The sequence below is a fragment of the Trachurus japonicus genome, chromosome 14, assembly GCF_045865225.1.
Source record: "Trachurus japonicus isolate A0001 chromosome 14, Traja_1.0".
Taxonomy (NCBI): Eukaryota; Metazoa; Chordata; class Actinopteri; order Carangiformes; family Carangidae; genus Trachurus; species Trachurus japonicus.
The window spans coordinates 3,950,374-4,022,462 of record NC_140920.1 but is presented as its reverse complement, the minus strand read 5'-3'; the positions used below and the strand labels follow the sequence as shown (position 1 = coordinate 4,022,462).

The 72,089-nt window shown below is 40.6% G+C and overlaps 2 protein-coding genes across 3 annotated transcripts in view; one reads left to right on the top strand and one right to left on the bottom strand.

The window, feature by feature from the left end:
* Nucleotides 1-9,079, bottom strand: part of tex14 (testis expressed 14, intercellular bridge forming factor) — a 15,287-nt gene extending 6,208 nt beyond the window's left edge. Inside the window, exons 1-13 of the mRNA XM_085798915.1 lie at nt 8,983-9,079; nt 7,711-7,876; nt 7,114-7,228; nt 6,294-6,459; nt 5,509-5,654; nt 4,885-4,963; nt 4,093-4,226; nt 3,550-3,645; nt 2,774-2,897; nt 1,955-2,133; nt 1,680-1,831; nt 663-853; nt 182-296 (exon numbers count right to left, since the gene is read on the bottom strand). Coding sequence (XP_085655041.1) covers nt 182-296; nt 663-853; nt 1,680-1,831; nt 1,955-2,133; nt 2,774-2,897; nt 3,550-3,645; nt 4,093-4,226; nt 4,885-4,963; nt 5,509-5,654; nt 6,294-6,459; nt 7,114-7,228; nt 7,711-7,837 — 1,624 coding nt within the window. The 5' untranslated portion in view covers nt 7,838-7,876; nt 8,983-9,079. The remainder of the gene's footprint in view (nt 1-181; nt 297-662; nt 854-1,679; nt 1,832-1,954; nt 2,134-2,773; nt 2,898-3,549; nt 3,646-4,092; nt 4,227-4,884; nt 4,964-5,508; nt 5,655-6,293; nt 6,460-7,113; nt 7,229-7,710; nt 7,877-8,982) is intronic.
* A 24,420-nt stretch (nt 9,080-33,499) lies between these two features.
* On the top strand, nt 33,500-68,573 carry amot (angiomotin). 2 transcript variants are annotated; one of them, XM_085797125.1, is made up of 13 exons: nt 33,500-33,636; nt 37,196-37,256; nt 39,566-40,637; nt 47,877-48,579; nt 50,572-50,716; nt 53,326-53,418; nt 54,232-54,377; nt 61,517-61,666; nt 62,642-62,838; nt 63,816-63,944; nt 64,947-65,188; nt 66,477-66,749; nt 68,401-68,573. In XM_085797125.1, exons 2-13 carry the CDS (start codon nt 37,196-37,198, stop codon nt 68,535-68,537), a joined length of 3,348 nt encoding a protein of 1,115 aa, XP_085653251.1. In that variant the 5' UTR covers nt 33,500-33,636; the 3' UTR covers nt 68,538-68,573. The 2 variants fall into 2 exon arrangements, with proteins under 2 accessions (XP_085653251.1, XP_085653252.1); XM_085797126.1 differs by lacking the exon at nt 33,500-33,636 and having other exon boundaries at nt 37,062-37,256.
* The last annotated feature ends 3,516 nt before the right edge of the window (nt 68,574-72,089 follow it).

The window sequence follows — 72,089 nt, the reverse complement described above, 5'->3', positions numbered from 1 at the left end:
GTGAAAGCCACTCAACTTTGGTTTGACTGATATCACCTGGTGTAAATAATAATCAAAAATTGTTTTGAATTTTTTTTTAAAACAGAGTTATCTGCTTTTGCAAATGAACTCTTCAATTGCTTTTTTCATTGCACAAAAGAACAATAATCTGTACTGTATGTTTGTGTGTTGTGCTGAGTACCGTTCTGCACTGGCTCCTCCACAGTGTTGCACTGAGTTGTGGTCTTGACCCCCAGCTCCAGATCTTGTTCTGGACAAAGCCCACCACCACTCATCTGCTCCTCAAAGGACAACCTCTGTAGCGCATACATACATACAAACAGGGGGATCATATAACAGCTTATATCCACATAACAGGATGGAAAATCATCTCTGTAGTGCACAAAGTCAATGAAAAGTTGTTGCAGTGCTCACGATTCCCATGTATTTTCTCACAGTTATTTGATTACAATGACAATGTTCTTGTTTTCAATTGTTTTAAAATAAGAACATGAACCAAGACAGGATAAAAGTTGCTTCAATAAAACCAAATAACTTAATAATCTAATTCTTAATTTCAAAATGTGCACTTCAGTATCCTCTAACACTTACCCACGAGCCAAATACTGCACCACCTGAACGTATGACTTTGCAGACACTGAGAGGTATAAATGAAGGCACACCTTAATGTCCTGTTGCACTGTGCAGCAGAGTCTCTGCAGGCTGCAGGTGCGGACCTCGGGGTGCTGCTTCAGGCCCTTCAGGACCACATCATAGTACGGCTGCGGCACTCTGCTGTCTGCTGCCAGGACCCGGCCCGTTTCCATCACCTGTTTGATCCTGTCGGGGCTCAGAGTGCCCCACGGTTCACTGTCTGAAACACATTTAAAACATAATGCATCCAATGTCTAAATAACCGTCACTTTCTACATCCTAGAACTACAGGAGACTTTGAATCAAAACTTTGTAGATGAATAAACAATTTAACGATTAACTACTGTATGTTGGAAATGTCATCAGTGCCTTTGTACTGTTCTGCTTTTCAAATGCTAAGTTCTGCTTTAGTTTTCTATTCCTCAAGTTAAATCAAAACCAGAGCCCACTGAGTAATCAACCTAATCAACATGTAACTTTCAAAACTGTACACTGTCCATTTGATCCTTACTTAAAATAAAGAATGATCTTAACTGATGTCTGCTTAATTTGTTGACTCTCCTAGCTTACACTTAGTTAATACAACTGGCTGGTGAGGAAAGTAATTAAACTTATCAGGCTAAAGTAACCTTTTCTGAAAGGTATGAGTGTCAGGAGGAATAGTAAGTCAGTGGTTCGATTCCTGGCTCCTACTGTATGTCTGCAACCCACACTTGCCCCCAATCTGTGAATGTGTGTGAGTAAGTAGATTTCGAGCGATGTTTCCAGCGCTATGTGTGAATGTGAGTATTGTATTTAGAGGCAAGTTTCGTTGTGTACCGCACAATGACAATAAAGTCTTTGAATTTGATTTAAATTTGACTGACTGACGAGCTGGCTGATGAGTTGTCTAAACACAGCTATACTTAAACAGCTTAGAATTAATTATCTACTTTGGCACAACAAAATTAAATTTTTCAGTGTACTTTGAGATTGTGTGAATAGAAAAAAGGCAAAACTTTATTCCCTGATATGTTTGAAAAGAGAAGCCAGTCTGAGACAAATACCTGTGTAGAGTTCCTGGATCAGAGCACACAGACTGTAGATGTCGGCCTCCTTAGTGCAGGGCCGCTGTTTAATAACCTCTGGAGCAGCCCATCGGTAAAGGCTGGGGGGCAAGGCGATGTTCTTGTGGGTTTGCACACTTGTATTCTCACTACTGGAAACACACACACACACACACAATAATGTAAAAAAAACTCAGATGGAGGAAGAACCACTTGTACCTTCTACATTAAAGCTGCATTGAGCCTGGCGTAGGCGAGGGTGACAGTCTGCCTACCTGGGGACCATGAAGCCTAAACCGGTCAGCTTGGCCACTGTGAGCGTAGTGAGGACCACACTGTGAGAAGACAGCGCCCTCATCACCAGGCCGGCTCTGTGGAGGTACTGCAGACCTTCGCAAACCTGCAGCATCACTGACAGCAGCCATCGGTCCTGCAGCACTGGGAACTCTGTGCGCTGCAGACGGGGATAAGAAGTCAAATCTATCCACAAAATGTAAACCTTCATCCTTCAGTGTCAAGAATTCAAGTACAGTCATAAAATATTTGCTATTGCATTACAGTTAGTTTTTAAGTATTTCTTTGCCACTGAATGCCCCTGTCACACAACTAGGGATGTCACAATTACTTGTTTTCACAATTAATCGCGGTATTAAACGCCACAATTAATTAATCGTAAAGATTCCTAAATACCGCCACTTTCCAAAAAAAGATTATGTCGGAACCGTATTGGCAGATGAATTGGTAGGAATTTAAATGCTAGAGTCAGTGTCATTTGCAATAATAAAAAAAAAATTAAACGTTTGGTATAGATGACAATTAATGACTTATATTTCAAACACTTTAATAATTGGTCATATTTTAATAGATACTTTGTGGAAATAATTAGTAATGTAATTATATTTTGACTATATTTGATTTTACACATTAATAGTGTTTGAAATTAATTGATGCATAATAATCATGATAATTGTAATACCGAGATTATTTCTCTGACGATAATCGCACCTGGAAAATCTGTATTCGTGACATCCCTACGCACAACGGTAAGGTTCATACCACTGAGCCAAAATGTCTCGCCAGTGTGTCTTTGTTACCCTGTTGTGCAGCAGGTTGTGCAGCGTCCCCACAGCAACTCGCTCAAACACCAGGCTGGTCCAGTGGAGGTCGTCGGACAGACTCACTGCCATCAGCTGCAGCAGCCGTGGGTGGAACAGCTGACTATTTACACATTCACACACACACACACACATAGACAAAAACATACAGCAAAAAATATTCATTGACAACCACAGGGGTCATCATTGATTCAGCAACCATGAGAAGCACTAACTGTGCTCCTATTTCTGCCATAGTTGAGGTCATTTCATGTGCTGCTGTGGATGGGCTCAGCCATAAAAATGTATTTTAGCCAATTTAAAAAAAATCAATACAATTTTATTTATATAGCACCTTTCAAAGCAAAAAAATGCTTTACATTTTGATTGAAAAAGTATACAAAAGAAGTGAAATAAGAAGAATGACGTGGAGACTAATACACGAAGATTAAAAACAACAATAAAATATAGCAATAGTAAAAGATAAAAACACAATAAAATATGATAAGTATAAAAAAAACTATTAAAAAATTTGATAAAATAGAATAAAATACAGGATAGAAGTATAGAACAAAATATAAAAACACTCAAAAGACAGAGAAAACAATAAGAGAGATTAAAGTAATAGACTGTAAAACTGTAGAATAGAATAGCCATACAGGAATATCCTAATCTGCTCCTTATATGTATATATGCACCGTCCCATTACAACTCTTTCCCTGTTATTTTATCTATTGTGTCTCACAGCCACGATGTCTGTTTTTACCTGAACCCACCTGCAGTAGTCTTGTTCTATGAGCAGCAGGTCCAGATGAGCTGTGTCGCTCTTCCCCATCGTCTTCACCGTCACCCTGGAGCCTCTCCAGTTGTAGCTGAGACACACAGTGTTTTTATTAAAGAACATGCCTGTACTTTCATTTACCTCTTTTCAATTTCGGGTCACATCAGTCTACACCTGATCCCACTGGGTTCATTTTTTTTATTTTATTTTATTAAGTGTGCAGGTAATCAATCTAATAATTTATCAGTCACTGCTTTGACTTTATGTCTTTCTGCAGAGTCTGATAATAACTCAGTGGACAAGGAAACAACCTTAATAACTTCAGACGACTGACATTTTTCAATTATGGTTTGATAAAAGAGGTGCCATGTAATCTCCACCAAACAGCACCTTTAACACACACACACACACACACACATGGACAACAGACCCATCAGTCATAGTCTGGGAAGCAGCACTAGAAGAAATCCCATGTGTTGACATACTTTTCTGAGCCTCTGGCTGTGGCTCTAGCTGCGGCTGAGTGACTTGGCCTTACTTGGTCATGAAGGTGAAAGAGCCGCAGGTGAAAGAAAGCAGAGGTTCATCCTCGGCCTGGGTCAGATCACTCTCTCCTATCAGTGGAACAGATGCCGGCAAAGCCAGAGCCTGGCAGGAACTGTTTACACACACCTACACGACAAAACATACAAAGGAGAAAACTCAGGCTTCTAGTTTTCCAATGCAGTGCAGCAGTGTTTGCTGTAAATCATGAAGGCAACAGGAGTAGTGTGGATAAATGAAACCAGTGTGTGGTAGATTAACCCAGTGAACAATTTATATAAAAAACAAATAAATGTGAACAAATAGCAGAAATACTCAATTTTTCTTATTATAATGACATTTGATACATAATTTTTAAAAAACAATGAGTAGTGACCAATAATCATGTAAGAAACCCATCCCAGGCAAATTACTGTAAATATTAGTGGCTAAAGCTCCAGAGAAAACAGACCAAATGCCCCATTACATACAATTGTAGCATGATATCTTAAGAACATGTTCCCACACATTAATGGGAAATGAAGTTAAACTTTATTTACATACTTTACTACTTTCCCAAACTGATTCAGGTGTTTTTATTCATTTACTAAGAGAAATGTGATAAACAAGAACAGTTTACAGACAAATGTGAATGAAAGGGAACCCCAGAGAAGCAAGACTGACTAAACATACATACTACTACTAATAATAATAATGGCTTGGATTTATATAGTGCTTTTCATGGAACCAAAATAGCATAGCAATGTGTAAATGTGTAAATGATTGTATACTGTATTCAGTGATGTACCTTTCCAAAGCCCAAACAATGGGCTGTTGTACAGGTTGACCTGCTGTTTGTCTTCTTTTTGAACTGCATGTCAATTCCACTAAAAGGAGTAGAAACACAAAAACATTGCAGTTGATCACATATCAGACAACCATCGACTTGACTATGAATAATGAATCACAAAAAGCTATTCATTCTATTTTTTAGAGTATTCTTTAAAATGTATTATATATTAGATTGAGCGGCTATATTTTTAGTAGAATACAGTACAAAAAGTACAAAATATCTATGAAATGGACAAAACACAATGTGCACTTCATGTTCATGTTTCTAAAAGGTCATTTTCAGCACCACTGAACTGAAGGCTGACATTTTAGCATGAAGAGTTATTAGAGGAAAAGAATGAAGCTGAAAAGCTGTTTCACTCCTGTGACCTCAAGAAAAGCTTTTTCTATTACATATAATGGTCTAATCTTCAGTAGCAGAACAAACAGGAGCACACCCACGTAAATGCACCCCACCAGTTTCAAGGATCTCCATTCAAATTGTGGTGCTTCCTTCATAATGGGCAATTATTTATTATTAATAGAATATACACTGAACAAGAAAAACATATGATCCTGTATAGATGTATGTTCAAAATACCGTGATTTTATGCGATCCAACAAAGAGACGGGGTGCAACAACATGGAGGTTGAGATGTGAGGCGTGCTACTGTATTGCTTCTTCATGGTTGAACTCTGACACAGCCTCTGCATAGAGGACATGCAGCTCTCCAGGAAGTCTTGCATCTAATGAAATAGAAACATAACACTGATTCAGAGATGAGTAGAGCACTGGACAGTCCAGATTTACCTGAATACTGGACCATAATCTACCATGTGTTGTGCAGAACTTTTTTTGTTTTACTTTATCGCAGTCTGTTTCACCGTTTTATAAAAGCCTGACCACTTACTGTATGTGACTTAATGGATGTGTAAGAACAAAACATGGATTAAAGGACAATTCCAGGCAAATTCAACCTGGGGCTAGAGTTTAGTTTTTCAGGTCTAAAAGAATGAATCTGGAGATTTTCTTTTTAATTGCTCCTGTTATGCAGTAGTTCTGTCAGTCCCCGCGATCCTTGGCTATTTACATCCCACAAAACTGCAATTTTTTTTTCTTTACAGACAATGTCAGCTGGCTATTCAAACACACACTGAGGTGTTTGTTTACTTCAAGAAAGCCGGCATGTTTGTAAACGGAGCTGAAATACTAAGTTGCGTGAAATCTTCAGATTCATTCTTTTAGACCTAAAATATTATATTAGGAAACAATAGCCCCAGGTTGAATTTGCCCAGAATTGTCCGTTAACCATTTCAGCAGTCATTTTAACTTTTTTTTAACCCTTTAATTGTAATTTTACACACCACTCCCCCTCAGCAGCTTACCCGGCCGCTGCCCTCCTGTGTTGCAGCTCTGAGCCAGTCAAAGGGAGTCCTGCCGTGCTCATCGTGGAGTCTCAGATCTCCTCCAGCATCCAGCAGGCCGCTCACCACTGAAGTGTTGCAGGAGATTACACCTGCATGAACTGGGGTGCTCCAGTCGTCACAGCGCCTAGAATCAAATTGATTAATTTAATCCTGGACTTGGATTTGCATTTTGAACAGTGCACACCCCTCACCAACCCTGTGCCCTACAGCAGACATAATAAATGCTTTTTCAAATATGTATTTACAAACTTTTATAACATTTGGAAGTAAATTAAAAGTGAATTAAGTATATTCAAACAAAACAAAATTAAGATTTAACTGTGATGTATAATACTTTTTGGCCAAGAGACAAAATGTTATCCCTAACCTGTCCCTTATTCTTTAAAATTTCATTTTAAAAGAAAATACTCAGTGAGTTTTGTCGTAACTAGTGTATCAGTTTGTGAGTTATGGCTAAAAATGTGTTTTCTGAGGTCACAATGGTATTTGACATTTGACCTTTGACCTTGGGCCACCAAATTTTCATCTGTCCCTCCCACTTGCATCCCTTTGTTACATTGCAATACCTTGCACTTGTTTTTAGAGCGTGCTAATTTTGAGGGTTTGGGGTTGAGAAGGATCTGAAGTTAAAATGCTGAAGTCCAGTGAGTTCAGTCTGAGGACACCAGGTTTATGGCTGAAGTCCAAGCCACATCGCTGCACAGCGATGGGCATGGGCAAAGTATTTGTGGTACAGTAGGTACATACAGTAGGTATTAATACAGTGTTACAGACTTACTGGTTGGGGTCGGCTCCATAATGAAGGAGCATCTCTGTCACCTTCACTTGGCCCAACAGAGCAGCACAGAACAGCGGACTCTGACCGAGATGATTCACACAGTTCACATCAACACCTGGAGCAAACCAGAAAACACTGAGATTGTGATCGCGTTTTTGTTCCTCCTTTCTGAATTGAATGCTTTATTGTCATTGTACACAGAGTACAACCACATTTTAAAACAACTTTTTAGTTTGTCTTGTAAGTTTTGGTATTGCTTCATAGCCAACCAGTGTAAAGGAAATGTTGCCAGTTCACCATCAAACTTCATTCCTTTACTTGACAAAAACTGTCGCCTACAGAGGAAACCAACCATTTTTGCATCAGTTTTAAATTATAATCTATTGTCTTAATCTCTTGGTAAGACTGGCAAGTATGCAACTGTCAATGCAAACTTTGGCTATCAAGCAACAAAAAAACACACACAAGTAGTTCCTTTGAGCACTGGGTGCCACATTTAAAAAGTGTAGGAAATTAAACTTAATTTGCATAATACTTAACTCAATGTTTTATTGGTTAAACAGTTGCACTACAACAGTAACTACAGTAGTTGCATACCTTTCTTCAGCAGTTTCTCCAGCTTGGTAAGATTTCCCTCCAAACTGTACTTGTGCAGTTGAGCATGTACGCCTCCTGAGGTAACAACCCCCATATACACAGGGCAGGGGAATGGCAGCGCAGTCATCCTGTTTCATCTGGTCCGCCAACTTGTCAGCAGAGGGCACTGTCAGTAGAGTGAGGTCAAACTTGTTACAGCCCGATTGTCTTAATGGGCACTTACTTACACAAATGCACAAGTGCCACATCTGAGGAATTTCACCCAAGGCAGACGTTTCTCCAATCAGATCTCATATTCAAGAGGGCAAAACACACTATAAGTATGTGACTTTACAAAGTGATAATTGTCGTAGTGTCACTGTTTTTACTCCTCACATTAGTCTACATTGTGCAAAATTTCCCAATGCACACAGCTTGCTTTTCATAATGCAAACTACTCTTTTGGGTTATTTGCTTAAAATGACACATGACACATCGTACTTTTCATCAAGAAAAATTGCAACTCTTCTGACTTGGATATTGCACTTTGCCATATTGCCATTACGATTATGTTTTTGATTAGTTAGCACAATCTGGGAACTGTCAAGTCCTGTGAAAGTAGAAAAGAATGATATGTTTACCAATTATCGAAAGTAAGTTCAGTGATGGAAAGTCACAAAATATTTTCACACAAGAACTGTACAATGTGCAATTTTGGCAGCTGATTATGTATGATACAGCAGAGATGAGGGAAAGAGAGAGTTTGTCACCTCCCTTTGTTAATTGAGTCTTGACTAAACCCAATATAAATGTTTTTTATACTTATTTACACTGTAATATTGCTTTTATGACATTATTTTTGGTTGTCCTCAACCCAAGGATCACAATATAAGTTATTGCATTATAAATGTTAACCCTGGCTTCTCCTATGGCTGCTATACGGTCACCATGGTAACAGCTATAGCAAGCATTAGCATATCAAAATACTAACTTATGGCTTAGTGGTAGCACAGTGTTTTATAATATTTCACCAAATCATATGATATAAAACCCAGAACACAAGTGAGAAAGATAGATAATAATAATATCATAATAATTAATCTAAATAATTTGGCTAACGTTAATTAGCAAAGCCGCTTACAAGATGTTTGTCAGCTAGCTAAGTTAGCATCTTGTAACTTCTAAGAGGGGGAAAACCATGGGGAAAACACCCGGGAAATAAGATTACAAGTGGTCAATACTCTAAGCAAAAGTGTTTCATACATAATACCGAGTAGTAAAATCGAGACTTACCATGTATAATTAAGTAGCAGGTGTGTTAGCTTTTAGCAGCAAACAGTTTTTAGCCGTTTGGAGGTTAGCCGTTCGTCTGTCACTGTCACGTGACCGCCCCCTAGTGGCTGATGTCAGCACCGCTCCACGGCGCACCTGCTGTGAATGAAAATGAAAACTATAAATGTCCATTTTGTATCACTTGTTGGAAAGATTTGGAAAATTTTCTTTTTGCTAAAGCCACAGTTAGGTATCACTTTGATGAGAAAATTATTATTTTTGGCTCCTCCTCTCACAATAATACATTTAACATAATTAATGTCTTCATATTACTAGGGTAAATTCCATAGCTTATTCATAAAGCCAAAATGTCCAATACAACCCCATCATTCCCATTATTTTCAGTTGAATTAAAAATATATTTTGAGCCTGTATTATATGTTGAATCCAACAAAAAAATGTATATCAGCGATTGAATTTTATTCAAATTATATTAAGTAGCCTAATCTTGTCTGCCTTTATAACTTGTTCTCTATCTTTAAGGTCCTTTTTATAATTTATTTCTTTTATTAGACCTATTTATTTATTTACTTATTATTTTATCATCTCTATATTTCTTATATTATTTATCTACTCCATATTATTTGTTTAAATGTTTTGATAATGTTTGCCTTTGTCATGTCTTGGAATGTCTGTCGCTTTGTTTTTTGTTCCTTTTTCAATTGTTGATGTTATTTGGTGATAAATAAATTTATATAAAAATTAAAAAAAAAAAAATGAATGAAAATGAAAACCAGACCCTCTGCTGCTCTGCATGGTGTGGACTGGAGTGGACCACCGTCGGATATGATGATCTCCTCTGACTCACTTCAGCCTGTTACAGCATCAGTGCAGTAGATCTGATCTGAGGACAGCCTGGCAGCTGCAGCAGCTGTTCTCCATCACTGTACCAGAGAGTGTGTAGGTATTAAAGGCCTGTGCTGCAGACTGACTAAACTGCAGACATTTTGAACTCATGTGATTGTTAATGACTTCAGAAATCTAATTGTATGTTTCCAAAATGTAGCTATGTTCTTAGATATTGTTTATTGTAGAGTAGAGCCTAACAATAAGGCAAGGCAAGGCAAGGCAAGGCATCTTTATTTATATAGCGCATTTCATACCAAGGCAACTCAATGTTTTTTTTTTAAAAGAACAGCATAAAAACAAAAAACACAGTTAAAAGCAGGAGCAAAGAAGAATAAAAAAGTAAAATAAAAGAAAGTAGATCAAGTTAAAAGTTCTTAAAAAGAGCTCAGCTATAAATGAAAAGAGAAATGTTTTTAACCTGGATTTAAAAGTGCTCACAGTTGGGGTTGATCTCAGTTCTGCTGGTAGTTTGTTCCAGTTGTGTGCAGCATAACAGCTAAATGCTGCTTCACCAAGTCTGGTTTGAACTCTGTGCTCCACTATTTGACCTGAGTCAGTAGATCTCAGAGCTCTACTGGGTTTGTACTCTACTAACATGTCATTCATGTATTCTGGACCTAAACCATCCAGTGATTTGTAAACCAGTAGCAGAACTTTAAAATCTATTCTGTAGCTGACTGGGAGCCAGTGTAAGGTCTGAAGAACTGGGGTGATGTGATCTGATCTCTTTGTTCTGGTTAAAACTCGAGCTGCAGCTGTTTGATACTTTTTTGGGGGAGTCCTGTCAGAAGACCGTTACAGTAGTCAAGTCTACAGGAGATAACATGGAAAACTTGTCTGAAATAGGCTCTACCTAAACTCAAATTAATCTATAGGCCTATGCTTTTGTAATTCACTGATTGTTCACAGATAATCCCAAAGATGTATTATGCCTATACTCTTTTGATGATTACAAAAGGAGCCTACCCCTACCCCAACATAAGGCAGAGGATGTGAGTTAGTTAACCCCATGTGATAGACATGGTGAGGGCAGATGTTCCTGCTAAACCACTACAGAGGAAATACCACAAAGAGGCATGAGGCATGCTACACCTCTCTGTGGTCTCCTCACTGAATCACTGAGGAATTTCAGTCCTCATGACTCTAATTTCTACACGCTGATGTAGACTGTAGCTGCTGCTATGTGAGCGTCTCCATTTTACTGTAGCCTACACAAATCCAAAACAGTTCTGATTTTTCTTGGGAAAACAGCTTAAAGGGATAGTATCATTTTTTTTAAGTGGGGTTGTATGATCTACAAATAGCCCCTAAGTACTTTAATTGCAATAGAAGACTCTCTGCACTCCTCCCGTTAGCAACGCCAGCCCATAGCCCTGCCCAGAGATTTACAACATACAGTGTTGTGAACAGACCCATAGAAACGGCCTATTTTCGTGGCCTAAAAGAGGTTTTACCTGAAAAAAAATACACAGTTCCATTCTTCGCTCTAATATAATTTTTTCCAGCCCCTCAAAGTGCAGGAAAAACACAGTTTTTATTTGGACCTAACCAACTGCTGATCGGCGGGCGCTAACCCTGGGCGGAGGGATACGTGAGTTGGTTAGGTCCAAATAAAAACTGTGTTTTTCCTGCACTTTGAGGGGCTGGAAAAAATTATATTAGAGCGAAGAATGGAACTGTGTATTTTTTTTCAGGTAAAACCTCTTTTAGGCCGTGAAAATCTCTGGGCACGGCTATGGGCTGGTGTTGCTAACGGGAGGAGTGTAGAGAGTCTTCTACTGCAATTAAAGTACTTTGGGGCTATTTGTAGATCATACAACCCCACTTTTAAAAAAAATGATACTATCCCTTTAAAAAACACACACATATTTATGTATTTCTCCTTGGCCATGACACTTTCTTAAATGTGCTTCAACTGGCAGCAGCAGAATCTGGTAGCTCTGAGTTTTTACTCAACTTTGCTTTATTTTTTGTTGTGTTTTTGTATGTTTTTGTTGTATTTTGTCAAATATGTGGGGAGAGGAGCTTCTTTCATTGAAAACAGAGCAGGTCTGGAGGATGCCACGTTGTTCCAGCTGAGATGAAGAGGTGCTTTTGTGTTTAGCTGCTGGTGCAAAGGTGACGGCCTGGAGGTGAAGGTCGTTTCTGTCGTCAGTCATCAGGGGGAAATGTCAAGTTAACGCTCTGCCCAACAAGAGTGATGATGATGATGAACTGTTGATGACGTTGATGAGGCCTCATAAAGTAGTAGACAATGTTTTCAATCCATGGCAACGGCTGAAGCTCCATGTGAAGTTCTGAATGAAGTCGTTGCTATAGGATACAGACTAAACATCCTGAGAGCATCCTTTTAATAATATCAGGACTTCAATCATATTTCCCTAATGGATTCACTGGGGAGATGCACACTGAAGATGGAGGAGGCCAATCTGAACAACTCCATAATGGACCAGGATAATGTAGAGGTGGATGATTCGTCCTCTCTCTTTTTGCTGCAGGATGGAGAGATATAGAAGATCAGACTTTTTAATTCTTCTGCAAATGGTAGATGAGCTAACAGACAAATTAATTTTGTATTCCTATTCCCTATTATCATTATTTTAATTTCCCTTTTGTTTGAGTCTTTAGTGGTCATACCATCAGCCACTTTTCAATCTCAGCATCACACCTATAGATGGATGAAATCAAAGAGAAGCTGTATGAAGCAGTTCTTAGACAATATATTTGATCCGTATCACTTGGATACACAAAGAATTTTTATTATTATGTGTATATTGGGTAAAATGTGTATTCCACATCAGTTGTCACTTAAAAAATAAAGCCTAATGATACTGTTTTTCTTTATTTTTACCATTAGAAACAAGAGCTTTGAAAGCAAGTAACACAAATGTTGAATTGCCCATCCATTTGCTAATGTTAAGTGTTGTGAAAGCCTGTAATAGAATCATCAAAATGTCAGGAGAATGGTGCAATATATTTCTCATTGAAGAGCCAAAACAACCTCTTTCCACACAAACCTGTAGTCAATATGAATTAAAACAGGAAATCAAAGGAAAAACATTGAAAATTGTGGGTTATCGCACACACACCTGTCACATCTTTCACATCAAGTGACACTAATGGGATTGAGAAGGAAAACAACAGCAATAGAAACAATGTCCCACTACCATCTTGTGGGAAAGTATGGAACTGCAAACAATAACACCAAATGAGGAGATAATAATATATACCCCCGATATTACAGAGCCAGTACCAGGCATCCTGTCCACTCACAGTCCGCCTGGACAACAGTGACATTCATAATGCGAGCTGGATAACCACATTAACAAAATCTAACTGGAATCAGGAGTTATCAAAGCTGGTGCTCAGTCACTGAAACCAGAACGCAGGTTTTGGTTGAAGACACTTTGACTCTTGGATATTTTCAGCTTGATATTCACAAAACACACATGAGCCAGGCCTCATAACAAATATCTCAGAAGTCTTAGGATGAAGAGAAAGTGATTCAGAGGGTTCACCGGTGTCACAGAAATCTGTTACTCGTGCATTACAGCAACCACAAGAATCTCAAACCTGATCCAGTTTTTGGCACAAAGTATCAGTGTGAGTGAGACAACACATTCAAGACCACAGAGCACTGAATAGAGAGTAAGGATAGTTTCACCACCTCAAAGGAAACAACAACACATTTCTTCCTCTACTAAATCCTCACTGGCCATCGTCCCATGTTACAATAGAGCCCTCTGGTGGACAGTTGGACCACCACCTCCCTCTTACTCATCTTTCCAAGTTTAAAGTTGTCAACTGAGTTTTGGGGTGTAGCTCAAATTAATCAAATAGCCTTTATTGTCATTGCAACAGACAAGTGCAACGAAATTTGTGGTGCCACATCCATTCCAGGGCTAAAACAGACTAAAACATGTATACTCACACAAAAATAAAAAAATAAAAAATAAAAAATAAGTCAAGCTGAGCTGCTACACTTCAATGCTCCTGACATGTGCAGGCCTTGAAGATATCCTGGAACTCTTTGTCCAGCTTTGGCCACTATACACACACCTCCTGCAGTGCTTTTCCTCTGGATAGAAGTGTCTCAAACTCTCTAGTTCTGATGACTATAGCGTCGGTGCACCAGTTCCCACACCTGTGAGGACTGGTAACTTCAGGGCCATCCAGGATGAGAACCATCTCTTCTGGTACCTCGAGGTTTGGTTTCTCCGGTAAGGCCAAAGGTCCTCAGGGTGTCTGTCTTGCATCTCCACTGCAGCCCCTCTACTCCACCGCTTTTCTCAGCCAAGCGACATATACCATGACTAATTCTCCAGGCAACCTGCCTCTTATTGCACTGCAGAAGTTCACTGGGTTTGTGGGTTAAAATGGGCCTTTAAAGGGATAGTTCAGCATTTTGGCAAATTGGCCCATTGTCATAATCCCTATAGGTTTGTTACCTTTAATTGTTGGTGCAAGCTATTTTTAGAACAGTGGAGCAGAGCTGCGATCTGCTCAGAGCTACGCTACGGAGGCTAATATGGGATTTCTTGGTTTCCCTCATCAAACTCATCAAATACACAATCCAACAACTCCACAACGCTCTGGTGGACAAGTTGTGACCTGCACATTCACCACGCTATGAGATAATAACACAACGTTACCAGACAGAGTTGTTTTAGAGGTAGGCTAAATGCAGAGACTGCTTGCCGAAAAACTGCCCCTTGACAGGAATGCGCATCAGCGATTTTGCTCCGCCGTTCTAAAAATAACTTGTACTGACAATTAAAGGTAACAAACCTACTCCTAACTATAGGGATTGGTGGCAATGGGCCAATTTGCCAAAATGTTGAAGTATCCCTTTAACAGCTTCACAAGCTTATCAAACACCCTGTGTCCTGGCTCTGCAGGGCTGCCTAGATTCCTGATCTCTTATAAATCTGGCAACCCGCTAAACCAGGAAAAATGGCTTTTTTTTTTTTTGCCAGCCTGCATTGGTTATCACATTAGCTTCAAAATATGGTGGAGAGCTTCAAGTATATAAAACCTCACACCTCGTGCATGAAAGTTGCTGATAACAACTGCAGGTCTAAATGTTACTTTTGGGATGGACCTTAGTGAAACTATACATGCTTTCCCTGTTGGCTGAGCGATGTTTGTGGTTCTCTTTGCCTCATCTGGATCATGAAGTTGTGCTATGTTCACTTCCACCAAAGTGGGACCTCTTTGTTTAGTTTAAGTACCGACTGTGTGATTATCTGTTGGACTGTCAGACTGTTGTTGAGCGTCACTGTGTTATGATCATGGTGGATTTAAGCTACCTTCAACCTCTGCCAACAGGACCTGTCCTGTCCTGAGTAATGAAGGTGGTTGACTTGGCACATTAAGGATGTGGAAGAGATGCCAGATGCCAAAGGATGCATCCAATGTGGAAAACATGCTTGTTCCAACTAGGTAGAAAGCCTGATTATTTCCATTTTTCTTGTCATGTTGGCAGCGAAACTGTACAGCTTTACCTTATTGTGGTGTAGAACATAATGATCTCAGACTGGTAGGCAGTCTTCATGGTTCTACTCAGCATTAAAGGTGCTTTCCATAAGCCATTTTTCAGAAACATGATGGTCAGTGACGCATTTTAACAATATTAATATTCACAAATCCACATTGTGGCTCTAAACTTGCTCTGTTCGGCCAACGATTATAATCCTCTCACGAAAGCCTCCACACAGACTCCATGGTGAAACCTTGCCTGCTATTATAGTGTTCATTCACTTTAGTTACCATGGTCCTGAAATGTGAACGGCCTGACGACCAGTAGTTTTCATGCATCACTCCATCATCCTTGATTAACTTTGTGGCAAAAATGCAAAAATTGGAAAACTTCTATGCAGTGGCCACATGGCTGTAACCCTACGGCTGTAACTCAGTGGTTTTCAAACCTTTTTACAGCAAGGACCCCTAAACTGACACAAATTAGACCACGGACCTCCCCATTGGACAAAATTTTGAAAAAAAAAACCCATCAAAATATTTGTTCTGAGACTGAATACCATTTTTTTCAATGTACGTTCAAATTACTGCCAGTGGCATGCATTTTTGGAAAAATGTCAAGAAATTTCTGGAAACAAATGTAATATTTCTTGAAAAAAATTGGTCAAATTTTGAGAAAAAGTTGTGGACCCCCCCTTGAACCCTCTCAAGGACCTGCAGGAAGGAGGCATGTAATGGGAAGAGGCCATAACCAACATGAATGCTTTTAACTCTGCTTTAATAAATATTTACCGTCCTACAGCAACATGGCAGCTCTCTGGGTTGGAGTATACATAAAAACTAAAGAAACTTGCGGTAAAACTATCTTTTTTTAACCCCCGGCCCTCTCTATGCACCTTGGATGTCTATCCGGTGCCAGAATTCCCATCTCTGCTGATATAATTCTCCCTGATAACGTTGCAATGACATCCTGTTTACATTTTGCCTCCAAGATTATGAGAGGAATTCTTTGTGCAGGAAGATGTCCAGAGACATAAACATTAAGACTCCCTCTAATAGTTCAAGTGCCAGGTGTCCTCATAATACTGGACAGTATTAGTGCACTACTTCTACAAGCAAATCATCAATCAACTTGGGACGTGTGTGTTGTGCGCTGAAATTCCGACATTTCTGACAAGCGCTTGAATGCAGCAGTAATGCAGAGCCCACAAGTCTGTGTGCTGTGCCCGAGCTCACAAAAGCTCTTTGTCATTTTCCCCTTTTTTCCGCTACCTTCATACTCCTGTTTCAACTCTGTCTTTCTCTTTCTCTGACTTCACTACTGAGACACCGGCGACCAAACCGACTCAATAGCTAAACAAATGGATAAAAGTAGCCTATAAAGAGATAGGAAAAGAAGGTAGAAGTAGGAAGCATCTTAAATCAGTGTGTTTTTTAATCTTATTATCCTGCAACTTCACCTTCATTTTTAATTTCTAGGCTTAATTTATGTGCTTTTTTTTTAGCTACTACTTGGTTCCCTGAACTCACCATAGTATCGATTTAGTTGTAGCCTATTTGTCGCCTTCACTGGCTGCTCCGTTAAATCTGCTTTATAATAATTGGGATAGAAAACACACACACACACAGTAGAAAAAGAGCAGGAGGAGGAGGAGGAGGGATTTCCCTGATCCCAAAAGAAAAAAAAAAAACTTTTTCCTCCAGTTGCATTAGTTGGAGGAAGACGGATGAAGGAGGGGGAGGAGGGGGGCATTCCTCTCATACTGCAGATCAGGCAGGGGGGAGCTTCCTGCTGCCACTTCTTCTGTACCGCTTCCCCCCTTCTCTAGCTCCCTCTCTCTTTCTCTCTTTTCTTTTTTTTCCTTTTTTTTTTTTTTACGGCTAAACATGAATTTCGCTGGGGAGGAGGAGGACGCAGCAGCAGCAGAGTTTGAGGCCGCGAACGAGCTCCTTTTCCGGGAGAAAGGTCTGGAAAACGCCGCGAAGCTGCTGGAGAAGACGGAGCGGCGGCAGCAGCGAGTGTAGCTGTTTTGGAGGAAGGAGGAGAAGGAGGAGGTGGAGGAGGAGGAGAAGAAGGAGAAGGAGAAGGAAGGAGGGAGAGTTAAGAGAAAGAAATAACCAGAGGAGATGTTTCGAGGACGGAGAGAGTGAAGGGAAGGAGCTGCACTGAAAGGTAAAAAAAAAAGAAAAGAAAACTGACATGTTGGGTTCATTCTAGTCTGTGGAAGTTGTGGTGGTCAAGCCTTGTGTGTGTGCGGTGTGTTCAAGTACCGCGGTGAAAAGTTGAAACGAGGATTATTATAAAGAAAATGGAAGAATAAACTCTCTTGTGTTTCCCCATAGGAAAGTTACAGACACTTTTTCCCCCCTCCTCTCCCCTGTTGTTTCATGAACGCAGCCTGAGGAAGGAGAAAAGGAAGGTGGTGGTTGGTGGGTTAAAGTTTCAGACAGTGACTGACTGTGATTTAATTTAATCCTCACTCACTCATTCACTCACTCACTCAATCGCCGTCTCGCTCCGGTTCATAGGCTACGTTTTCATTCACTGGCAGCGATAGAACTGTGTGTGAATTAATAATAATAATAATGACCTTGAGTTGAGTGGTTCGGCTAAGTATTTTTTTTTTTTTTTTTGCAAATACCGGTAACCGGAGAGCCGGGATAATGGGACGTGTAGGTGGGTGTATCCTGTGTGTGTTAGCAGTGGTCCTTCTGTTATAGCTGCCTCCAGTTTCCCATGTGGGGCCACATTAGGGGTCCTTGGTGGTGTGGTGTGTGGAGTGGTGGTCCCAGGTGCCCCCCCTTCCCACTCACAGAGACATGGCTCTGTGACTGGTGGTCAGTGGTGGACAGTAACAGAGTAAATTAGATTAGTATTAGTATTAGATTTCTTTGCCTACTTATTACTCATTACTTAATACATTTCCAAGACAAATATTTTTACTTTCACTCGAGTTAATTTCTAGGAAGGCTGAAAAGTACTCGTTACTTTCAGGTCTGCTCTTTTTTTTCTACAATACTACTGAACACAAGCTGTGTTTGTCAAAGAAGGAAACCCTAACCCCTAAAAGCAGCACACCAGTGCAGGTGGTTTCAAAGAGTTAAAGCAGAAGTAAGCGATCCGGTGGTTTTGGCTAACTTCCTGTCAGCAGATGGAGTTAGCAGTCCCCGCCCTCGTCCCTACGTCACCACATTCACGCGCATCCCTTGGCTGCACACACAGAGAGGACCGCCCCTTTATGCCGTTCTCTCTCCTCATTGGATAAAGGTTGTAGGATACAAGGAAAGTTTTCTCCTCGGCTTACAGCAGAGCAGAGTGACTGACAGACCCGTGTTTCAGACCAAACACTCTATACAAGTGATTGCTGTCGGAAGATACAACTATTTAAGACTTATATTAACACAAATATTCCACTTACTTCTGCTTTAAGGACCTTTTAACTCTTGTTTCTGAGAATTAACTCTTTGAAACCAGCTGCACTGATGTGCTGCTTTTAGAGGTTAGGGTTTCCTTCTTTGACAAAACACAGCTTGTGTCCAGTAGTATTGTAGAAAAAAAAGAGCAGACCTGAAAGTAACGAGTACTTTTCAGCCTTCCTAGAAATTAACTCGAGTAAAAGTAAAAATATTTGTCTTGGAAATGTATTCAAGTAAGAGTAATAAGTACCAAAGAAATCTAATACTCAAGTATTAGCTAGATGCATGGCTCTGTGACTGGTGGTCTTGTATACACAGGGTTTTTTTCACTGAGAACCTTCACATGCACACTGTAATCTGCTTATCTGGAGATTTCTATCACAGTTTACACTCTTAACAGTAACATGATTACAGCTGATGGTTGTTATAACAAAGGTTTAGTCTGTGAGCGCTGCTGCATGCCGGTGGCTATATACATACATGCCTCTAGTCTAAAAGGTTTGGGGAAAAAAGGCAACATCCAGGTTTACTTCATCAGGTGACCTTTGACCTCCCATATCTCCCCGAAAAAATACCAGGCCGTTGTTTGTTTACACACACATTCTTGTGTTGTCATTTTAGAGTCGGCAGTTGAGAAAAATCTGTTTTGATACAGTACAGGTACTATAAGTCTCACCTCACACCAGAACATACACTGCAAAAACTCCAAATCTTACCAAGAATATTTGTCTTCAGTGTTTCCCCCAGAAAAATTGTTAGTTAAGGTGGTGTCTGACCTGTCGACGGGGGGGGGGGCGGCGGCGGCGCGGATCTGTTGACGGGGGGGGGGGGGGCGCGAGCGGATCGATCGCTTTCAACGCGCGCTGCTGTTATGTATGCGCGCTTCTCTGTGGTGTGTATGTGTGTGAGACAGTGTTGGGCAAGCTACTTGGAAAATGTAGTGAGCTAAGCTACAAGTTACTCTACATGAAATGAAGCTTCACTACACTGAAGCTACCCACCAGAGAAATGTAGCAAGCTACGCTACAATAAAATGACAAAAGTAGCTTAGCTACATCAAAGCTATTTTTTTTAGAAGTTAAATAAAGTTTTTCATTAATATCGGCCCATTGTGAGTGCTGAAAGATCTATGCAAGTACATTCCAAAAAAACCCGAGTGTCTTTTCAAACAGTGGTTCCTAAACTTTCTTGGTCAGATTTTTTTTTAATTCATCAATTAGGCTACTAGACATTTCAGGCGACCTCATTTGAATCTCAGGCGACCCCACGTGGGGTCCCGACCCCAAGGTTGGGAAACACTGTTTTAAAAGACGTCGGCCACGGACGGAGTGGGCGACATGCTGGGACAAGGAGCTTTCGTTTTAACTGCTGCAGCCTCTCTCCCTCTCGTACTGTTCAGGGTGTTTGGTTTGATTCATTAAAAGGCGCGTTCCTACAGGACCGGTCCCCTCACTCAGCCTCTCAGTGGCCGTGTCTCCGCTGACAGGACGCACCGGGCTCTTGGAGCGACGTGCAACGGTGCGTGCGGTCGCTGTGCAGCGATAAAGTTGTCCAGCTACGGCTCTGATTCACGAACTTAACTATCCCTCCTCCTCTGTCACCTGCTGCGTGCTGCCCCGCTGCAGCAGATGGGCATCAGCAGATACGTACATTACGTCACATGGAAGCGGTGCGTTTAAGGTCTAGAAATCGCTACATTTTTTTTTTTAAGACGTTAGTTTAGGCGGCAGCTCTTTGTTGTTAAGGCGGCCCCCTTAACAGGAAAGCGCTGCGGGAATCCCTGGTCTTATGTCATTTCTAGTCAAAACAAATCTCATTATATGTAAAATCACATAAAAAGTGGCTTGTTTTTAGACACTTTTTACTTCTTTCAAGCATATTTTTACTTGAAATAAGTAGAAAAATCTGATAGTGGGGCAAGTTTTTCTTTCTCATTACAAGCACAAAAAACTTGCTTTCACTGGCAGATTTTTCTACTTATTTCAAGTGAATATTAGTTTGAAACAAGTGAAATTATCTAAAAACAAGTTCATTTTTAGGTGATGAGTCTTATTTTAAGTGAAAAGAGATTAGTTTTGACTAGAAATGAGACATTTTGCCAAGAAACATGACAAATATTCTTGGAAAGATTTTGAGTTTTTGCAGTGTACGGATATGAGTGAAGAAGTAAGACCAGGGTATAAAGTATTAACTTGACAGGAGGACAGTGACAGGACTTTATTTATTGTTCTGCACTGGTATGATGTTTATAACAGAAAATGGTATGTTTACAATAAGGAAAGACGTAATACCATAATATGGAAACAGAAGACCGTCTGTGTGTGCCATGCTGTTATATAGTTTTTTCACCGTGAACAAAAGTGAAAGTTTCAGTCATCCTTCTGTAGCTTTAAAGAAGAACTATGCAAGATTTTTTTTTTACCTTTTATTAAATTTAAATTATTACTCTATTAAACAACGTATTGTAATTGTGATGGAGGCTCTCTGCCGTCCACCTAGCTTCTCCTGGCTGAAGATCAGAGCCTCCGACCCGGTGTCCCAGCTCTCGTCTCGGCGGCACCAGCACACAGACGCGCCCCGTAATCCGTAATCTCTTGCTTATGACCGATAAGACTACACAAATATAGCCTACACTTCGTAACACATGTAACATTATCCACCGTTCCATGAGTTGCCTTCTTGTTGGTTTCATTGAAAACAAATGCACATGGGGAGGGAGGAGGGTTAGCAAAACAGGGGAAAAAGCAGCCGCTGACTTGCATAGTTCCCCTTTAAAGATTTAGTCATTCTCCTATAGCTTTAAAGGCATACCCCAACGTTTTTTTTCGTGTCTTGCCTCACTCCCGAGTCCATGACCAGCAGATAGACACCATCCTTTCGACTGTGCGTGCAGTAACAAGGGAGATAGAGCCGTATCGCCCGTAATTAGCTTAGCTCAAACACTGGAAGTGTATGGGTAGTGTTAGCCTGCCTCCTACCCGAGCTGAAATCAGCAGTCAGAAGCTGATTTCATTTTAGCTCTAAACTCTGTAAATATATCACTTTATCCACATTTCAAACATGTTTAGGTGAGAAAGTAGCCGTTTAGATCAGCAGTGTGTCGTTAATTTGTCTAAATACCAGCTGTTTATAATTTTGTTCGGACGAATTTGGCGCTACTCAAGCTAGCCGTTGTGACCAACGCACTTCCGGTTACTTTCACAAAATAAAACACCTGTTGCCCTTTACATACAGAAAACCATGAGGATAGAATTTGTGCTTTTACTTTGAAATAGGAAGCTAACCTACCCTCGATGTAGCTAGCTTGAACCAAAATAAACCGTCTTTGCTTGAACCCTCCGTTTTGACCGATCTCGTCCCGTTACCGGCATTTGACCGCTCAAGATGCCTTACCGGAGAGTTTTGTCAGCTCTGAGACGAAGATCGGCCCGCCGGTTTCCGTTTAGAGTTGCTGAAGAGTTTCTCTGATGACTTTAGGTGGAGGCAGGCTAACACTACCTATACACTTCCAGTGTTTGAGCTAAGCTAATTACGGGCGATACGGCTCTATCTCCCTTGTTACTGCACGCACAGTCGAAAGGATGGTGTCTATCTGCTGGTCATGGACTCGGGAGTGAGGCAAGACACGAAAAAAAAAATGTTGGCGTATCCCTTTAAAGTGCGTCTCAATGTGTTGTTGTTATTCTTAAGACTTTTCTACTCGTATCGACCGCAACAAGCCACATTCTCTCGTGTGGTGCATGATGTTGCATCAGGGCCAATATGAGGCTCAGCATCTTTGAGGCGACTGGGGGAGCTGGGATGTCCCTCAGTCACAGCTGTCCTGAACGCACCTCACCTCCAACATGTGGTTACTGTTGTAGAAGTTAGAAATGAGCCTTTCATGGTTCACACACGTCACATCACTGCAGACTACTGCCAAAAGTTTACTATAACTTTTCTCCATTGGGGTGAGCTGAGCCAAGACAGGCTGTCATTGGCTGTGTGAGATATTGAATATTATGTTTTTATGTACCACAACTCATAAATATGGATGGGTTGTCGGTTGTCCAGCGTTTATATGGATTTTCTCAGTTGTGGTTCTGGACAAACCCAAAGACTTTTTTTTTTAGAACATCCATCAGTTTCTGGAAATCATGGCACCTCTTTCTTTTTCTCCAGCCAAGGCCAAAACAGCTGAATGGCCGATTTTCCAGAAGAGTGCACATTTGTGAGATCTTCTGGCGTTGGCAAGTTGGAAATTTGGCCAGAAAAACTAATTGCTCATTTATAGCATCAGGGTTGAGGCAGTTTGAGATTGCCTGGTGGTCAGTTGTGCTGCGGCTGCTACCTGGATGTATGATGTTGTTGACCACCACGTCATCTGGATTAGCTGCTCTGTTGCTCTCATGCTGCAGTGAAATGATCTGATTTATGAACTGTGCAGAAACTAATTCCTCAGGTTACTGTGGAAACACACTGACATGTGTTTTTCAAAGTAACAGCGAGACAACAACGCCATCATGAGGTCATACCTGTACCTAAGGGTGTGAACTGAATAAAATTATTGATCTAGACAGACAGATGTAACCATGGGACACATAACTCATGTACATTAGCATAGGACATGTTTTAAAAGGTCTTATTATTAATTTATAGTTAAAAATAAGCCTACTAGGAATGCACCAGAACTCGTGCCGATAACCAATAATAACTGATAACATTTTTGATAGTTTATTTACACACCTGAGGTTAAGAAAGGCTAAGACGTTGTGAATAAAGATGCATTTAACATTATAGCTTCTGCCTCTGGCTCAACCAAATAATATAATCTACATCACTATTGTTGTAATACAACAAAAACTAGAACAGTTATGACTCTTCAACATTACTTCAAATCAACTTAGGAGGTAAACGGACTGAAAATGAGCAAAGTAAAGGCAATGCTGGCTAATTATAATTGGCTGTTGTTGTTATCAGACTTATTTATGTATTTTGGCCGATAATTATCAGCCAATATCGGGCCAATAATTATCTGTACCGATATTTATCATGCATCCCTAAAAATTCCATTCGTTTTCTTTCATTATTTTACACAATTTTGAATATTTTAATCTCAACGAGCTGCATTGTATCACATTAATGATATTTAATGCAGATCTTCTACTCTACGAGATCCACATTCAGGATTTTAAATGGTATAATGACAGTGATGTTGAAATTGGAAGGTGTTTTACTTCATATTCAGGGGATTTATCATAGGTATAGGTATATCAAACTAAGTGACATCTTTGTCACTCAAATAAACTATGCAACGAGACAAAAGAGAAGTCTGACCTGTTGGGAATCGAACTATCTAGTTACTTGCAGAGTTTAGCTTTTGCTATGTAGCGTCTTCTCAGTGTTTATCAGTCTGCTGAAGTTGTTTCCTCTTGCACTTATTCGCCGATCACCTGTCTGAAGTACGTGTGACTTCAGAAAAGTTTGCTCTGTGATTATTTTTTAGTTGCCATCTGTGAGTTTGCAGGACCCCCTTTAAGAGTCTCCCATTTCTATGTAGGAAATATCTGAGTGTGAATGGAAAACCCCCTACAGATTAGAGACAGAGAGAGGCCCACTGGGTTTGACCCAGAGCCTAGAAATTCCTCTCACTGCTCTGCTTCTCTGAGATATAAACACTTCTTGTTCTACTTTTACCACTTTCCTCCAGCTTCTGCCTCTCTCCCTCCTTGTTTTCTTGCCCCCTCCTCCATTTCTCCCCAACTTCCTGTCATCTGCTCCGTGCTCTTTTTATTTTTTTTTTGTTCAAAGTCCCTGGCTTGCTGACTTGACTAAAATCTTGCAGCGAACACAACAGCTTTTCAAACCATCTTCCCCGGTTTTGAAAAGGATCCCTGAACAGATCGCTGAAATGGAAGATTGTGGAACTCAAAGGCTTTTTCAGGCTTGGGGCTTTTGAAGGAAAAGAGCAGAGGAAGTGTGTTACCTCGGGTCACGTTGTGGGTAGATTTCAGTGTAAGGATTGCTTTCATCATGCTGAAATACCACGAGGATAACAAGTCAGGAAAGTGCTCTGCCTAATTCATGGAAATTCAAGGAACGTTACATCACATCCACTTGTGGGTAAGCTGGTTTCCATAATCGCTGTAAAAGAAAAATCCAGTGGAAGGGCTGTTTGGGCTTTCACAGTAACATGTCGCTTTATAAGTGTGTGCGCACTCGACCAGCGTGGACTTGGGGAAACAGGGTGCAGCACCCCTTTAATGAGGAATCATAAAAACTGTTAGCAGAGCGTGTTTACTGTACCTTTTTTCTCCTGGATATATACAAGCTGTCCACACCAGCATGAGTGGGAGTGGGAAGAAAAAGGTTTGACTTTGTCTTTCTTTATCTCTTTTTTCAACATCTACAGTGGCATGTGCTTGCAAAAGTTTGGGCACCCCCTGGTCAAAATGTCTGTTAATGTGAACAGCTAAGCAAGTGGATGATTAGATGATCTCCAAAAGGCTTAAAGTTAAACATGAAACACTCTTTTGCAATATTTTTAAGCATTATCAGTGTATTATTTTAGTTTTCTACACTTTAGTGAGTGAAAAGGGGAAACAAAGCTGCAGGCTGCAGAAGAATGGGAAACCCAGGAGACTTGAGCTCTCAGATAACTTTGACCAAGGTATCAGACAAGATATTTACTGGTTACACACTTTGATAGTTTCCAAAGGAGGGGGGGGCTACTAGGTAGAGGTGGGAATCTTTTACTATCTCACAATTAGATTTGATTCTGATGTTTTGGGGCTACGATTCGATTCAGAATCTATTTTCGATTCAAAACGATTTGATTCCTAATGATTTCTGCTTCAGTCTGTCGGTGTGCAAAGGATCCTCATCATCTACTCCAGTCTGCTTTGCAAGACAGAATGACTGAAGTGTCTTTTTCACATTTATTGAGTTTTAAACATTTATCCATAGATGCTTAGATGGAATTGTTGAAACTGTTGCATAAAAGCAATATCACATAATGCTTAAGTAACAAAATTAAAAGTGCCTCTTTATGTAAAAAAAGTGCAGTTAAACATGCTGCCTTTTAAATTCTAAGGAAATGGAGGCCGACAGCCGGCAGATTTGTTTCATTATTTTATTTTTTTAAATCGATATTGGGACATTTTATATCGATTCTGAATCGTATTAAATGAGAATTGCGATTCTTATGTGAATCCATTTTTTGAAACACCCCTACTACTAGCCACTAACTATGGAGGGTGGCCAAACATTTGCTGCAAGTCCTTGTCCTTTTCTGTCATTTTGAAAATGTAAAAGATGAAAATGTAAAGGGAATGTGTCATCATCTGTAACTTTATGCCTGTTGGAGATCATTTCCTCTTCTTCTTAACTGTTCACATTAACACAAGTTTTGACCAGAGGTGCCCAAACTTTTGCATGACACTGTTCATTCTAGAAACACTTCCTGTCAGATCAGCAGGTTGAAACATTTCTGTGTGAAACAAAAACTTTTTGAGTCGTACTTGACCACTGGCATGAGTGGAAGCTGGTGTGTTCGTATTATTTGTAGAAATCCTTTTGACATATTCAAGTGCTGTTTCCTCTCGACAGTGTCCATGGTTTTAAACATTCAAACACACACACACACACACACACACACACACACACACACACACACACACATAAAAAAAGTACCTTCAAATCGGGGGAAATCCAGCTCGGTGTCCAACAACTGCTTTGAGTTTAACTTTTGACAATAGCTTTTGTGTTTGTGTTCATTTTCCAGAGCAAAGGGGCAGTGCTGTGTGATTATTGGAGTGGATGTATGGATCATTTTTCTTTGGAGTGAATGCAAAAAAAAGATTCTTTTGTAACTCAGAGCTGCAGGAGTTTTTATTTTATTTTATTTTAATCAAGTCAAGTCAGAGCATCAGTTCCTGCTCTTTAGCAAATCAGTATCCAGACATGTAGAGCATCCTCTTTTTCACCACTGCACAGTGGCATGCAAAAGTTTGGGCACCTCTGGTCAAGATGTGAACAGTTAAGAAGAGCAAACGATCTCCAGAAGACATAAAGTTACAGATGACACATTCCTTTTACATTTTAAACAAGATATTTTTTTGTCCACTTTTATCTTTTACATTTTCAAAATGACAGAAAAGGTCAGGAAAAGTGTCTGCAGCAAAGGTTTGGCCACCCTGCATAGTTAGTAGCTAGTAGCCCCCCCTTTTGGAAACTATCACAGTGTGTAAATATCTTGTCTGATACCTTGGTCAAAGTTATCTGATAGCTCAAGTCTCCTGGGCTTCCCATTCTTCTGCAGGCTGCTGCTTTGTTTCCTTTTTTCAATCTAAATCTGTGTAGAAAACTAAAATAATACACTGATATTGCTTAAAATATTGCAAAAGAGTGTTTCATGTTTAACTTTTGGAGATCATTTAATCTTTCACTTGCTTACACTGCAAAAACTCAAAATTTGTCTTATTTCTTGTCAAAATTTCTCATTTCTGGTCAAAACTAATCTCTTTCCACTTAAAATAAACTTGTTTTTAGATAATTTTCACTTGTTTCAAACAAATTTTCGCTTGAAATAAGTAGAAAAATCTGCCAGTGAAAGCAAGCTCTTTGTGCTTGTAATAAGAAAGAAAAACTTGCTCCACTATCAGATTATTTCAAGTGAAAATCTGCTTGAAAGAAGTAAAAAGTGTCTAAAAACAAGCTACTTTTTAATGTGATGAGTCTTATTTTAGGTATAATGAGATTTGTTTTGACTAGAAATGACATTTTGACTAGAAATAAGACAAATATTCTTGGTAAGATTTTGAGTTTTTGCAGTGTAACTGTTCACATTAACAGGCATGCATGCAGCAAGGGGGCCCAGCCTTTTGCCTGCCTCAGTCTGTTAGGTGTCCTGCAGAAACTCAGACGGACGTTAGCCAGCAGCAACATTATCATCATCCGTCCTGGCCGTTAGTGAAAGTCGAAGCTACTACAGCCCCAGACACTAGTGTTTATCTCTTTGACAGTTGGCACTGAGTAAACGTTTGGCGGTTACAGCAGCGCGCAGGTATGAGGGAGGGAGTGGCACTGCTGCGCTGAACCGTTGCCAGATCCACCTGTCTCCTCCCAGGCTGCCCCACCTCGCTCGGAGCGGGGCAGGTTGCTGGAAAGAGAGGTGCGCCACCTCAAACCCGCACAAAGCAGCTCGACGTTTAGTGTGAAGCAGGAGCAGGAGCAGGGACACGGTGAACTGAAACTAGACAAAAAGGGTTGGATTACCTGCATAGTTTTCGCTTGGTTTGATTTTTTTTTTTTAGGAGAAAACAGAGATTTTCTAAAGGAGCCACACACACAGGTAGGAACTTTTTAAAAACATCTTAAAGACTATATTACACTGCAAAAACTCAAAGTCTTTCCAAGAATATTTGTCTTATTTCTTGTCAAAATGTCTAATTTCTAGTCAAAACTAATCTCTTTTCACTTAAAATAAGACTCATCACCTAAAAATGAACTTGTTTTTAGATCATTTTCACCTGTTTCAAACTAATTTTCACTTGAAATAAGTAGAAAAATCTGCTAGTGAAAGCAAGTTTTTTGTGCTTGTCATAAGGAAGAAAAACTTGCCCCACTGTCAGATTTTTCTACTTATTTTAAATGAAAATATGCTTGAAAGAAGTAAAAACTGTCTAAAAACAAGCTCCTTTTTATGTAATGAGTCTTATTTTAAGTATAATGAGATTTGTTTTGACTAGAAATTACATTTTGACTAGAAATAAGACACATATTCTTGGTAAGATTTAGAGTTTTTGCAGTGTAAGAGTGTTTTTTTTCTTTCTTCACTTCTTTCGGCACTTTGAAGCTGGCCTGTGAATAGTAAGGCTACTTTTTTTTCTGGCACAAACTTCATCATCGGCATAAACATTTCAACTTTTAAGGATTTGAAAATGTTTTTTTTTGTTGTTCAAGAGTGTAGCAGGCCAAATGTTGTTAGTTAGTTAATAGTTTCTGGTAAAAGTCTACGATGAAAATGATGAGCAAACAACAGGGCAGCAATTAAATGAGCGATGACCAAAGAATGTGGAGGAGTGGGGGGAAAAAAAGTAATGTCGTCTCTGTGATTCACTCAGCTCCGACTCCTTCTCACTGTCAGATCCCAGTGGATGATGACCGTCACTTTCAATGATTAAACCAGACAAACGTAAAAAATTAAATCCCAAACTTTTAAATTTACATGATATACAGCAGCATTAATTGTGTATTTATTCTTAAACCTGTGTAAAAGTAGGTTTAATATGGTTTCATAGTCATTGCGAAACCCTGCACAGTGCACACACACAACGATGACATTTATTCAAGGATATGAAAATTGCCTGAAGCTTCAAGTCATTCAAATGGCAAACGCGGAGAAACAGGAGAAACGGTGCGACTCCAGCTAAAATATTCAATAATCACCTTCTGTGTGTGAACATGTCTCCTCCTGTTGTTTGCCTGATCCTCTCATTAATGTGCATTCAGTCAGGAGAGAGTTGTTGCACTGTGTAGCATGTGGCTTATGTCTGTAGTTGCAGTAAATGGTACATACACACACGACAAATAATTACAACAAATATTTGCCTTAAATTTGTATGAATAGCAGTTCTTGCACTGCAAAAACTCAAATATCTTACCAAGAATATTTGTCTTATTTCTAGTCAAAATGTCGTTTCTAGTCATTATACTTAAAATAAGAAACATCACATAAAAAATAGCTTGTTTTTAGACACTTTTTACTTCTTTCAAGCATATTTTCACTTGAAATAAGTAGAAAAATCTTATTACAAGCACAAAAAACCTGCTTTCACTGGCAGATTATTCTACTTATTTCAAGTGAATATTTGTTTGAAACAAGTGAAAATGATCTAAAAACAAGTTAATCTTTAGGTGATGAGTCTTAGTTTTGACTAGAAATGAGACATTTTGACAAGAAAAAAGACAAATACTGTATTCTTGGAAAGATTTTGAGTTTTTGCAGTGTGTAGTGAGTGGTACTTTTTTTTTTTAACCGGTTCAGGGCTCCAGACTGCCCCTAAATGGAGGCATTTTGCCCCTAAAATTTGAGACAGAGCAAGTAAATCTTTCATCTACTGCATGTGCAACCAGTAAATTGGCTGTTTTTTTGTTTTATTTTTTACACTGGTGAAACATGGAAGGGGCAACTCAAAGAATCTGGATTCTGCCATTACAGGTGTCAGGCCAACGTGTGTGAGGATCATGAATGAAAAGAAAATGTGAATATTTGCTTTGATTTACGTCATTTACTGCAGTTGTGACAGTATTGTTGTATGTGGGTCTGTGTGTGTGCGTGTGTGCGTGCTTGCAGGTGTTTATATGTCTGTGTGACTATGTTTTTTTCCCATCACGGTTGTGCAATAATACAGTCAAACTTTGCAGGTGTGTAACAATAATTACTGAGAAGTCATAGCTAAGTAAGTAAATGTCTCGTCTTACTATACTGCAAAAACTCAAAATCTTTCCATGAATATTTGTCTTATTTCTTGTCAAAATGTCTCATTTCTAGTCAAAACTAATCTCTTTCCACTTAGAATAAGACTCATCACCTAAAAATGAACTTGTTTTTAGATCATTTTCATATGTTTCAAACGTATTTTCACTTGAGGTTGTAATAAGAAAGACAAACTTGCTCCACTATCAGATTTTTCTACTTATTTCAAGTGAAAATATGCTTGAAAGAAGTAAAAAGTGTCTAAAAACAAGCTACGTTTAATGTGATGAGTCTTATTTTGACTAGAAATGACATTTTGACTAGAAATAAGACAAATATTCTTGGTAAGATTTTTAGTTTTTGCAGTGCAAAGAAGGAATGAGGCATCGTTTGTGTCACAATGTTTCAGTTTTTTTGACTTCCTGGATATCATGAGGAAACAAAATGACAAAGCAGCTGCAGCCAGAAGGAGACAGAAGACAGTAAACAGGGATCTTACAGCCTCTTATAAACTGAACAGTGGGGAAGTATAGATGAGTGTGCGATGTGTCATGTGTGACATTTTGATGCATTCAGACAACAACCCACGCAGCGTTGTCTGTCTACCCGAAGTGATGTGTTGTTGTTGCCCAGGGGAATATGGTCAATGTCAGGTTTAAACATGATGTGTCAAAAAAAAAAACCACCCAAAAAACACAAGGTTTTGTTCTCAGTTCCAAACCCACTAAGTTATTATCCAAAAGTATCAGAGAGTTAGAGTGGGACCTGATTCAATAACATTATGTGGGTGGGTGCATATTTACAAAAAGGCCCTGATAAGCTCATCCAATATAAATGTTGAACCTCTTCACTGCAAACTAAAGGCAGATGTGGAGTACAACATGGCATCATAATGTAAGATTTGAATCAGTTTAAAGTTAATATTCAACCACAAGTAGCGCGTTTTCTTAAAAAAATCTGATGACCAGAGCCGTGAGAACCTCTACCTCAGTTTTTTGTGGAGTTGGATCATCTCATATCCATGTACCGGTATATGACGATGGCAGAAAGACATTATAAAAATCTAACAACTCATATTATTTTGGCACAACTTGGTTCAGATGAAACACCAGTCAAACAGAGCAAATCCAGTTATTAGCCTGTCCCCACTGCAAAAACTCAAAATCTTTCCAAGAATATTTGTCTTATTTCTTGTCAAAATGTCTCATTTCTAGTCAAAACTAATCTCTTTCCACTTAAAATAAAACTCATCACCTAAAAATGAACTTGTTTTTAGATCATTTTCACTTGTTTCAAACTAATTTTCACTTGAAATAAGTAGAAAAATCTGCCAGTGAAAGCAAGTTTTTTGTGCTTGTAATAAGGAAGGAAAACTTGCTCACTGTCAGATTTTTCTACTTATTTCAAATGAAAATATGCTTGAAAGAAGTAAAAAGTGTCTAAAAACAAGCTACTTTTTATGTGATGAGTCTTATTTTAAGTAGAATGAGATTTGTTTTGACTAGAAATGACATTTTGACTAGGAATAAGACAAATATTCTTGGTAAGATTTTGAGTTTTTGCAGTGCCTGAAGATTGTTTTGTGCTGGTTTTGTGCTCTCCAGACCAGAGCTGGTTATCGGTTAGTATCCACGTTGTGTCCGTTCTTCCTGACGCTGTTATAAAGACTCGGGACAGTGTTATAGGTGGAAATTGTCTCTAGGGAGGGAGACGTCAGGACGGCCTTAACTGGCCCCGGATCAGTTGGCATTAGAAAGTACAGTTTCATCTGGTTTGTACCAAACATAATGAAGTGGTTAATGTGGTTTATATGACGACGATCCAATATTAATGTCAGCCTATAGGCATCGCAGTGTGTTCACTTCACATGCTGCTGTGCTTTAGCTGCTGGATAATCAGTCTGCAGGAAACGGAGTAGAGAGAAAGAAACCACAACTCCAACTTCCACACACAGAATATCTGATATCGATACCCGTTTAGAAATGTTGACTAGTGGATCACAGGATTGGCATACACATTTTTGGAAATGACCAACCTTTGAGATAAAATGTGGGAATTCTTACATACTGTATTTCGATCAGGTGATAAAGGTGCTGGTTGGCTAAAGTTTTAAAGATATTTCATGATAAAGATTTATAATCATCCTACATGGGCGAGTATATTTGCCTACAGTAGAGCAATGAAAATGGAACCACATGGAAGTTTGTAAATGTATCTTTAACTTTGAGACTCACTTTTATTACTTTATATTTACATAATTATAACCTAACTGTTATATATCGGAAACTGGAGCAAATTAACACTAAGGTGACCTAATTCAGGTAAAATTGGGCAACTTTTGTTCCCGAGGTTTTCGCCTTGTAGACCAATGTTGTTCACATTTCTTGTGAATCGCTGCCTCATTAAAATCCTGAATGTTTCCAGTTTGATTATTGAAAATATAAAAACACGTGTCGTCATTATGTGTCATTGTTTGTCTTGTTATCCGGTTGTTCTGCTTCACATGTTCATGTTGGGGCACAAACTTACCTGTGTGTGCACATGGTGAATGTTTTCCTCAGGTTTCTATAGCTGTTGCTGCTGAATATAACTTTGTTCACTGCAAAGACTCAAAATCTTACCAAGAATATTTGTCTTATTTCTAGTCAAAATGTAATTTCTAGTCAATGCAAATCTCATTATACTTAAAATAAGACACATCACATTAAAAAGTAGCTTGTTTAAACTTTTTAGACACTTTTTTTTTTTTTTTTTTTTTTACTTATTTCAAGCATATTTTCACTTGAAATAAGTAGAAAAATCTGACAGTGGAGCAAGTTTTTCTTTCTTATTACATGCACAAAAACCTGCTTTCACTGGCAGATTTTTCTACTTATTTTAAGTGAAAATTAGTTTGAAGCAAGTGAAATGATCTAAAAACAAGTACATTTTTAGGTGATGAGTCTAATTTTAAGTGGAAAGAGATTAGTTTTGACTAGAAATTAGACATTTTGACCTGAAATAAGACAAATATTCTTGGAAAGATTTTGAGTTTTTGCAGTGTTGTTATGTAAAAAATGCATTGAATGAATGAATGAATGAATGAATGAATACGTTTCTGAGTGACGTGACGTCGTTCGTTGACCAGAGCTTCTTTCTCTTGCAGCACCCTGAGGATCTGCTGAGTCTGCTGGAAGGTAAAGACCAGCAGCTGCACCCAGACCACCGTCACTTTACACTGGACTACCTCCACCCTCATCAGCAGCGTCATCATCATCATCATCATCATCAGCAGCCCCATCATCTTCCCTCTCGCCCTTACTTCACCCTTGGTCCGACCCGGGCCGAGCCCACTGCTGCAGCTCTGCAACATGCGCAGCTGTTGCCACTGACGACGCCACCACCAGGAGATCACCGTGAGAACAGCCACACAGGTAGGTATGTGTGAGGGGGAAGACGGAGATCTGGGAGAGTGAGCTGGAAACAGATGAGGAGGAGGAGGAGGAGGAGGAGGAGGAGGAATAGTACAGACAGGAAGGAAGGAAAGAGGGGAGTGGGACAGGGCAGAGGAAGGGAGAAGAAAGGAAGTGTTTGGTTATGCCCAGTGGTGGAAAATAACATTAAGTCCTACATTGACTCACACTGCAAAAACTCAAAATCTTTCCAGGAATATTTGTCTAATTTCTAGTCAAAACTAAACTATTTTCAACAAATTTTCACTTGAAATAAGTGAAAGCAAGTTTTTTGTGCTTGTAATAAGAAAGACAAACTTGTTCCACTATCAGATTAAGTGAAAATATGCTTGAAAGAAGTAAAAGGTGTCTAAAAACAAGCTACTTTTTATGAGATGAGTCTTATTTTAAGTATTATGAGATTTGTTTTGGCTGGAAATAAGACAAATATTCTTGGTAAGATTTTGAGTTTTTGCAGTGCAAGTACTGAGTATCTCCATTTTATTCCACTTTAGACTTGTACACTGCAAAAACTCAAAACCTTTCCAAGAATATTTGTCGTATTTCTTGTCAAAATGTCTAATTTCTAGTCAGAACTAATCTCTTTTCCACTTAAAATAAGACTCATCACCTAAAAATTCACTTGTTTTTAGATAATTCACTTATTTCAAACTAATTTTCACTTGAAATAAGTAGAAAAATCTAACAGTGAAAGCAAGTTCAGTTTTGTGCTTGTAATAAGAAAGAAATTCTTGCCCCACTATCAGATTTTTCTACTTATTTCAAGTAAAAATATGCTTGAAAGAAGTAAAAAAGTGTCTGAAAACAAGCTACTTATAAATAAAAGAAGAAATAAGACAAATATTCTTGGTAGGATTTTGAGTTTTTGCAGTGCAGTCCCCTCTCAGAGGAACATATTCTCCTTCTTACCTCATTTATTTCACACATGGTTTCAAGTCACCCTTTATTAGTCATGCCATCTCATCCTGTGTCACCACTTTTAATCTGTGTGTGTTTGCTGTTTTCTTTTTGTCTTCCTCCTCTTGATCTGCTGCTAGATGAATATTTGGATTATGATGAAGTGTAAAGGCAGTGGCAGCTGTATGTATGTGTGTTAGAGAGAGTGAACGTGCAGTTTTACAGTGCTGGGGAGTGGAAAACTGTCAATGTTAGACAGGGACAGAGTGCAATGATGTTTTGGAGCTACAATATGCAACTTTTTAAGTAAAGTAAACAGTAAGGACGTGGCCTTCTTCCTGTATTTACAGTTATCTTACATGAATTTAGTCTCATTTCTGTTTGTGGACAGTTCATTACATGTTGTGTTATCTCAGGCTGCTCATAACAACATCAAACATCAACATTCAAACAAACTAAGACGCATATTGCTGCAGTAAAAATCATTGATGCCTTGATGCCAAGATGTAACGAGCTCAGACAAAGCTCTGGGAAGATTTAAAGCCAAAATGCAAACTGATGATCAGGTTTCAGCACAGACAGAAGAACAAACAGTATACAGAGGAAATACAAGCTATACTGCATTGATTTATTTATGCAGTTATTGTGCTTAAAGGGATACACCAACACTTTTTTTTTTCGTGTCTTGCCTCACTCCCGAGTCCATGACCAGCAGATAGACACCACCCTTTCAACTGTGCGTGCAGTAACAAGGGAGATAGAGCCGTATCGCCCGTAATTAGCTTAGCTCAAACACTGGAAGTGTATGGGTAGTGTTAGCCTGCCTCCTATCTGAGCCGAAATCAGCAGTCAGAAGCTGATTTCATTTTAGCTCTAAACTCTGTAAATATATCACTTTATTGACATTTCAAACATCTTTAGGTGAGAAAGTAGCCGTTTAGATCAGCAGTGTGTCGTTAATTTGTCTAAATACCAGCTGTTTACAATTTTGTTCGGACGAATTCGCCGCTACTCAAGCTAGCCGTTGTGACCAACGCACTTCCGGTTACTTTCACAAAATAAAACACCCGTTGCCCTTTACATACAGAAAACCACGACGATAGAATTTGTGCTTTTACTTTGAAACAGGAAGCTAACCTACCCTCGATGTAGCTAGCTTGAACCAAAATAAACCGTCTTTGCTTGAACCCTCCGTTTTGACCGATCTCGTCCCGTTACCGGCATTTGACCGCTCAAGATGCCTTACCGGAGAGTTTTGTCAGTTCTGAGACGAAGATCGGCCCGCCGGTTTCCGTTTAGAGTTGCTGAAGAGTTTCTCTGATGACTTTAGGTGGAGGCAGGCTAACACTACCCATACACTTCCAGTGTTTGAGCTAAGCTAATTAGCGGTGCGCCAACTCTGCCCGTATCTCCCTCGTTACTGCACGCACAGTCGAAAGGATGGTGTCTATCTGCTTGTCATGGACTCGGGAGTGAGGCAAGACACGAAAAAAAAAATGTTGGTGTATACCTTTAAAATAGTCTTATTGTTTTTTGTTTTATTCTTCTTTATTTCCCACCTGGAGTCAAACCTCTGGACCACCAGACCCGCTTAGCACCAGACCTGAATCACTGAAAAGAGTGTGGCACTGCAATTCAGATGTCAGTAACCAACCAAAAAACAAAAAAAATAGCCCCCCCACCCTAACATGATTAGAAAAAAATAGCAACAAACACATATCAGTTTACATCTTGCTGCATTCAGTTATGCTACAGTCTTTCATGTAATCTGTGGTGTTTCCTGCACAAAGACTCTTTTGTTCCTTTTAATCTAACGCAGTGTCTCCTTCCAGGCGATACAACAAGCGCCCCAGTGAAACAACTGCAAATACTCACATACGAATGATTGAATATGAGCCACTACACGTTAACACAACCAACCAACCACCTGCGTGTGTAATTTTAACTGGAAACTAGAGTCATCGCCTCTCGTGGTTTTGGTGCATCCACCTGACAACATGTCCCGACATGTCCCGACACGTCAAATAAAAACGCCTGATGTGCCCTCATAATGTCACAAAGAAGTCAACCATGACCTTTGACCTGTAGTCAGTCCAAGTGAATTCATATATTCATATCATGTGAAAACATGAGGTCACCTCAACCCCTGACCCAGAACTGAATGACTAACTCAGATAGTTATCGATCCTCACTGATGATGTGTAAAGTCAAAGGTGAGGTGCTTTAATCACATTAAATGCCATTTTATTTTTATTATTTACTTCATAGATAGAGAGGAAAACTAATAATCCAACACACAACGTGATATAACAAAAACAACATCATTAAATTCTAGTTGCATATTGTGTCTTTTAAAACAACAAAGTGTCTTGTGTCTAAAGAAAAGGTTTGTAATCTCGGGTTTCAGCTTCAGTTGACCTGTTTTTCGCTTCATGTTAATGTGAAAGTTTCCGAAGTTTTAAATGAATCTTCTGTGTCTCTAATTTTCCACTTCCCAGCCCATTTATACTCCATAAACACTTTTTTTCTCTTCTCTGTCTTTTCAGCTTGAAGAGTTTTGCTGACAACCACCAAAGCTGACATTTTTCCATTTTGTCTGAAATGATTTTTTATTTACCCACAGATGTTTCGCAAAAAAGCGTCTTCCTCCTTGAGAATGAGAAGAATAACAGAAAGCGCTAGATGTAATAATCTTTTTTCTTTACTCTGTAGAAAAAGGTGTGAAACAGTGGAGTTTACTGTATGAATATCCAGTGTTGTCAGAGGAAACCACATTAATACAAACACCACAAATGCACTGACTTAAAAACATTTAAAAACTGATTTGAATAGAAATCTATTCAAATATGTCAATTTTTTAATACTTGTTTCTTGAAGACTAGAAACAAGGTATTAGAAACTGTTTAAAGTGTAAATCTCTGTCCCAACCAGTCACACATTTGGACGATCCCACATCCCAGCTGGTTTCAGGTTTGACAACACTGGATGTTTAACTGAGCGCACAGGGCTTCTGCCTTTTTACGCTTGTGTGAACGTTTCTAATCAAATTTCTGGGGATAATAGTGAGAGAATATCCAGATCACTGGGTTTCCTTTACTCGTAACTAATGTGTAATCTTCTTTATGGTCATTATCATGTCACTTAGTTGAGGTTTGTCATTATACAGTAGTTGCACCCAGTCGTGTCAGTCAGACTGTCAACTGAGTGACGATGAACTCACTCAGTTGGTTTTCAGGCTGACTTCACATGACTGACATTAATTAGCCCTCATCATGGCAACACAGTTATATACTGATATGAAGATTAATATAGTTTTGATGAATTAATAATATTTAAATTAAATTTCCAGTGTTTGTTTTTTTTTTTTTTAAATCATTGGCAGCTGTACATCTTTGTGTTTGACATTTTGAAGGGTTTTCAATAGAGTGCCGAAGCGGAAGCAGGAAGTAACGGTCGTCATGGGACCTCAACTTGGAAAAAGTCTCCATGTAAGTGAACGGGAGTCGAAGTTTTATTTCGTGATCCGATTGAATTGTGCCATGAGAAAAAAATATGACCTTTACCTGTTTAAAACATCACGTTTCATTCATGCCGAGAAATCAGCAGTTTGTTGTAAAACTATTGTAAAATAAAATTCAGAAGAATCCGTAACCAGAAAGACTACAGGTGGCGTAGGTGACGTCACACACCACATGGCGCCCTTTCCCGTGTCAGTTGGTGATGTATTTTTTGTGGGACACCAGATCTGTAGTCCGTAGAGTGTCGTCACACAAAATACATTATTCCATTGCCATTTTACGATAAACTTCTGATTTCTCAGCATGAAATGTGATGTTTTGAATTTGAATTTGAATTTATTAAAGGATAGCCCCTTGAGATGTAGCATCTCATTTTCAAGGGGGTCCCTGAACAAACATATACATAGAACACACAACATCAACAATACACTACATTACATTGTAGACATACATAACATGACAATACAACAAATACAGACATCTTGCTCACACACTCCCACATACTGTACCACCCCTACCCCCATAGATTTAACAAACAGAATAGAAATATTAAATAACATAGTAGGAATAACGGAATAACGAAATAACAAAATGGAGAAAGAAAGAATAACAATGAATGAATCAATCAATTAAGTAATTAACTAAAAACATGAGCAATTTGTTTTAAGATATAAATATAGTGACCTCCTGAAACAATGAAAAGAGGCAATAGAACACAAAGAAGGAGGGAGATTATTCCAATCAAATGGGGCTTTATATTGAAATGACCTTTTACCAACCTCTTTAGAGAATCTAGGAACAAAGAAGTAAGGGAAGTTAGTATGTCTAAGTGGGTATGGCGAACAAACAGGTAGAGGTCACATTTTTTTCTCATGGCACAATTCAATCGGATCACGAAATAAAACTTTGACTCCCGTTCACTTACATGGAGACTTTTTCCGAGTTGAGGTCCCATGGCGACCGTTACTTCCTGCTTCCGCTTGTTGCCATTTTGTTAATCGGATGATTTAGTGTTTGATTTGAAAAGTAGAACAACTGTTAACATTTTATATTCAGAGTTTAATCCCACTAGGTCCCATTGGGATTTAATGGTCATCGAACCACAATAGTTTTAGTTCAAACAGTGTCACTCTGTGGTTTAGATTATCATTCAGTGGTGTTAATGATTTGGGTTTAAGGATTCAGGGCTTCGCTGGTGGTTTTTTGCTGCTTTTGCCCCAATGTAGCTCTGTTCTGTCCCATCATGCATCAGTTGGTTTTCCCTGGCTTTAATAAGTGAAGGTGGTGGACGGTCCGTGTGACTCTCAGACTCGAGTGATTTATGTTCCTCCTTTCTCTGTTTTTGTTTCTTTTACCTCCTCTTCCTCCTCCTCTCCTTCTCTGCAATTATCTCCACTTTCTGTTCCCTTCGCTCAAATCCAACCCTCGCTCCATCCGTCCTTTTCCTCCTTGCTCTCTACTCTCTTCACTCTCAGGGAGTGTGGACCGCGGGCGGAGCTTGTCCTTCCATGAGGTGCGCGACCAGCGTGGAGCAGCAGCAGCAGCAGCCGAGATGAGGGCCGCGGCCGAGGAGTCGTCCAACAACAACAGCAGTAACAGCGGTGGCGGCGGCAGCAACACCGTCCTGCAGCGCCTCCTACAGGAGCAGATGAGCCGCAATTATGTTCTGCAGCAACAGCAGCAGCAACAACAACAACAACAAGGAGGAGGAGGAGGAGGTGGCGGCGGCTACTCGGGACCCTCGGACGATCACTCCATGACGCCGCACATCGCACGCCAGGAGCCGCAGGGCCAGGAGCTGCAGACGGACAATGGGATGGAGAAGCTCGGCTCGGGCAGAGGAGGAGGAGGAGGAGGAGGAGGAGGGAGCAGCGGCGGCGGCGGCGGCCTGGGGCAATGCCTGAACCCCGAGGATCTCCCCACGTACGAAGAGGCCAAAGTGCAGTCGCAGTATTTCCGCGGCCACGGCCCTCCTCCTCCTCCTCAGCAGCAGCAGCAGCAGAACAACCAGCAGCAGCCGCATCCCGCATCCGTAGTCGGCGCCGCCTTCTACGTTACCGGGGTAACCGGCGGCGGCGGGGGCGGGGGCAAGGTGCGCACCGAGGGCCGCCCCACGGTGCAGCGGGTGAGCGGCGCGGGGAAGGTGCACCAGGACGACGGGCTGAAGGACCTGAAGCAGGGACACGTCCGCTCCCTCAGCGAGCGGCTCATGCAGCTGTCGTTGGCCACCAGCGGCGTCAAGGCGCACGCCCCCGTCACCAGCGCCCCGTTGTCCCCCCAGCTGCCCCCGCCGCCGGGGCCGCCGGGCGACTATTACAAGCCGCCCCAGCAGCAGCAGCAGCAGCAGCAGCAGCAGCAGCAGCAGCACCGCGGGCCGCCGCCGGACTACCCGTTCAAAGGGATGGGCTCGCCGTCGAAGCAGCAGCAGCAGCAGCAGCAGCAGCAGGATCCCGGAGGACATTTCTACCAGGAGCAGCGAGGGAGGGAGCACTCGAGGGAGCTGCTTCCTGTCCGGTACCAGCCCCCGCCTGAGTACGGATCGTTCAGGTGAGCAACGCAACGCAACGCAACGCAACACACTAAAGGCGGGTACACACTACAGGATTCCTCAAACATTCACAGATTAGGAGACCACACACTTGATGAGACAGATCTCACAAGATCTCTCTCTTCTGATTTTATAGTGTGTGGTGTGCACTAGAGGCTGACATTTTCTCGGGATTCCCGCGGGAGTCAATTTATTTTGAATCACGTGATCGGGACGTGACGGGAAAAAATGTAAACGGGAGTGAACAGGACCGGGAGTCAAAGCGCAACATTCAAAGAAGCACAAGCCAGGCAGTGCTACGGATGGTGCGGGACGGGAATTTTTTTGTGGGAGCGGGATGGCACGGGATTGAAAAAACACTCCCGTGTCAGCCTCTAGTGTGCACACCTTCAGTGTAAACAAACATGGCGGACGAACAGGAAGATGCAATGGTGGTTGTTTTCGGCCCATTGCTGTCTGAAAAAACACACAGAAAATCAAAACGACCATGAAAAAAGTCATGGAGACGGCGGGAATGTGGCTGTACTGCGTTACAGTGCTAGTCACAAGTATTACAGATCGCTTCAAGAGCAGCGCCGTGCGCTCTGGCCCCGGTACTGCGAGTCACCATGGCAACAGGTAAATATAAGTCAGTCAGCCGACTCAGCTCGCGTCTTGATTGGCTGTTGGTCCGGTACACATGACATTCTGGTGACATTACACACTGTGCGTGCTCGGCTTCGCTCGGAACACCCCACACACTCTACAGGATTTCTAGTCGCAAATATTAAACATGTTCATTATTTACGATCTCTCCTTCCGATGCCTTCAGAGCGGATCAGACCGGACAGAATCACTCTTAACACACCCCCACACCACAGGAACATCAGACACAATGTCCCATGCAAACATCAGATAATCGGGCCTTTGCTGGCTTTGATTGTCCCGATTATCCTGCAGTGTGTACCCACCTTAACACACACACGCACACAAAGCTGCATCAGTCATAAATATTTGAAAACATGAGCCATCCACATGTGACAAACCCAGACTCACAGCTCTGTTTGTCGTCTCTTCACACTGAGTTGTGTTTGAATGTGTTCATGAGGGTTTTACAGTAGATTTAGTAAAGGTAAACAACCCAAATGTCATTAAAGTCAAAATTGTTCCCATGGGAATCTGCAGTTTTCTCTATTAGAATAAACTAATCCAGTGTTTCAGGTACGACACCCGGCCCTGTGGAGGACTGGGTGGTCCATGCGCAGATTAGAGTCAAATTAGCGTCAATAGGTTTTTTGAGTTTGATAAGTAATTTTCACAAGTAATCTCAGAGGTAGCAATTATAATGTAACCTTTGTAAAGGTGTGATATAAACCTGCAGGTGAAATTCAAGTTGCTGCACGAGTAGAAAGATTTGTAATTGTAAAAAAAAAAAAAAAAAAAAGGACGTGGTGAGACTGAGGTTAAACAAAGACACTGTAACAGAAGGAATGATTTATGATAGTGGGTTTTCCACATCAGATTAAATATTTACCATCATCAAACATAGTGAAAAACATCTTGGTCTCAACCCCCTACCCCCCCCATATATCTGTAAAATCAAATGAGTTTTTCTCGAAATAAAGTTATTATTATTTCATTTACAAATACAAGTTTTTTTCTACAAATGATTTCTTTATACTAACAACGACAGACGTTGGAATGATTCGAGCACATGCCTTCGAGCTCAGACTCTTTTTTGGCACGCATCCACGTTCAGGGCACAGGTTGGATCAGATGGTTGAAGTGCAACTGTCAAATAGTTTTGCGTTGGCACAAGGCCACGAACACGAGCCGGGAAAATGAAGAGCAGCACGAGGGAGCGGGAATTCTTGCTTGAGTCTGTGCCAGCTCCAGGAGAGGAGAGGAGAGCTGCTGCAGAGGATCAGCTCATTTCAGATTGTCCTAAAAAACTAAATATAGAGAAAAGAAATCCTCAATCATCACCTATGGGCTTCTACTCATGCGTGGTTGTCACTGTGTGTGCCTGTATTTTGATGTTTTGATGTAGCCGGGTCGTTTCTGGGTGGGGAGTTGGCGTACTTCCCCCAGCCAATGACAGAGCTCACATTACACTGCAAAAACTCAAAATCTTTCCAAGAATATTTGTCTTATTTCTTGTCAAAATGTCTCATTTCTAGTCAAAACTAATCTCCTTTCACTTAGAATAAGACTCATCACCTAAAAATGAACTTGTTTTCAGATAATTTTCACTTGTTTCAAACTAATTTTCACTTGAAAGAAAGTAGAAAAATCTGCCAGTGAAAGCAAGTTTTTTGTGCTTGTAATAAGAAAGAAAAACTTGCTCCACTATCAGATTTTTCTACTTATTTCAAATGAAAATATGCTTGAAAGAAGTAAAACGTGTCTAAACACAAGCTACTTTTGTCTTATTTTAAGTATAATGAGATTTGTTTTTAGAAATGACATTTTGACTAGAAATTAAGACAAATATTCTTGGTAAGATTTTGAGTTTTTGCAGTGTAAGTTGGGAGTGTGGCGCCATGGGCTTGTTAGAACATAATTGGATGGCCACTGGACGCCGTCAAGCTAGGAGAAATGGTGGATACACAGTTATCGGTGATAAAAAGGAAATTTAGTCCGAGTGAAGCACTGGAGCTTTGGGCCCAAACCCGGCCAGCAGTGGCAATGGGTGCCTTGAAGGCTACGCTGCTACGAGTAGGAGAGCTGCCACGGTGAGCACAAACCTAGAGCTCGGTCGCCATCTTACCTTACGTCATCACTCAGGGTGGGTAAACAACATTTGAGTTAAACTGATTTAAATTAAGTTAGCCGGCATTAGCTGCAACTTAACGCTAACGCTAACATTAAAGGTGTTAGCTACAACTTTAATTCCTCCCGGCCAGTAAGTGTCGCACTCACACTTGCCCGCTCTCGCTCCAACCTTCAGTTGTACTGGTTGCCAGGTAACGCCTCTAGGGAACGGCTAGTAGCTAAAGCTAAGCTAACGCTAACCGCATTTAATGAGCAGCAGCTCCGGTGTTGACAGCGGACTGGAAACACATCTGAATCACTTCACACTCACTCACCTGCAGACAGACCCGCAGCATCACGCCTGCACCGGAAATGTTAGTTAGCATTAGCACAACGCCATTTCCTCCACAGAGCTATCACGATCTGGGTCCGCCCCACGTGACATCAACGTATTGTTACGGTGCGTTCACACCGGGCGCAAGTAAAATATTTGCCTCGCTCTACACGCTCGAGTTTGCCCGCTGGAATATTTGTTTTTACTCGCGGCATTCGTGCAAATATTTTGCTTGAGTTCAATATTTTGAACTTGAGCGAACGGGCGAAATTCGCGTTTTCGCTTCATTTGCGTTGCACCATTCGCGTCATTCGCGTCATTCGCGCCGCCGGCACAAATTCGCATCCACTCGCGTCTGTACATTGACTTTGTATGTAATCTGGTCGCGCGAAAAATTCGCCTCGCGCCCGGTGTGAACACGCCGTTAGCGCAGAGATCATTTCATGCCGAAGTTGCCAACGTAACCAGAAATAATGTTGATATGACCCTTGCTAATGTAACGTTAACATAAGATAGAAAAGCAGTAAAACTGTGGATAGTCAACGCCCCCACACCCTAGATATATTTCACGTTATTCAAGCCTGGAAGATGCTAACAAGCTTGTATTTTTAGCCAATATCAGATGTTGTGGTGAACACAAATAGGTCAATGGTTGTTATGTGACGGCATACAATGAGTCTTCCCACCCTGAGTGATGATATAAACAAAGATAGCGACGCTGTGAATATGGCTAATTTGAGCCTCGAGAGTGGCGGCTCCATCGCCTCCATTGCTGTGACAGCCGGGTATGGGCTCATCGCTCTTCACCAGGTGGTAGTACCAAATATACAAAGGCCCCAGAGGAGGAACCCAGTGTGGATGTTGTGTTTACAAACACTACAGACTCTACCTTTAACTACTGATTTTATCATAGTTCATAGAATTCAAAGCCTTTTTTTCCTCCTTTTCTTTTTTTTATTGGCACAATGTTTGTGTCTCCATCTCAAGTCATCTGAGCGGTTTCCATAGCAAGTAGGGAGGCCACAAAACACATCTTTGAGATGAAGTGGAGACTAATAAAAACACAGAGTTGGAGATTATCCACAAAGACACACATTCTTCATCGGCTTCCCGTGATCATCATGCAGCTCTGTTTTGCCTTCGCCAACTTCTGAACTGAAACGATCAATTATCAATCAGTTAGATTGTTGCCGGGCGCCAGCAAAATTATTAACGCCAGCTGTTCCTCCCTTGGTTTTTTTTTTTTCGCATGCTGCAGACTCTCAAACACACACTCGCAAAAAATTGAAATGGACACAGATTCATGTTTAGTTTAATTCCTCTATGATGATGTAGGCCTCGATGCTGCTCCAGGGTTTCTTCTACACACAGATAAAAGAAACACTGCAGAGATTTAATAACAAGCAAGATGAAAATTTTTCAGAGATAAAAAATGTGAGAACTTTTCATTTCTCAACATTGTTTATCAGGGCGGTGAGAACAGAGCCTGTCCTGCCTGTTTCCACACTCGTCTCCTCCACGTAAGAGGAGCGAACCAGATTCAAACAGCCGTGAATGCCACAGAATTTTAATCATCAGGGCAGGGCAGGTTGGGACTTGATCCGTGTGGCTTTGATGACTTTCCTCCGAGGGTTAAAGGCAGGAATGTTTTGCTGAAAAGCCAGTTGACAGCTGTTGTTTTCCCACCTCACTCAAAAACGAGTTCTTCAAACAAGCAGGTGAATCAGACCAGACTAAAGGACATAGATCTGTGTCACAAAAGGCTTTTTATTGATCTTCACTTAACTTCGCTGAATCATGTGGCAGCCACGGTAGCAATGGTATCGTCACTGTTGAACACAGAGACACGGGAGGCCTCGTCATTCTCACCGAGATGGATTTAAATGGTAAAAAAAATAAGCTGTTAACTATGTATTTTATATTAAGAGTGAAACAGACAATGTAATAAATGAGAAACAAAACAAAGCACTGGTGTAGAGAGACGGTGTTTCCGAAATAATCTTGAACATACCATTGTTAAATCTGAACTATGATTCATTGTTCACAGCAGTGCAACATGACACTGACATTTCCTGTTGATTTACTGGTCAATGTTTAAGCTCAAGTAACAAGAAAGAAATCTGCCATTCATTCTCTTCTTTATTGTTACCGGTGTTGTTACCATACCTGTTCACAGAGTTGATATCAAATACTGTCTTTTTTCATCAAAATGTGCTTCTACCACACATTTCACTGAACAAAATAATCCACTGTTAAAAACATTGTATGCCAACGTAGCATGAACGCTGCTAAAATCTAAATCCGATTAAAAATGAGAAGAACAAAAAAAAATTTCTGATCACTTTATGCCACTGTATAAGCCTAAATATAGAGTAATAATACACATACACCTTATAAAGAAGAAGAACAGACGTTTATTTGCCATTAAACATTGGAATATATAAATAAAAACTGCATTTCTGTTTGCCTTGAGACTTTGCAGCTAAATCGAAATGTGGTCATCGAATATTATAAATTAAGTGCCTCGAGATAGTCAGTTTGTGATGTATGCTTCACTGATGTGCAGTGAAACCACAGCAGACGAAGAAAAAGAGGGCGCAACCTGATGATGTCAGTGAAAGAGCATCGGTCAAACCTCAAATGGTGGAACTAGTGATGGAAATATGACATTTGTGTTGGTGCCATCCAGCTGTCTGTGTGTACAGATGGAAGGAAACAGTTTGAACAAAGATGCAACATAATTGTGGTCAGCTCAAACGACTGCGATGCGGCGATTATGTAATGATTGTGACATGTAAGAAATGTCTGACTGGCGTTGAATATTTATCTCAGTGTTGTTGACACACAGGATGGAGCAGGACATTAGACGCTCCTCTCTAAAACGCAACGTGCCGTGTATATAGGACCTTTCTGTTGCAAAACAAAACATAACATCTCTTCTCTCTGTGACAGTGCCATTAAAAACCCTGAACATAACAGACATCATCATCATAAAAACAGACATTTGATCAATTAATTTGCATTAGACTGAAAATCTGCAGCAGGTTTATCATGAATATTTAAAGTGTTTTTAAGCAGATAAATTGATTATAAAAGAATGGTGACTGTAGTTTATTAGTGCAGTGAGTTTACAGTCATTCATTGAAGCTGAAGACTGAAGCACCTGAACACAAAGAAAATTATATTTCTGACCTTCACAAGCAAGTATGTCTGTATGTGTGTGTGTAGTGACATTTTCAGAGTTATTATGAAGAAGCCTTCCTCCTCCACTGACAGTTTATTATGAACATTTGCTCAGCTTGACATCGATAAAGAGTACTGTCAACATCGGTGCTTTGATTTTCCTTTTTCTCCTGAGAGCTGCTGGATGAATCAGCATCACTGTTGTTAACATGAGGCAGCTGATGTAGAAACACATGCACAACAGCAGCAGCAGCAGCGACAGACTGTGTCTCTCAGGCTGAGATCAATGAGAAACAACCTGTTGATCTTGTAACGATGAAGGTAGAGAACTAAGGATGTCACGATTACTTGTTTTCACAATTAATCGCGGTATTAAAATGTCACAATTATTTAATCGTAAAGGTTCCTAAATACCGTCACTTCCCAAAAAAGATATGGTAAATACACAGTAACTGGGTCAAATTATGTTAATGTCTAACATCTTCCTCCTTAATGTGTTAACGTAACACTGAACTGGTAGGAATTTAAATGTGAGTGCCTCATTTGTAATAAAATAAAACTTCAAACATTTGAATACTTCAAACATTTCCTCTGAAGGATAGTCATAGTGTTGTAATTATTTTCTTGTCAAAAGTCTAATTTCTAGTTGAAATCTCTTTCCACTTAAAATAAGACTCATTACCTAAAAATTAACTTGTTTTTAGATAATTTCACTAGTTTCAAACTAATTTTCACTTGAAATAAGTAGAAAAATCTGCCAGTTTTTTGTGCTCGTAATAAGAAAGAAAAACATGCTCCACTATCAGATTTTTCTACTTATTTCAAGTAAAAAATATCCTTGAAAGAAGTAAAAAGTGTCTAAAAACAAGCTACTTTTTAATATGATGAGTCTTATTTTAGGTATAATGAGATTTGTTTTGACTAGAAATAAGACAAATATATGTGTATAGAGATGAACCATGTATCCACTCTGCTCCTGCCTCCCCAGGTCCAGTAAGGAGGGTTCACTTCACTCCCAGAGGCCTCTTCTCCAGCACAGCCCCACCTCCTCCGTCACCTCCGTGGGCTCCCTGTCCCGCGCTCAGTCCTCCACCCTCAGCAGCATGCTCAGCGCCTCCCACTCCTCCCACGCCTCGCACGCGTCCCACGCATCCCACGCCTCCCACGCGTCCCACGCCTCGTTCCCCCACCAGCACCCCCAGAGCCAGGGGGAGCTGTACGCCAGCATGGGGCCGCGCAGCCCCGGCTCGCACCATGCAGCCGGCGAGCCCTTCAACATGCACCCGTCCCTGCAACGAGGTCACGGCCACGGCTTCCCGCACGACCCCTACGGCTCCACTCCCAGAATGCACCACCAGCAGCAGCAGCAGCAGCAGCAGCAGCACCATCAGTATCAACAACAACAACATCAACAGCAGCAGCAACAACAGCAGCAACAACAGCAGCATCAACAACAGCAGCAGCAGCAGCAGCATCAACAGCATCAACAGCAGCAGATGCAGCAGATGCAGATGCAGCAGCCCGTCCAGGCCGGACATTTCCCCCACCCGCATTCCTACTCCCACCCGCAGGGGGAGCCCTTCGCCATGATGGCGCGCGCCCACCAGATGGTCGACGTGCTGACGGAGGAGAACAGGATGCTGAGGCAGGAGATCGAGGCCTGCCGCGACAAAGTCACCAAGCTGCACAAGGTAACATCTCAACATCTGCAGAAGAGTTTTTTTTAAAGGGATACAGTATATGCCAACATTTTTTTTTTTTCGTGTCTTCCCTCACTCCCGAGTCCATGACCAGCAGATAGACACCATCCTTTCGACTGTGCGTGCAGTAACAAGGGAGATAGAGCCGTATCGCCCGTAATTAGCTTAGCTCAAACACTGGAAGTGTATGGGTAGTGTTAGCCTGCCTCCACCTAAAGTCATCAGAGAAACTCTTCAGCAACTCTAAACGGAAACCGGCGGGCCGATCTTCGTCTCAGAACTGACAAAACTCTCCGGTAAGGCATCTTGAGCGGTCAAATGCCGGTAACGGGACGAGATCGGTCAAAACGGAGGGTTCAAGCAAAGACGGTTTATTTTGGTTCAAGCTAGCTACATCGAGGGTAGGTTAGCTTCCTATTTCAAAGTAAAAGCACAAATTCTATCATCATGGTTTTCTGGGCAACAGGTGTTTTATTTTGTGAAAGTAACCGGAAGTGCGTTGGTCACAACGGCTAGCTTGAGTAGCGGCGAATTCATCAGAACAAACAGCTGGTATTTAGACAAATTAACGACACACTGCTGATCTAAACGGCTACTTTCTCGCCTAAAAATGTTTGAAATGTCGATAAAGTGATATATTTACAGAGTTTAGACCTAAAATGAAACCAGCTTCTGACTGCTGATTTCGGCTCGGGTAGGAGGCAGGCTAACACTACCCATACACTTCCAGTGTTTGAGCTAAGCTAATTAGCGGTGCGCCAGCTCTGCCCGTATCTCCCTTGTTACTGCACGCACAGTCGAAAGGATGGTGTCTATCTGCTGGTCATGGACTCAGGAGTGAGGCAAGACACGAAAAAAAAATGTTGGCGTCCATATGTACAGGTGATTGTGACACTTGTTTACTTCTCTGACTGTTTCTCCTGTCCACGCGCACTGAAGAGAGACCCCCTCCAAAAACAGTTTCTTTGTTTTAATACTTGAGTTTTATTGGGTGTTTTGCAAAAGAGAAAAAACAGAACATACTGTATTAGAAGAAAGACAAAACCAGGATCTACATCTTAACTCCAAGGTACGACTGTTGTCTCAGTATTATCCAGCTAGTGGTCCTCATGATGGATCTTGTTCCTTGTAGATTTACCCCCAAAATGTCTGTGGTATTTCATAACAGACACCAGTTTCAACTCTAACCACCAGAAATTATTCCAGTATTTGTCCATAAATACATTCCCCAAAAAAACATGGGTTGAAGAATCTCTGAGCTGCTGGTTTGTTTTTCGTTGTATTTTTTATTGTACCAGTCTTCATTAGATAACTATTTTGATTTCTTTTCTTTCTGTCTCTACTATACAGATCAGAGGTTTTCCTATTCATCTGCAGCCTCTGATATCACTCTGCATGAATGATCTGTCTATGTGCATTACACAATGTTAAAATCCCTCTATTCAGTCTGTGAGGGAGATAATCTGATTTCATTTATTTTTTCAAGGTAATCTTTAACTTGTAAATAATTCCTAAATCATGGTAATGTTTAATTATCACAGGGGATGGGCTTTTACAAACTCTCTGAGCTGCTCCCTGGGATCTAAGTGATGCTATGACCCATTTTTAATTTTACAAAAGACAGAGCGGAGACAGAGACTTTTCTGACACTTTCAGAGTTTTGAAACGTGGTACAGATGTTCTTTGTGCAGATGTTGATGATGTGATGTGGAGTACTGTCAGGGTTGAGTTGTTTGATACATTAAAAAAAAAAGATTTAGTTTCCTAGCTCTTCTCAACCTCACATCTGGCTGTAAACACCTGGCACCAGTTCATGTGTGACACATGCAACAATCAACACACAGATGCGTTTCTGTGTGTCAGTTTTCGACTTTAAGTTTGTGGCACAGAAATAAATGAAACTTCACCAGTAACAAAACGATGCATCTCCCTTCACCCACCCAATCTCTTTCTCTCTCTGTCTGTCTGTTTGTCTCTGGGCAGTTGGAAACGGAGATCCAGCTGGTGTCCGAAGCCTACGAGAACCTCGCCAAGTCCTCGTCCAAGAGGGAGGCCCTGGAGAAAACCATGAGGAACAAGCTGGAGCTGGAGGTGCGACGGCTGCATGACTTCAACAGGGACCTCCGAGGTGAGAGAGAGATGATTCACTCCTGATGCAACATGTTGCTTCACCGCGTCAACAGACCTCCTCTGTCTTTTGTCTGTGATGCAAAGTCAGAAAAAAATATCCATAAATGTAATAGACACACATTATTTCTAGCATAAAATACGATCATTTACTCACCCAGATAACTTTGGTGTCATTACAAGTCGTTCCGACAAAATTAGATCCAGCCGAGAGCTGCGTATATCCTTATAATGCAAGTCTCTAAATAACACATTATCTGCCGCGAAACTCCTTCATTTCACCAATATTTAGTTCTGATAGGCTAGTGCTATTCCCCTCTGAGTCCGGGGTTAGCTGTTATCAACATCCGGGGTCTGTAGGTTGACCTACTGACCTCTGACCTGGATGATGTCATCTCTGAGCGCCGCGCGGCTCATTCTGATAATAATCGTTCCGCTTCGGCATTCGGGTCCATTTTTATCTCAACTAGCCGGAGCTTTAGTGAGTCCAGGTTGAGGAGAGGAAGCCTGTGGAAGCTGAACTTCATCCAGCTGCTCATTTTGTTCTGACAAGTCGGAAACAGGCAGAAACGAACCGTAGCATTAGCGGTAGCAACATCCAGGTCAGAGGTCAGTAGGTCAACCTACAGACCCCGGATGTTGATAACAGCTAACCCCGGACTCAGAGGGGAATAGCACTAGCCTATCAGAACTAAATATTGGTGAAATGAAGGAGTTTCTCTGCAGATAATGTGTTATTTAGAGGCTGCATTCTGCTGCCCCGTAGACTCACATTATACGGATATACGCGGCTCTCGGCTGGAGCTAATTTCGTCGGAACGACTTGTATTGACACCAAAGTTATCTGGGTGAGTAAATGATCGTATTTTATGCTAGAAATAAGGTCCAGATTGTAAAAAACAGTAATTATCCTTTAAAGTGCCAAATATTTGACACAGTGGTTTATAATGAAAACTGTCTAAGTGTCTCTTATCTTGAATGTGATTACAGCTGTTTTGTGGCTCTGAATGGGTTCTTTTCGTATCAAATATCCATTATACTCACACTCCACAGTCGGGGCCTTGTCTCCTTGTATCGGTGTCCTGCAGCTTCAACACTAAGTTTTAGTATCTGCAGCTGAGCAGCAAACAAAAGCAGCTGCACCCACAGAGTGTAATCAGGTTTAGATGCAGAGGCACAAGCACAAGACACACAGTGAAATGTGGAACAATGTGGACAGTGAAGATGTGGCACTGAAGTCATTAATCTGTCTTTCTGTGACGATTTGCAAAACATAACACACACATGCACACTCACACACTCGCACACACACGCACTCGCACACACACTGGAAAGAGAAAAGCTTCATTCATGGCTCGGAGCCCAGACTCGGGTCCACTGGGAGCCGCTCCCAACAAATCACCTTTCACCTGTTTTTACTGTCGTCTCTTCTTCCTGCTTCCCTCTCTTTATTCTATCATCATCGCTGTGGCAGATGTTTGCAGGATATTTTTGCTCCACTTTTTTTGGTGGGGGTGGGGGGGCTGTAGTGCAGCTATTGGAGCTGTTAACAGCAGGGTAGTGTTGTTTTTTCTTCATTTAGTTCAGTTCAGTTTAATTGCATCATTAATTGCATCATCATCTTACATACTTTATTACTTTCTGTGTTGTCCGGTTCTCGTATTGCCACGTTGTTTTTCGGGTTCTTCTGCCATCGTCCAAGCACTTTGTGAACCTTTGCTTTTGAAGGTGCTATGTAAATAAATAAATTGTTATTTAGGGCTGAAATTCTCGGTCGACTCAAGCCCTGAAATTTCGACTAATCGCGGAGAAACTAAAATTAATTATACACTCAAGTTTGTCGGCTCTGACAGAGTTTTGCATCACGTGCATCTGCGCAATATCATAGCCTGTGATTTCCGAAAATATACTATGTCAACTAGTGATATCAAGATCAAGATCAAGATTAAGAGAATTTATTTGTCACATACAATGATACAAGATCATTGCAGTGAAATTATATGTGCAATACTCCGGTGATTAAGAAAAACAAGAAACATGACAAGACAGCAGCATTAATCTGACTAAAGGAAACTATTAATCTGACTAAAGGAAACTCATATCAGCACAAGAACTGTTGAGGAGTATTTAGACAATTGTTTTTGTCATGTTATACACTATTACACTATTACACTATCATTTCGCTCTGTGCATGTCCTCGCACAGAGCGAAACTGAACATAGGAGCTACTGTATTTCCTCCAGTAATATCCGGGTCGCATATAATGCTAATGCTAACTCCACCCCAAACCCTGAATGTGTATTTATGGGACTGTAGTTCACTGCAGGTCAAGGTGGGAACGCTCAGTCATGGTGTTGACTGATTATATTATTATTATGATGTGTCTTGTGTGATATGAAATCAGCATATAATTGTTATAGCAATTTAAACTAGAAGGGGTCTTTACTTTACAGTATTATGATCAGGCAGGTGAACACTTCTGAGATGTTTTCCCAGTGTGTCCTGTGTGTGTTCAGACCTTGGTCATGTCACCACTACGAGCCTGTTAATGTTTTTTGGTGTGTGTGTGTGTGTGTCTGTTCTGAGCACTCGTGTTGTGTGTTTTCACAGAGCGCATGGAGACGGCCAATAAGCAGCTCGCTGCTAAAGAGTGCGAAGGCTCAGAGGACAACCGCAAAACCATCTCCCAGCTGCTCACACAGAGTGAGTACCACACACACACACACACACACACACACACACACATGGAAACAGAGTGGGTACTTTCAGCAGCACATTCCTGGAGTCAAGAACAACGACAGCGCCTGGAGCTTTAAACATCTGAGCTGTAAACACTGGATGTGTTTGATAGGAGGCTTGGTTTATTTATCTGACCTGACCTGACGGTTTTAGATTTTCATTCACAAGGTGTCGTCCATATTTATAATCGCAGTCAAGGAGGAAGTTGTGACAGTAGTAAGAACGACTGTGCTACGGGGTTACATAAACACTGACTGTGTCTGTGAAGGACCAAAATTGCCATATTTAGAAATGAATGAATGAAAACACACGTTAATAAATAATTAAATGCTGAAGTAAAAGCCCATTTATGTAAGTAACCCTTTATATTTGTATTCATTACACCTAATTAGAAAATAAATAAATTCAAAATGCACAAAAATATGCTTTTTACTTCAGCATTTATTTATTTATTCATTCATTATTATGGCAGTTTTAGTTCCCCATAGTGTCTAGTGAAGTCAGAAGAAAGACAAACTTAACCCTTTTGATACATACAAGTTTTGAGATCATACATTTTTATTCTAGAAAATCTTATGTATAAAACATAAAATTTTAACACAAAGTGTGAGCAGTACATTTTAAAAATGCTGGATGTATCAAGTATGATACGAATTAAAATATGTAAATTGTTATTTTCTTTCGAGTTAATCATTAATTCTTTGATTGACTGATGAAGTCAAACTCTTTTTGACCATTTTTGTGTTTGTGCATGTGTCTGTGTGTGTGTGTGTTCAGACAAAGAGACGCTGCGTGAGAAGGAGAAGCTGGAGATGGAGCTGGCGGCGCTGCGCTCCACCACCGAAGACCAGAGGAGACACATCGAGATTAGAGACCAGGCGCTTAACAACGCTCAGGCCAAAGTGGTGAAGCTGGAGGAGGAGGTAAGAGCAGCCGGTGTAGTGTAATCCTGAGTTCATTCATGGAGCTGCTGTCAGACTTTATCAGAAGTAGAGATGTCACGATTACTTGCTTTCACAATTAATCGCCGTATTAAACGCCACAATTAATTTATCGCAAAAGTTCCTAAATACCGTCACTTTCCAAAAAAGATTATGTTGGAAACATCTTGACAAATGTGCGCCAAAGTAAAGATAAATGCACAGATACTGGTCCATTTACATAATATAACACTGAATCTGTAGGAATTTAAAAGTTTGCATGTCATTTGTAATTAAAAAAAAACAACCAAAAAACGATTTAAATAAACTTAAACATTTGGTACAGATGACAGTTAATTCCTCTGGGGAATATAATTGGTCCTTTATTAATAGATACTTAAAGGACAATTCTGGGCAAATTCAACTCGGGGCTGTATGTTCCTAACATTTTAGGTCTAAAAGAAGGAATCTGAAGATTTTCAGTTTAATTGCTCCTGTTTTGCGGTAGTTGTGTCTGTCCCTGCGTCGCCATGGCAGCGATGAATGGGAGCGGATTGAAGTTCCGCTGCTTAGGCTGTTTACATCCCTCAAAGCCACAGACAGCGTCAGATGGCGACTCAAACATGCACCGAGAAGTTTATTTAGTTCAAGCAAGCCGACATGTTTGTAAAACTAGATCTGATTCAAAGTCTGGCAGAGTTGAGACCCAAGTTGACGCTCGGTGTGTTCAGGTGCAGTTGGAGCTCCCGTTTGTGTCATAAACACAGGAATATCAACTCTTGACTTGCTTGAAGTGTACATTGTTTTCCACAGACGGCGTCAGGTGGCTACTCAAACATGCGGCGAGAAGTTTTTATTACTTGAAGCAAGTCAAGAGTTGATATTCCTATGTTTATGACACAAACAGGAGCTTTCCGACTGCACGTGAACACACCGAGCACGTCAACTTGGGTCTCGAGTTGAATTTGCCCGGAATTGTCCTTTAAAATATTTTGTGTAAATAATTAGCTTTGTCATTATTTTGACTATATTTGATTCTACACATACATAGTGTTGGGAAATTAATTAATAATGCATAATAATCGTGATAATCGTAATACCGTGATTATTTCTCTGACAATAATCGTACCAAGAAAATCTATAATCGTGACATCCCCTGATCAGAGGTAAAGAACAATGCTGATATAGATGAAGAAGTGTAGAAAACATAACTACACGTTGATCATCATCATCATGTGGTGGGTTGTGTGATGTCAGTCTGTGATGTAAAATAACAATTTATGCAATGAAAGGGAGAGTACAAAAGAGACAAAGAGGGAAAAAGTAGGTCAGTGTCAGTTGTCATGAGGTTTGCTGTGATTTTTTGGAGAGTGGGTGGAGCCAAAGAGCCTGTAGACGAGAGGACATGATGGAGAGATGACAGCGTTTTGAACCTCAATACCTGGAAGAAATCAGTCATTTGAAACATCGCCAAACTTCATTCAATCAGAAATTATATCTTCTCTCTCTATTTTTTTCTCTTTTCTTTTTTTTTTTTTTTGTATCGTCAGCAGAGTTTATGTGAGTAGAGAGAAAAGAGGAATGACCAGACTCATGATTGTTGCTCATGGGTAAAAAACGTAAACTGATGCCAAGATGTAGTGAGATGATTCAGACTTCTTGTTTTTTTTTCTTGTTTTTTTTTTCTATTTGGAGGGAAACTTGAAAAACATGTCACATAATGGAAAAAATGTACAAGAACGAACAGGTTTTCTTACAGTAGATGAAGGTACGAGGCGATTTTGATTTTCAGCTCGGAGCAAAGTTAAAGGGATAGTTCACCCAAAATTCAAATTTCTGGGAGAAGTTTCAGAGTCGTCCGTGCCTTCTCTGAGTTACAGCGGGGCTCCGTGCAGCACTGTATGTCCATATGACGGTAGCGAACGGAGCTCACTTTTCTTCGTCCAAAAAGACACATGAAAAAACATCCAAATACCTCCATAGTGCTCGTCTGTAATGTCCCTCTTGTATTGAAGCCCCAACATGAGAAATTGTTCTGAAAAAAATTAAGTAAGTCTATGTTTTAAGCTTGTTTGTAGCAGAAGCTCCCCGTGTTGCTCTTCCTGGTCCGTCCAAATCTCGCATGATTTGCATTGACACCCAGTTCACGGCAGAGCAACTACAAACAAGCTTAAAATATAGACTTATTTAATGTTTTTCGGAACAATTTCTCATGTTGGGGCTTCAATACAAGAGGGACATTACAGACGAGCAGTATGGAGGTATTTGGATGTTTTTTGGTGTGTCTTTTTGGACGAAGAAAAGTGAGCTCCGTTCGCAACCGTCATATGGACATGCACTGCTGCACGGAGCCCCGCTGTAACTCAGAGAAGCCACGGAGGACTCTGAAACTTCTCCCAGCCCTTAGTCCACATGAGGGTGAGAGGATTTTTGAATTTTGGGTGAACTATCCCCTTTAACATGACTTTATGTTTTTGCTTCTGTGAATTCAATTCGCACCATTTTGTTTCTGATTTTGAGAGTTTGAAGGAGTGAGGAGCACTCGCTGCTCCGTGTGAAGAAAAGCTGAAAATCAGGTCACTTTATTGTTTGTTTGGATTCTTGGCGAGTAGCTTGTGTATCCTGGTTACCAATGTTTTTACTTTAGTGGAAAACTTTTCTCCTCCGTCTCTGCTGCTGCTGCTGCTGCTGCTGCCTCAGCGCTGGCCTGGTGTTGGCCCGCTATCTGACACCAGTGTGTCCTCGCTGATCTGTTAGAGACACAGTGAATGTGCTTTCTGCTGCTGCTGCTGCTGCTGCTGCTGCTGCCATGTCCACACTGCTGTCGTCTGTGAATGGGGAGGTGGGGGTGAGGAGGAGGGAGGGTTTGCCTGCAGTAGAGCAGTTTAAACAGTTTAACGGTTTAACAGCTCTCAGTCTGATCAGTCAGTGTTTTTCTGTGGTTGCTACACATGACCAGTTCCTTGTTACTTCCTTTTATAGTTTCATGTCTGTGTGATTCAGCAAAAGCACAAATGGCACACACTCATTCATGCACTATGGGTCATTTGACTCATTTGACTGTAATATATAAAACAAGACTAGAGTAAAATGCACTGATACGGTGATAAGTCAGATCATTTGGCTCAATACTTTTATATTTGAAACAAGACTAAAATGGATAAGGTCAGTCAGACCACTGAAGCAAGTGAAACTGTTAAATCCTAAAACTCTCAAATTAAGCAGCACTGTACAGAAATGAGTCTTTTTGCATGTTTTTATCAATACATTTCGAACACTTTAAATATATTTTGAAACAAAACTCCAATTTCACTTCAAACTCCAATTTAAGTTAAGTTAGGCTAGGTTAGGGTAAGTGAAGTTAAGTCAGATCATTTGGCTCAATTTTGATTTTCAAACCAAGAAAAAAGTTAAATAAGATAAGGTAAGTTAGTTTAAGTTCAATTGGGTTAGGTTAGGTCAGTTTTAAGTTAAGTTATGTTAGGTTAGGTTAAATGAAATTCGGTTAAGTTAGCTTGGATCACTTGCCTCAATTTTGATATTTGAAACAAGACTAAAGTAAAATGTGTATGTTAGTGTATGGTATTTACCCCAAATTATTACTATATTTATCAAATTTGACTTTTTTTGGGGGTGGGGGGGTGGGGGGGGCATCATCTTTGAATAAAAGAATTTGTTCTTTGTTAAAGCAGAAGTAAGCTGAATATTTGTGTTAATATAAGTCTTAAATAGTTATATCTTCTGACAGCAATCACTTCTATAGAGTGTTTGGTCTGAAACACGGGTCTGTCAGTCACTCTGCTCTGCTCTGAGCCGAGGAGAAAACTTTCCTTGTATCCTACAACCTTTATCCAATGAGGAGAGAGAACGGCATAAAGGGGCAGTCCTCTCTGTGTGTGCAGCCAAGGGATGCGCGTGAATGATTGGTTTTTAACCAATTGAACAAAGTCTTCTCATGAAATGAAAGTGAGATGTTTCAGGAAGTCGTGTGTTTAGAAAGATTGAACATTTGCACAAGATGGTTTTCGTCTTTCGCAAATGATCGCCATGGTTACAGTGGACACATCATAAGTTGTGATTTGAGCTCCTGGAGCTTTTTTTTTTTCTCTCTGGCATCTGTGTGTTTCATTCCCCAGTCCTCCACCTCGCTGTCCTGCTTCTTGTCCTCCTCCTCTCGTCTTTCTCTCTCTCTCTCTCTCTCTCTCTCTCTCTGGCTTTCTGTCTACTTCTGTTTTGAATCATTTCTCCTGTCGACCCGCTCTCCCTCCTCCGTCCTCGTGTTACCGCTGCTCTCTGTATTTTTTTCTCTCCCTCTCTTTCTGCTTCCCATTCTTCCCTCTGTCACCTTCTCCTCCTCCTCCTCCTCCCTCCCTCCATCCCTTCCTTATACTTCTGTTTCCTCCTCTGTCCCTCAAACCTTTTAATGCCTCTGTGCCAGTGAATATTTGTCTTACTTCTTGTCAAAATGTCTAATTTCTAGTCAAAACTAATCTCTTTCCACTTAAAATAAGACTCATCACCTAAAAATTAACTTGTTTTTAGATCATTTTCACTTGTTTCAAACACATTTTCACTTGAAATAAGTAGGTAAAATCTGCCAGTGAAAGCAAGTTTTTTGTGCTTGTTATAAGGAAGAAAAACTTGCTCCACTGTCAGATTTTTCTACTTATTTAAAGTGAAAATATGCTTGAAAAACGTAAAAAGTGTCTAAAAACAAGTTACGTTTTAATGTGATGAGTCTTATTTTAAGTATAATGAGATTTGTTTTGACTAGAAATCACATTTTGACTAGAAATAAGACAAATATTCTGGGTAAGATATTAGAGTTTTTGCAGTGTGTGGCTGGAGGCATCATGTTTTTGAGGTGGGGGGGCTGTAACTGAGGTCCCGTACAGGACAGGAAACGGTTTGGCACCGGTCCAGAGACTCGGCTCTCTGACACAAAACGCCTGCTTGTTGTCAGAACAAAAGGAGTCGCAAGCTTTTCTCCTCCCGCTCCGTCATTCTCCACAAAAAATGAAAGAGTCTTCAGATTCTTGGCCGCCTGGCTTCTCTCTGCTCCTCTCCTCTCCTCTCGCTCCGTCCTCATCCCCTCCTCTCTTTCCCTTCTGAAGGAATTCACTTTAATCTTAATCAGTCCATCGAGCAGCAGCAGCAGCAGCAGCGGTCTCTCTCCTGCTCAGCGGAGACATAAACCCTGGATATGCTCTAAAAAAGTGTGTCATCTGTAATCTGTCCAGCAGATGTGTATTAGTTTGGACACACAGTGGGTAAACTTCAGTTTAGTTTTGAGATTGAGAGTTTTCGTTAACAGTCTGTAATGAGGCCGAGTATTTTTTTACGGTTGAATATTTCTGTTCAATTTCATTTCATTTCATTTATTAGTTTATTTCATAGGGACAGTGCACCACTAATCAACAGAGTTAAAAGAAAAACTGTAAGTTGGCCAGAGTTAGCCAACAAGGCTAGTTTTCGTCCGGTGTCCCTGGCCAGATGTTAAAGGCAACCTAAAAGCCAAAAAAAAGGGGGCAACAATTAAGTACTTTCAAAACAATCAATAAGAGATGTGACAGTGTTTATGCTCAAATAACCATAAAAGATTTGCAGTGATTGGCTAAATGGCATCACATGACCACTGCAGTAAAAGCTGTGCCGGGTAAAAAAGGAAATTCTTTGTCATACTTTAAAGGGATAGTTCAACATTTTGGCAAATTGGCCCATTGCCATAATTGCTATAGTCATAGCAGTAGGTTCGTTACCTTTAATTGTAGGTGTAAGCTATTTTGCAGCTGGCTGCTCAGAGCTACGCTATGGAGGCTAAGGGAATTTCTTGGTTTCCCTCATTAAACTCATCAAATACAAAATCCCAAAACTCCACAGCGCTTTTGTAGACAAGTTGTGAGCTGCACAACCACCACGCTATGAGATAATGACGGAACGATACGAAACGGAGCCGTTTTCGAGGTAAATTCATACAAAACCGCTGATGCGCGTTGCGTTCAGGGACAGTTTTTCAGCAAGCAGTCTCCGTATTTACCCTGTATTTACCTCGAAAACGGCTCCGTTTCGTATCGTTCCGTCATTATCTCATAGCGTGGTGGTTGTGCAGGTCACAACTTGTCTACAAAAGCGCTGTGGAGTTTTGGGATGTTGAATTTGATGAGTTTAATGAGGGAAACCAAGAAATTCCCTTAGCCTCCATAGCGTAGCTCTGAGCAGCCTGCTGCTGCGCTCCGCCGTACTGAAAGTAGCTTACACCTACAATTAAAGGTAATGAACCTACTGCTATGACTATAGCGATTATGGCAATGGGCCAATTTGCCAAAATGTTGAACTATCCCTTTAATAATTCTATGTAATATCTCGGTTATTAGGTTCAGATTGGTTTTAGGGTCTGAATCATAGACTGTAAAAAGAATGGACGTAGCGTCCGTGACGTCACCCATTGGTTTTGGGGAGTCGTTTTTGTGACTCCAATATGGCGGCCTGAACAGCGCCATGTTGGATTGGCCGGCCGAGAACCCGCCCACTGGCCTCGAAGCAGCTGTCCACGGAGCTGCTCGGACCTGTCACTCAACGTTTCCGCGCCCTAATTGGTCAGAGTTTTAACCTAATAACAGTAAAACTGTAGAGTTAAAAAAAAATTCACCCCCCTCAGAGTGTGTGCGGGGGTAGAAACTATCGGTTGAGACCAAAAAACGTTCTGACACCAGGCTTTTAACATACATGTTACAAACATGTTTATTGAGGATGTAAAGTCGGCGATTTTAACATGGGGGTCTATGGAGAATGCTGCTTTCTGACACCAGCCCCCAGAGGAAGAAGAGGGGATTGCAGTTTTTTGAACACGGAAGTGAGCTTCACTTCTCAGACCGACAACTGCCCCCTTGGTCTGAATAAGACGGCATCTGTGTTTTCTGCCTTTTTCAGCTCATGCAGCCACTCAGTCCTCCGTATCTTATAACACACACACACACCACAGTGTTGCTGCGCAGTAAAAAAGCATCTGTGGTAACAGTTAACCAGATCCTGTAACAGTGCTTTATGAAAACCTGGGTGTGTTTGATATTTGAAGTTTTCTTTTTTGTCCTGTTTTACCATGACGTAAATATTTCCCTCTTTCTGTTTCTGTGTGTGTGTAGCTGAAGAAGAAGCAGGTCTATGTGGAGAAGGTGGAGAGGATGCAGCAGGCTCTGGCTCAGCTCCAGGCCGCCTGTGAGAAGAGAGAACAACTCGAGCACCGACTCAGGACCCGACTGGAGAGAGAACTGGAGTCACTACGCATGCAGCAGGTAAAACACCAAGACGGTGTAAACTTATTATAAATATAGATTTGTATACAATCAGTAACTGTTTATCAGTCAGCTGGTGGACTTAGTGCAGCAGAGGAGCTGGTGGAGACCAAACACAGAGTCAAACAGAGTGAATATGTTTTTATTTTTCAATTAACGGGATATTTCAACATTTTGGCAAATTGTCCCTATAGTCATAGCAGTAGGTTCGTTACCTTTAATTGTCGGTGCAAGCTATTTTTAGAACGGCGGAGCAGAGCCGTGAGCTGCTCAGAGCTACGCTACGGAGGCTAATGGGATTTCTTGGTTTCCCTCATCAAACTCATCAAATACACAATCCAACAACTCCACAACGCTCTGGTGGACAAGTTGTGACCTGCACATTCACCACGCTATGAGATAATAACACAACGTTACCACACAGAGTTGTTTTAGAGGGAAATACATGCAAAACCGCTGATGCACGTTGCCTTCAGGGACAGTTTTTCATCAGCAGTCTCTGTATTTACCTCTAAAACAACTCTGTCTGGTAACGTTGTGTTATTATCTCATAGTGTGGTGAATGTGCAGGTCACAACTTGTCCACCAGAGCGTTGTGGAGTTGTTGGATTGTGTATTTGATGAGTTTGATGAGGGAAACCAAGAAATCCCATGAGCCTCCGTAGCGTAGCTCTGAGCAGCTCACGGCTCTGCTCCGCCGTTCTAAAAATAGCTTGCACCGACAATTAAAGGTAACAAACCTACTGCTCTATGGCTATAGGGATTATGGCAATGGGCCAATTTGCCAAAATGTTGAACTACCCCTTTGCTGGTGTGTTTTATTTTTTACAAAAAAGCGTTCTTGAGTCCTGGTGCTTCAAAACTATATGATAGCATTAACTCCACATTTGATTCAACTTATTCCCTGTTAGATCCTCTCCTTTCCTTATTTTTAACCTCTGCTGGTGTTTTCTACTTCTTCCTCTTCTCTCGTAGCGGAGCGGAGGCTCTCAGAACAGCGGCGCGGCCCCGTCCGAGTACAACGCCACGGTGCTGATGGAGCACCTGAGGGAGAAGGAGGAGCGTATTCTGGCTCTGGAGGCCGACATGACCAAGTGGGAGCAGAAATACCTGGAGGAGAGCGTGATGAGGCAGTTCGCCCTGGACGCTGCAGCCTCGGTTGCCACCCAGAGGTACATGTGCATACGTGTTATAGGATATATATAGGATTAGGGATGTCACGATTACTTGTTACTTTGTTTTCACAATTAATCGTGGTATTAAACGGCACTACTAGTTAATCGTAAAGATTCCTAAATACCGTCACTTCCCAAAAAAGATTATGTGGGAACCGTATCGGCAGGTGTTGCGCCAAAATAAAGGTAAATGTTCAGATACTGGTCCATTTAACTAATGTAACATTGAATTGGTAGGAATTTAAATGTTAGTGTCATTTGTATTTTAAAAAAAAACAAAACAAAACAAAAAACGATATTTAAACATTTGGTATAGATGACAATTTATGACCTGAATATTTCAAACATTTCCCCTGGGGGGTTAATAATTGGTCCTATATTAATAGATACTTGAAACATTTTGTGTAAACAATGAGTAATGTAATTATTTTTTGACTATATTTGATTTTACACATTCATAGTGTTGTGAAATTAATTAATGCATAATAATCGTGATAATCGTGACACCCCTATTCACCATATTATCAGTATGAATCGCCAATTAACACACAGCTATAATCCTAGATTTTAGTTTTTTTAGAGGCAGATTTCATCACAAGCAGCTTCTGCATTTCAGTCGTTGTTGAAAAATGTGTTATTTATAATTATTACAGTATTCAGCATCATTATTGGTTTGGATTTAGTGAATTAAACCACAGACAATGAGATCCACTTGGCCTTTCAGAGGGACAGTGGCTGTGACATGGGCAGGTTGTGGTTTATACGTGACCTGACACGTCTGGTGAACTTTTTTCTCTTGTGGATGAATGGTAAATGGTAAATGGTCTGTATTTATATAGTGCTTTACTATACCTGTAATGATACCCAAAGCGCTTTACATCGCATTCACCCATTCACGTGAAATACAAACATTTTTAAAATCTCTCTCTAGTTTCTGTGTTTGTTGTGAACGAGCTCTGTCTTCTGTCTGGCAGGGACACGTCTACCACGATGATCTGCCACTCTCCCAGCAGCAGCTACGACACGTCGGTCGAGGCTCGAATCCAGAAGGAAGAAGAAGAGATTCTCATGGCCAATCGCCGCTGTCTGGACATGGAGAGCAGGTAAAGCTTCTCTCCACCGCTGGCAGCCTCAAATAGGCAAATAAGAAGAACAAGAGCAAGAATAATGCACTTGGTGTTTATTAGCACTGACTTATTGATTATCTTTGTTACCTCGTATCTATTTGTTTCCTCTTTTTTCCTGCTTCATATTTGTCCCTTTGCCTGTTGTTCTCATTCATGAGAAAATGTGAGGTGTGTCGTCTGTTGCAGCCATTTTTTTTTAATGAGCAAATCCACCTCAGTGATTATTACAGTAACATCACAGCACAAGATTCAGTCAATCATCACCCAAGTCACAGGCGTTTATTTCCCATGCAACACACCGGGGAAACTGTCATAAGAACTGGATAAAAATTAACTTCATGTCACACACAGAAGGTTACAGTACAAAGCAATATAAACAACAATAATATATGTATACAGGGTTCAAACTGAACTTTTTTGCTCACTGGCCAACTGGCTAGTGAGCTTTAAAAATCCTGGCCAAAAATGATGTATAGCTGTTTTGTATATTTTTCATTGTGTTGAACTGTTATAATACACTCATAAGCATTTTTAACACATATCATAGTAATATTAGCATATTTTTGTGTGGAATAAAGGAGTCAAGTTTGCCTTTTTTTTCCCCTAAAAGGTTTATTTTAGGGATGCACATGGTTAACCGTTTAACCGTTAACCTATAACAAGAACTTGACCGAATAATGCTGTCAGTTATTTATATATTTTTTTTATTAGCTCCTTATGTTGTCAACTCATGGGGGCGTGTCGACACGTGCAGACTTCCACTGCCTTCAGTCATATTTAGTAGCTAAAAACAGTATAACTGACTGAAGATGCTATGAGGAAATAATTTATCCTGAACTCCTAGTGACACTACAGGAGATAAACGAACACATAAGGCACTTTAATGTGATCCGATGTAATCTGACGATGAAAACCGTTGAGTGAAGTGAGTGACAGGCTGTGAACTGTGGCTCCTCTCTCTCTCCCTCTCTGCTCCAGGATAAAGAACCTGCACGCCCAGATCATAGAGAAAGACGCCATGATCAAGGTGCTGCACCAGCGGTCGAGGAAGGAGCCCATCAAGTCGGACCTGACGTCCGCCATGAGACCCTCCAAGTCCCTGATGTCCATCTCCAACACCGGCGGCGGCGGCTCGGGGCTGCTCTCCCACAGCCTGGGACTCAGCAGCTCTCCCATCACCGAGGAACGCAACAAGGACACCAGCTGGAAGGGCAGCCTGGGTAACGACCAACACACACACACACACACACACACACACACACACACACAATAAAGTTCTTTGAATTGAATTGAATTGAATTGAATTCTTCCATCTAAGATCTATTCGCCAAACTCAAATCATTCCTGTCCATCAAAGACTTAGAAATATATAGTTCAACATTTTGGCAGATTGGCCCATTGCCATAATCCCTATAGTCATAGCAGTAGGTTCGTTACCTTTAATTGTCGGTGCAAGCTATTTTTAGAACGGCGGAGCAGAGCCGCGAGCTGCTCAGAGCTACGCTATGGAGGCTCATTATGGGATTTCTTGGTCATCAAACTCATCAAATACACAATCCAACAACTCCACAACGCTCTGGTGGACAAGTTGTGACCTGCACATTCACCACGCTATGAGATAATAACACAACGTTACCAGACAGAGTTGTTTTAGAGGGAAATTCATGCTCTCATCTCCTCAGATCCTCTGACAAATCTCTACTTTCTATCAAAAATACAAAGTTAAAAACCAGCGTTTATATAGCATTTGATTCGACATAGTATAAACGCTGCAAAAACTCAAAATCTTTCCAAGAATATTTGTCTTATTTATTGTCAAAATGTCTAATTTCTAGTCAAAACTAATCTCTTTCCACTTAAAATAAGACCCTCCACCTAAAAATTTTTTGTGCTTGTAATAAGATAGAAAAACTAACCTAAACTCACCTAAAAATGAACTTGTTTTTAGATAATTTCACTTGTTTCAAACAAATTTTCAATTGAAATAAGTAGAAAAATCTGCCAGTGAAAGCAGGTTTTTTGTGCTTGTTATAAGGAAGAAAAACTTGCTCCCCTATCAGATTTTTCTACTTATTTGAAGTGAAAATCTGACAAAAATGTGTCTAAAACAAGCTACTTTTTAATCTTATGAGTCTTATTTTAAGTATAATGAGATTTATTTTGACTAGAAATGAAACATTTTGACTAGAAATAAGACAAATATTCTTGGAAAGATTTTGATCATCCTCTGATTTTTTTCTTTTATTTTACCCTCTGTTTTTAAATGTTCTTTCTCTCTGTCTTTTTGTCTCTTTTTATATTCTTTTGTCATCGCTGTTCTTGTTTTGCACATAATTGTGAGGCCCTTTTGGTTGACATTTGTTGTTTTTAAATGTGCTCTATAAATAACGCTGACTAATGGTGGAGAAGTTTTTTGATTGACGGGCGCTAGCAGCGACTGTCAGCATGTGGATGATGATGATTAATACTTTCTTGTGTTGCTTTCTTCTTCTCACGCTGCTTCTCCAGGGGTTCTGCTGGGTCCAGAGTTTCGCACAGAGTCTCTGAGGACCGAGTCGATCTCCTCGTCCCCGTCCCCGGTGCTGCCCTCCACCCCCATGACGGCCGGCCACTCGAAGACGGGCAGCAGGGACAGCTGCACGCAGACGGAGAAGGGCCAGAGTCAGAGTCAGAGTCAGAGTCAGGAGAGCAGCAAGCCCAGCACGCCGGCGCTGCAGAGCATGACGCTGCCCGCACGCCTGTCCAGCCCCAGCCCCGTCTACATCCCAGACCGCATCGCAGGTCGGTCACACACGTCAACACACACACACACACACACACACACAAGGCTCCAGTGGCACCAGTGTTAGGCTCGTTACATTAATAAAGGTATAATGTGTAGGAATTCCCTCCATCTAGCGGTGCGGTTGCATATCGGAACGTATTCTTGATGTTGCATTCACGTGAAATCGGGCAGACGTCCTTTTGATGAAAAACCAGCTCTGTGAACGGAAAGCCTGTGCATATTCTCATTTGTCCAGGTCATAGTATCTCAAAGGAGGTTAAATCGAAAGCAACTGGACTTAGTTATTTTCCCAGACAAATAACTATGTCCAGTTGCTTTTGATTTAACCTCCTTTGAGACAGCTCTGTGAACATTATAGGTACATTGTGTAACTTCTCCTGTTATCTATTCACGAAAATCGATTATTTGGTTCTTCAGTCTGTTTTTCATTAATCAGTAATCCCCCCCATCAACAAAGTGAAGTGTTCCTTTCAGCTCTGAATTAGCCGTTCATATCATTCATATCTACATGGAGCGGGTAAGCTCGGTGCTGGCTGCCATGTGGTGTCGCCATGTTTTTACGTTCAGTGGCAGCGTGACGGTAGGAAACCACGGAAACTCAGCGGAGACACCGGAGCTGTCGGCTCAGGTGGAGGTGGCATCTGTGAAAAGTCACCGCGGTAACGCAGTGAGGAGGAATGGAGCGTTACACTGATGCTGCATTCACCTGCAGTCGGGCAGACGGCCGTCGCTAACAAACCAGATGTCATTTTAGTCACAGAAGTCAAGAGAAAGCCGGTAAAACGTGGGTCAGGTAAACAATACGACATCGCCATGACAACATATTGTCACGTGTATTGTTTTGCCTCGTGCTGACGGGCCACTTGTTTACATAGAGGCTTGTTCATGCCGTTGCGTGCAGCAGCTGTCGTCCGTCTGCCATCTAACCGATTTGACGTGAATGCAGCATGAAAAATACGACTGAGTTGCTTGCGATCTACAACCGCACCGCTAGATGGGAGTAATTCTTACACAATGTACCTTTAAAGGTATAATATGTAGGAATTACCCCCATCTAGCTGTGCGGTTGCATATCGGAGCGTATTCTTGATGTTGCATTCACGTGAAATCGGGCAGACGTCCTGTTGATGAAAAACCAGCTCTGTGAACATTAAGGGTAGTTTTTTAAATTCACAACAGAAGGCACTTTACTCCAGTCCATGCACTTTAAAAATAGCACTTTATGACCGCTACTACCTGACAATGCACTTTAGTGAATCTCAAATAGCATTTTACAACATTTACTGTCTGATAAATGCACTTTAACATTTCACCACTTTTTGTTCCCTCCTACTGATGCAACCATTGTGTGATGTAATGAATTTGCACTATGCTTGTGATTTGTTTTGCTTTTGTCTTACTGTCATTTTATTTGTGGACCATGGGACTACGGATGGAAATTAGCTCTTGAGTTTAATCTGGCATATTTACAACAAATTATTTTTGTATGTTCATGAATATGCAGAGTCCCATTACAAATAAATGGATAAATGAAATGCAATGAAATGAAATCTTTGAGTTAAAGACACTTCAATTCAGGACAGATCATCAGGATCATCAGACTCTCTCTGACACCGCTGCCTTCTCTCTCTCTCTATCTCTCTGTAGATGTGTCCATGTTTCACAGCAGCACCCTGGAGAGGAGGCTCCCTGTCCAGTCCCACCCTCAGCCGCCGCCGCTCCCCGCTCCGACACCATCCAGCCAGCAGGAAGTCGACAACGACATGGTGGAGATCCTCATCTGACCCCAACCACCAAGAGTTCGCCATTGAGAAAAAAAAATGGGAAAAACTGTCCAGCTCCATCACAAGGAACAGAAACGCTGCGGCGCTGTCAGACGTGTCTATCATCATCCTCGGCTCATCATCATCATCGTACATTTCCAGCCTGAACACACACACATTTCTCACATTCCTTCACTGTGGAAAACCCAGAAATCAAAAAGTGTGACGCTTTCCTCCTCCCGTCACATCTTCAGCTCTTGTCGCTTCCTCTGAACACGTGTCGATGTGGAGGAGCAGAAGTTCAGTTCAGAGCTTCATATTTTATTTTATTTTATAACCCCGGTGCCTTTTTTCCCTCACAACAGTGATGGTGATGGATTCAACTTTGGTGACTTGTTGTGTTTGGAAGTTGAGGTTGAGCATCTTGAGTATTTCCGTTTTGTAAAAGTTGGCACAATTCACACTAACAAGACGGAGAGTATATACATATACATTTAAAAAAGAAAGAAGAGTATAGACTCAGCTGAAAGCCAAAATGAATCACAGAGAGCAAACTCAGCCACACACACAAGTGTATTTCTAGTTTTTACATTGAAGGTGAAGGACTTTTTTTTGTTGTTGTTGCTGTGGTTAGAGGGGGAGGGGGAGGGGGGATACGAAGGCTTTTGTTTAAATGCACTAGTTTTTGACCTGAGGGTTTTAAGTGTCATCGTCGTCGTCGCTGTGCGTGCAGGCTGAATAGTGATCGTGTTACTTAAAACTAAAAAACTGCGGCGTTTCAGCAGATTTCCGGGAGGTGTAGCATGTAGCATGTAGCATTTCTCCCTTTTCCCAACATGAGAGCAAATGAATGAAGACTAATGAGACGACGAGTCGAGTGGCCGTGCAACAAGGATTTATTAGCCATAAGAGGACGCAGCTCGTTACAGTCGGGACACGTGATGATGATAGAGGTCTGTAAAAAAAAAAAAATCTCCTGTGCAGTGTTGGAGGCTGGTTAGCTCCATTGGACCAAAATGTCTTGGCTACCTTTTTATTGTTGCATTTATTGCACTAATTATTATTTTTAAGTGTTTTTTTCCTTTTTTTTCTTATATTACTTTAAGACTTCTGATATTAGGGAATGTATTTATGTGTAATGTTTTTATACTGTAGTTAGACACAGCACTTGGGTAATCAGAAATGATGTAAACTATAAAACATTATTATACTATATATATATACTATATATATATAGTATTTACATTGTGTATGTACTGTAATGGCACCGCAGAGGATCTGAGAGCTGAGACTTTGCAGCTGTGTTACACTTCCAGAGCTGCAAAAACTCAAAATCTTACCAAGAATATTTGTCTTATTTCTAGTCAAAATGTCATTTCTAGTCAAAACAAATCTCATTATACATAAAATAAGACTCATCACATAAAAAGTAGCTTTTTTTTAGACACTTTTTACTTCTTTCAAGCAGATTTTCACTTGAAAAGTAGAAAAATCTGATAGTGGAGCAAGTTTTTCTTTCTTATTACAAGCACAAAAAACTTCCTTTCACTGGCAGATTATTCTACTTACAGTATTTCAAGTGAAAATTTGTTTGGAACAAGTGAAATTATCTAAAAACAAGTACATTTTTAGGTGATGGGTCTTATTTTAAGTGGAAAGAGATTAGTTCTGACTAGAAATGAGACATTTTGACAAAAAATAAGACAAATATTCTTGGAAAGATTTTGAGTTTTTGCAGTGTTGTCAGTGAGTTGTGTTGCTGTTGTTTGAAGAGGTTTGTCGTGCCAGAGCCCACAGTCTGCACCCCCCCAACCCCCCCCCAAGACTTAGTACACTTGCACAGATTGGCTAGATCCAAATGGGCCGCTGCCTTTAGTGCGTCCACGTCAATGAAGGGAAGTCTTTTGTGTTTTGGAAGCTCGGCGGCCGCTGCACTGCAAAAACTCAAAATCCTTCCAAGAATATTTGTCATATTTCTTGTCAAAATGTCTCATTTCTAGTCAAAACTAATCTCTTTTCACTTAAAATTAGACTCATCACCTAAAAATGGACTTGTTTTTAGATCATTTCAAACACATTTTCACTTGAAATAAGTAGAAAAATCTGCCAGTGAAAACACGTTTTTTGTGCTTGTTATAAGAAAGAAAAACTTGCTCCACTATTAGATTTTTCCAAGCGAAAAAATGCTTGAAAGAAGTAAAAAGTGTCTAAAAACAAGCTGCTTTTTATGTGATGAGTCTTATTTTAAGTATAATGAGATTTGTTTTGACTAGAAATAAGACAAATATTCTTGGTAAGACATTGAATTTTTGCAGTGTGGCGCTGTGGAGGGTGACGGTGTTTTCAGCCCCCACTGGTTGGGGGTCACACACTCAAGTAGCACAATCATTCATTCATTCATTCATTCAGTATTTCACTTTCTCATTGTTGGAACAACATCAACATGGCTTCATTTTTTTTTCTTTTTTTCTTTTTTAGCACATCGTGCCACAAAAATTAAAAATATCTACACTTTATTGCGAGTATTTAAATCTCAAGTCACAAGTTGTATTAAATAAATACCTCCCACTGTGACTTGGACCTGTTGGAAAAAAAAAAACATTCAAACAAACCAGGAAAAGTATTTCCAGACCAACGCTGGACACAATCTGCTCTTCTATTGGCTTATTGAATAGAATTTAATCAATCACCAGGCGAGGAAGGGCATGTTTGCATTTACTTTATACTACTATGCAAAGTGGAGTGCTGACCAAAGGTGTCGAAATACTGTAGGGTTGTGTTGGGGTGAATAATCAATCAGATCTCCAGATATTAGCATTATTAAATGAACTGTATTGATCAGAGGACCATTTGTAATCGACCAACACTGCAAAAACTCGAAATCTTACCAAGAATATTTGTCTTATTTCTAGTCAAAACGTAATTTCTAGTCAAAACAAATCTCATTATAATTAAAATAAGACTCATCACATTAAAAAGTAGCTTGTTTTTAGACACTTTTTACTTCTTTCAAGCAGATTTTCACTTGAAATAAGTAGAAAAATCTGAAATGTGAAAATTTGTTTGAAACAAATGAAAATTATCTAAAAACATCTTGTTCTTATCTTATTTTAAGTGAAAAGAGTTTACCGTAGTTTTGACTAGAAATGAGAAATTTTGACAAGAAATGAGACAAATATTCTTGAAAAATTTCGAGTTTTTGCAGTGTATGTGCTCCACGTGAAAGTCAAGCCACAAAGTTAACAGTCGCTGAGCCTTTATTATACAAATCAAATATTTTGTTTTTTGTTTTGTTTGTTTTGTTTTTCTTAACGTATATGTGGTTGAGTTTTTACATTTCCATTAAGTTAATAGTTATTGTAGATTTAAGACGCCCACTTTAAAAAAAAATTTTTTTTTAAAGCCAAATATAATGGACCAAAGAAGCTCAGAGTGATCAGAGTGGGTGGTGACTATAGGACCGTTTCATCAGACTAACGTCGTTAGGAGAGCACTGATAAATGTTGTAACTGAATTACACCGTTTGAGCAAGGTAATAAGGACTTAGACCACTACTTCACCTCATCTGCCAAA

Excerpts from the sequence above, each read along its gene's own strand:
- amot (XM_085797125.1), top strand. The coding sequence starts at position 37,196 with ATGTTTCGCAAAAAAGCGTCTTCCTCCTTGAGAATGAGAAGAATAACA. Across the intron at positions 40,638-47,876 it reads CCTGAGTACGGATCGTTCAG|GTCCAGTAAGGAGGGTTCAC; the intron begins GTGAGCAACGCA and ends CTGCCTCCCCAG. Across the intron at positions 48,580-50,571 it reads AAGTCACCAAGCTGCACAAG|TTGGAAACGGAGATCCAGCT; the intron begins GTAACATCTCAA and ends GTCTCTGGGCAG.